At 44.9% G+C, this 71,876-nt stretch overlaps 12 non-coding genes across 12 annotated transcripts; 11 read left to right on the top strand and 1 right to left on the bottom strand.

Annotated features, from left to right (window-relative positions):
• Positions 1-16,760: 16,760 nt before the first annotated feature.
• Positions 16,761-16,833, top strand: trnav-aac (transfer RNA valine (anticodon AAC)). The gene has a single exon. It is a non-coding gene; the product is annotated as a tRNA-Val (tRNA).
• A 1,484-nt stretch (positions 16,834-18,317) lies between these two features.
• On the top strand, positions 18,318-18,390 carry trnav-aac (transfer RNA valine (anticodon AAC)). Its single transcript has one exon. It is a non-coding gene; the product is annotated as a tRNA-Val (tRNA).
• Positions 18,391-19,684: 1,294 nt separating this feature from the next.
• trnav-cac (transfer RNA valine (anticodon CAC)) lies at positions 19,685-19,757 on the top strand. Its single transcript has one exon. It is a non-coding gene; the product is annotated as a tRNA-Val (tRNA).
• Positions 19,758-20,736: 979 nt separating this feature from the next.
• On the top strand, positions 20,737-20,809 carry trnav-cac (transfer RNA valine (anticodon CAC)). The gene has a single exon. It is a non-coding gene; the product is annotated as a tRNA-Val (tRNA).
• Positions 20,810-22,632: 1,823 nt separating this feature from the next.
• Positions 22,633-22,705, top strand: trnav-cac (transfer RNA valine (anticodon CAC)). The gene has a single exon. It is a non-coding gene; the product is annotated as a tRNA-Val (tRNA).
• A 2,346-nt stretch (positions 22,706-25,051) lies between these two features.
• On the top strand, positions 25,052-25,124 carry trnav-cac (transfer RNA valine (anticodon CAC)). The gene has a single exon. It is a non-coding gene; the product is annotated as a tRNA-Val (tRNA).
• A 979-nt stretch (positions 25,125-26,103) lies between these two features.
• Positions 26,104-26,176, top strand: trnav-cac (transfer RNA valine (anticodon CAC)). Its single transcript has one exon. It is a non-coding gene; the product is annotated as a tRNA-Val (tRNA).
• Positions 26,177-34,934: 8,758 nt separating this feature from the next.
• On the top strand, positions 34,935-35,005 carry trnag-ccc (transfer RNA glycine (anticodon CCC)). Its single transcript has one exon. It is a non-coding gene; the product is annotated as a tRNA-Gly (tRNA).
• A 5,320-nt stretch (positions 35,006-40,325) lies between these two features.
• On the top strand, positions 40,326-40,399 carry trnat-ugu (transfer RNA threonine (anticodon UGU)). Its single transcript has one exon. It is a non-coding gene; the product is annotated as a tRNA-Thr (tRNA).
• A 5,045-nt stretch (positions 40,400-45,444) lies between these two features.
• On the top strand, positions 45,445-45,526 carry trnas-gcu (transfer RNA serine (anticodon GCU)). The gene has a single exon. It is a non-coding gene; the product is annotated as a tRNA-Ser (tRNA).
• Positions 45,527-48,958: 3,432 nt separating this feature from the next.
• On the top strand, positions 48,959-49,029 carry trnag-gcc (transfer RNA glycine (anticodon GCC)). Its single transcript has one exon. It is a non-coding gene; the product is annotated as a tRNA-Gly (tRNA).
• Positions 49,030-64,680: 15,651 nt separating this feature from the next.
• Positions 64,681-64,765, bottom strand: trnak-uuu (transfer RNA lysine (anticodon UUU)). Its single transcript is given in 2 exon segments — positions 64,681-64,716; positions 64,729-64,765. It is a non-coding gene; the product is annotated as a tRNA-Lys (tRNA).
• Between the last annotated feature and the right edge of the window lie 7,111 nt (positions 64,766-71,876).

Raw genomic sequence — 71,876 nt, forward strand, 5'->3', positions numbered from 1 at the left:
ATTCACAGGGAAACGGGCAAGCGAAATTGACAAAGATGGAACAGTCTGAACCCCCAACAGAATGTGACGTGTGGCTGATAGATATTAATGAGATGAGGTGAAAACTGATACCAGGTATTGGCATTCGTGGGTTAGTTGGTTAAAGCGCCTGTCCAGTAAACAGGAGATTCTGGGTTCAACTCCCAGCGGTGCCTTTATGTAATTTATAATGTTTAGTGAATCTGACATGCGAAAACATGCAGTGCGGTGCGTGTCCTTGTTCAGAGAACCAACACAGAACTGATCAGAATGTCTCTTCAAAAATGCCCTTTCATTTTACAGATAGACCTCTCATCGAATGTGACCGTAACACGTCAATGTAAGGACACGTTCTTGTCTCTGGGCTGGTTGAGGTCGGGGTATAATTCTCGATTCGAGAGTCATAGCCCGGAGAAGCCCGAATTTAACCCTAAACTTTTGATCTTGACCTGCGGTTCAAACTTTTGCAAAGTGGGGAAAGAAGTCCCCAAATCACTCCACCTGAATCTCAAGCAGCTTCGGAAGAAGTTCAGTTCAAACAATCAGGACTTTAAAGGCACCTCAATGACCTGTACTTTCATTGAACGAGCTTTGCTTACAATTGCATTCCACCTTGAAACCGCTCTGGGCTTTCAACTCACTGAAGCAGAGTGTGGCCGCTTTGTATCTGTGAGCATGTCGGTGACGAGGCTTGGATGGAGAGAAATTTGGATGGAGAGAAATTTGTTGAGTGTATTCAGGAGGAATTTCTCATTCAGTATGTGGATGGCCCGACGAGAGAGGGGGCAAAACTTGACCTCCTCTTGGGAAATAACGAAGGGCAGGTGACAGAAGTGTTAGTGAGGGATCACTTTGGGACCAGTGATCACAATTCCATTAGTTTTAAGATAGCTTTGGAGAATGATAGGTCTGGCCCAAAAGTTAAAATTCTAAATTGGGGAAAGTCCAATTTTGATGGTATTAGACAGGAACTTTCAGAAGTTGATTGGGAGAGTCTGTTGGCAGGCAAAGGGACGTCTGGTAAGTGGGAGGCTTTCAAAAGTGTGTTAACCAGGGTTCAGGGTAAGCACATTCCTTATAAAGTGAAGGGCAAGGTTGGTAGAAGTAGGGAAGCTTGGATGACTCGGGAGATTGAGGCCCTAGTCAAAAAGAAGAAGGAGGCATATGACATGCATAGACAGCTGGGATCAAGTGGATCCCTTGAAGAGTACAGAGATTGCCGGAGTAGAGTTAAGAGAGAAATCAGGAGGGCAAAAAGGGGACATGAGATTGCTTTGACAGATAAGGCAAAGGAGAATCCAAAGAGCTTCTACAAATACATAAAGGGCAAAAGAGGAACTAGGGAGAGAGTAGGGCCTCTTAAGGATCAACAAGGTCATCTATGTGCGGAACCACAAGAGATGGGTGAGATCCTGAATGAATATTTCACATCGGTATTCACGGTTGAGAAAGGCATGGATGTTCGGGAACTTGGGGAAATAAATAGTGATGTCTTGAGGAGAGTACATATTACAGAGAGGGAGGTGCTGGAAGTCTTAACGCGCATCAAGGTAGATAAATCTCCGGGACCTGATGAAATGTATCCCAGGACGTTATGGGAGGTTAGGGAGGAAATTGTGGGTCCCCTAGCAGAGATATTTGAATCATCGACAGCGACAGGTGAGGTGCCTGAAGACTGGAGGGTAGCAAATGTTTTGCCTTTGTTTAAGAAGGGAGGCAGGCAAAAGCCTGGGAACTACAGACCGGTGAGCCTGACATCTGTAGTGGGTAAGTTGTGAGAGGGTCATAGAGTCATAGAGTTATACAGCACGGATAAAGGCCCTTCGGCCCATCGTGTCCGCGCCGGCCATCAAGCCCAGTCTGATCTAATCCCATATTCCAGCATTTGGTCCGTAGCCTTGTATGCTATGGCATTTCAAGTGCTCATCCAAATGCTTCTTGAATGTTGTGAGGGTTCCTGCCTCCACAACCCTTTCAGGCAGTGAGTTCCAGACTCCAACCACCCTCTGGGTGAAAAAGTTCTTTCTCAAATCCCCTCTAAACCTCCCGCCTTTTACCTTGAATCTATGTCCCCTTGTTATAGAACCCTCAACGACGGGAAAAAGCTCCTTAGTATCCATCCTATCTATGCCCCTCATAATTTTGTACACCTCAATCATGTCCCCCCTCAGCCTCCTCTGCTCCAAGGAAAACAAACCCAATCTTCCCAGTCTCTCTTCATAGCTGAAGCGCTCCAGCCCTGGTAACATCCTGGTGAATCTCCTCTGCACCCTCTCCAAAGCGATCACATCCTTCCTGTAGTGCGGCGACCAGAACTGCACACAGTACTCCAGCTGTGGCCTAACCAGTGTTTTATACAGCTCCATCATAACCTCCTTGCTCTTATATTCTATGCCTCGGCTGATAAAGGCAAGTATCCCATATGCCTTCTTTACCACCTTATCCACCCGTTCCGCCGCCTTCAGGGATCTGTGAACTTGCACACCAAGATCCCTCTGACCCTCTGTCTTGCCTAGGGTCTTCCCATTCATTGTATATTCCCTTGCTGTGTTAGTCCCTCCAAAGTGCATCACCTCGCACTTTTCCGGGTTAAATTCCATTTGCCACTGTTCCGCCCATCTGACCAACCCATCCATATCGTCCTGCAGACTGAGGCTATCCTCCTCGCTATTTACCACCCTACCAATTTTTGTATCATCAGCGAACTTACTGATCATACCTTTTACATTCATATCCAAGTTGTTAATGTAGACCACAAACAGCAAGGGACCCAGCACCGATCCCTGTGGTACCCCACTGGCCACAGGCTTCCAGTCACAAAAACAACCTTCGACCATCACCCTCTGCCTTCTGCCACTAAGCCAGTTTTGTATCCAAAGTGCCAAGGCACCCTGGACTCCATGGGCACGTACCTTCTTGACCAGTCTCCTGTGGGGGACTTTATCGAAGGCCTTACTGAAATCCATGTATACCACATCCACTGCGTTACCCTCATCCACACGCCTACTCACCCCCTCAAAAAATTCAATCAAATTAGTCAGACATGATCTTCCCTTGACAAAGCCATGTTGACTATCCCTGATTAATCCTTGCTTCTCCAAGTGGAGACTAATATTGTCCTTCAGAATTTTTTCCAATAATTTTCCTACCACTGATGTTAGGCTCACTGGCCTGTAGTTCCCCGGTTTTTCCCTACTCCCCTTCTTGAATAATGGTACTACATTAGCGGTTCTCCAGTCCTCTGGCACATCCCCTGTGGCCAGAGAGGTTCTGAATATATGTGTTAGAGCCCCCGCAATCTTCTCCTTTGCCTCACACAGCAGCCTGGGATACATTTCGTCCGGGCCTGGGGATTTATCCATTTTTAGGCCTGCTAAAACCGCCAATACCTCCTCCCGCTCGATGTTAATATGTTCGAGTATATCACAGTCCCCCTGTCGTATTTCTATGTCGACGTCGTCCTTCTCCATAGTGAAAACAGATGCTAAAAATACATTTAGAACCCCTCCTACATCTTCCGGCTCCACACACTGATTGCCATTTTTGTCCCTAACGGGCCCTATTTTTTCCCGCGTTATCCTCTTACCCTTAATATACTTATAAAACATCTTAAGATTTTCCTTTATTTTGCTCGCCAGTGTTTTTTCATGGCCCCTCCTTGATCTCCTAATTTCTTTTTTAAGTATCCCCCTGCACTTTTTGTACTCCTCTCGGGCTTCCTCCGTCTTTCGCCTTTTGTATCTGCCAAAAGCCCTCCTTTTTTTCCTAATCCATTCTCGTATATCCCCTGACATCCAAGGTTCCCTGGAGTTCTTGGAACCACCCTTGACCTTTACGGGAACATGTTGCCATTGTATGGTCTCAATCTCCCTTCTGAAAGACTCCCATTGCTCCGATGCGGATTTTCCCACAAGCAGCTGATCCCAGTCCATTTTGGCCAGATCCTGCCTTATCCTATTAAAATCGGCCTTCCCCCAATTTAGAACCTTTATTTCCGGCCCCTTCCTGTCCTTTTCCATGACCACCTTAAATCTCACCGAATTATGGTCACTGTCACCAAAGTGCTCACCGACCAGAACTTCTTCCACTTGGCCGGCCACATTCCCTAGAATTAGGTCCAGTACCGCCCCCTCTCTTGTAGGACTTTCCACATGCTGGCTCAAAAAGCTCTCCTGGATGCACGTTAAGAATTTTGTACCCTCTAAGCCTTTTACACTCTGAGTATCCCAGTTAATATTGGGGAAGTTGAAATCCCCCACGATGATTACCCTATTATTTGCACAATTTTCTGAGATTTGCCTACATATCTGTTCCTCTATCTCCCCCTGACTGTTTGGGGGTCTATAGTACACTCCCATCAAAGTGCTTGCCCCCTTTTTGTTTTTAAGCTCCACCCATATGGCCTCATTAGAGGAACCTGTTAATACATCATCCCTCCTTATGGCAGTAATTGATTCTTTAATTAATATTGCGACCCCCCCCTCCTCTTATACCTCCCCCTCTGTCTCGCCTGAAGATTCTGTACCCCGGAATATTGAGCTGCCAGTCTTGCCCCTCCCTCAACCATGTCTCTGTGACAGCAACAATATCATACTCCCATGTGTTTATCAACACCTTCAGTTCATCCACCTTATTCGCAAGACTCCTTGCATTAAAATAGATGCCATCCAGCCTTGCCCTCACATATTTGCCCTGTCTTCCAAGCTGACTTGTTTTTTTCTCTATATTTGGCTGCACATCACCCTCTATTGTAGCTCCACTCTGTATCCCATCCCCCTGCCAAGTTAGTTTAAACCCCCCCCAACAGTGCTAGCAAACCTCCCCGCAAGGATATTTGTCCCGCTCTGGTTCAGATGCAACCCGTCCGACTTGTACAAGTCCCACCTTCCCCAGAAGCAGGCCCAGTGATCCAGGAAACTGAAACCTTCCCTCCTGCACCAACTCTTTAGCCACGCATTCATCTGTTCTATCCTCCTATTTCTATAATCACTAGCCCGTGGCACTGGGAGTAATCCAGAGATTACAACCTTTGAGGTCCTGCTCTTTAATCTGCTACCTAGCTCCCTAAATTCTTGATGCAGGACCTCATCTCCCTTCCTACCTATGTCGTTGGTCCCAATGTGGACCACGACCTCTGCCTGCTCACCCTCCCCCTTGAGAATGCCCTGAAGCCGCTCAGTGACATCCATGTCCCTGGCACCAGGGAGGCAACAAACCATCCTGGAGTCACGTTTACGGCCACAGAAACGCCTGTCTGTTCCCCTTACGATAGAATCCCTTACCACTATAGCTCTTCCACTCTTTTTCCTCCCAGCCTGTGCAGCAGAGCTACCCCTGGTGCCAGGAAGTTGGCTGCTGCTGCCTTCCCCTGATAAGTCATCCCCCTCAACAATATCCAAAGCGGTATATTTGTTTGAGAGGGGGACGGCCACAGGGGACCCCTGCACTGCCTGCCTGCTCTTCTTACTCTGCCTGGTGGTCACCCAATTACTTCCTGCCTGTACAACCTTTACCTGCGGTGTGACCATCTCACTAAACGTGCTATCCACGACGTTCTCAGCATCGCGAATGCTCCATAATGAATCCATCCGCAGCTCCAGTGCCGCAATGTGGTTTGTCAGTAGCTGCAGCTGGATGCATTTCCCGCACACATGGTCGTCAGGGACACCGGAAGGGTCCCTGATTTCCCACATAGAGCAGGAAGAGCATAACACGGGGCTGGGCTGTCCTGACATGACTTACCCTTTCACTAATTAATTCAAATTAAATGAATCCCACCAATTTCACTTCAATTAAAAAGGTATACTCAAGGGCCCTTGCTGAACAGCAGTCCCCCACTACACAACAGAGACCAGAGAATCCACAAACTCTAACCTTAGACAAATTCAGCAGTTCTCTGTTCCCCTCTGTCTTTTTTCTCTTGGCTTTTTCTCCCCCGGTGCCAGGTGACCATTTGATTTGATGCATTTGTCGTAAACTGATGCCTTTTCCAGATCTCGAGGCGGTCAGACCCGCTCTGTCTGTCTGTTACTACTTCTGACCATTAATGGGAACAGGCCGCGAGTTAAACGTTTATCTGCAAACCAGAGGAAGACAAGTAAAAATAAAGATCTGTTTCTCCGCCACAGGGCAAAGATTCAATCGATGTTCACCAGAAAAAATCCCCTTCACTCTGAGTGTGGATTTGTTTGTAAATGTTGGATTTTAAAGTTGCAAAAAACCGAAAAAAATACATTGAGCTTCTGATGGCCCGTACGGGGATCAAACCCGCGATAATGACTAACCAAGTGAGCTAACGAGCCTTTCTAATACTCCGTTATTGATTTGAATTATGTTTTGTACCTGTACGCCCGTTGGCAGTGGTTTATGTACATGGACCCCTAAATCTGTCTACTCCACAATTCCTAGCTTCTCGCCATTTAAAATATACTCTGACCTATCTTTCTTAGGACCAAAGTGGATGACCTCGCACTTTCCCACATTGAACTCTATTTGCCGCAGTTTTGCCCTCTCAGTTAATCGAAGAACGTCACTTTTCAACTTCCTGCTTCCATCTACATTAATTATTGCGTCACAGGAAGGCTGCGTGTTCAAATCACGCCGGGTAATAGTTGTTTATGGAACTGATCGGATTCTGGATGTTCCAGAATGAATGTTTTATTTACCCCATTCTAAATATACAGAACCTTGCTCTAAAGTCTGTCTCCCGAGTTCCCCAGTTTCAGGGAGGTGTCTCATTCTGCGCTCGACTTTTACATCGAGTCTGCAGCACCGAAACAGGCCATTCGGCCCAACTTGTCAATGCTGGCGTTTATGCACCACACGAGCCTCCTCTCACCCTTCCACATCCATCCCGATCAGCATATCCTTCTATTCCTTTCTCCTTCGTGTGCTTAACTAGATTCCCTTTAAATGTATCTATGCTATTTGCCTCAACAACTCTTTGTGCTGGCATGCTCCACTTTCCACCACACCCTGGGTAAAGAAATTTATCCTGAATTCCCCATTGGATTTATTAATGACTATATTATACTTATGACCACTAGTTTTGGACACCCCCACAAGGCAAGTGGAAAGAATTTCTCTTTGTCTACCCTATCAAACCCTTTCATTATCTTCATTACTTCTATCAGGTCACACCTCGGACTTCTCTTTTCTAGAGAAAAGAGCCTTAGCCTGTTCAGCCTTTCCTGATAAGTATATCCTCCCAGTTCTGGTATCATCCTTGTGAATCTTATTGCACCTTCCCCAATGTCCCTATATCCTTCTTATCATATGGAAACCAGAACTGTGCCCAGTACTCCAAATGTTATCTAACCTAGGTTCTCTACAAGTTTAATATAACGTCTCTGCTTTTCAATTCCATCCCTCTAGAAATGAACCCCAGTGCTTAGTTTGCTTTCTCATAGCCTTATTAACCTGTGTCGTGACTTTTAATGATTTGTGTCCTTGTGCCCCTCGATCCCTTTGCTCCTCTCCTCCATTTAGACTCTTATTATCCACGCAGTATGTGGCCTACTTATTCTTCCTACCAAAATGCACCCCCTCACGCTTACATATATAGAAATTAATCTGCCATTTATACGCCCATACTGCAAGTTTCCTATGTCTTCCTGTATTGTTCGCATTTCCTTTGTATTAACTACAGCTCCCAATTAGGTGTCGTCCGCAACTTTTGAAATTGTCCTTCCGATGTCGAACAACAGTGGCACCAGCACCGATAAACTGTGAACAACAATGATCGCATCACCGATAAATTGTGAACAACAGTGGTTCCAGCACCGATAAATTGTGAACAACAGTGCTCCCAGGGCTTTTGTCCTTGAACTGCAGTTGAAACTTTTGAATAAAATGAAAAGAATTCCCCAAATCGCCCCACGTGAATCTCAAACGCTTTGGGAAGAAGTTCAGTGCAAACAATCAGAACTTTAAAGGCACCTCAGTGACCTGCACTTGCTTTGAATGAGTTTTGTTCGCCATTACATTCGATCGTGAAATTGCTCTCGGCTTTCATCTCACTGAAGCAGAGAATGGCCGCTTTGTATCTGTCAGCGTGTAAGTGACGAGGTTGGGCTAAGCACGGGTCTTATCCAATTTTTGAAATATCATCTCATCAAGCGCCGGGGAAAAGAAACTTAGAGTCGAACTGTCCCTGTTAGTGATGAGTTGAAGGGAATATCGATCCAAGCAGATCTGGACAGCGCGCAGTGCAGTCTCACAAGAGTTCCAAATCCACCGTCCAGCCACTCGGCAATCAAAAATTTTGACTGAACTTTACTCTGGGCCGGAGTCACTCGCTGAAATCCAGTCCTTCTCGGGCACATTTTTTTCTTAACATCATAACCACTGGTTTAAAAGAGAAAACTGCCGTCCGTTTCACTGTAAGTGCAAGAGACAACTTTGTAGACACCGTGTCGTGTCACAGACCGGCGCGTTGGACCTGCTCATTTCAACTCATCTCATTTTCAGCAAACCAGAACGTTACTGAAATAGAGGATGGTGAATCACAGCTCGAAAAATCAATGCTGTCTATCACTGGGTGACTGAGTCTTCCAAGATACAAGCATTTAGGGGCAAGGGGAGTTTGAAGTTCAGAAATAATACAGTACAGATTTTCACTCGTGCAAACTGCACACCCTTTATTTTGGAAAAGTGAACTGATGGTAAGACAGCTGATACATTGATGGCTGCAAGCTGAAGCTTTCGCTCGGTGAATTAATGGTTCAGTGCGCAAGGCATCGTGTCTCTGTAGCGCAATTGGCTACTGTTAATTTATAATGGTCGGTGGTTCAATTCCACTCACAGAGAGAAGGGGGCAACTGTTACCTTAACATTCATTGTCTCACATTGCCGGGTTTCTAAAGTGCTGCCACCAGCTGGGCACGGCTGATATTCCAACATTTAGCCTGCGGTCGGAGAGCAGGCACACGAACAATAAATTAAAAAACCGAGATTGGCTTAAAGGTAATCAGAATTCTTCTTGACACACCAGGTCCGAAGTGAAGACTCATTGTTTGCCGGAGGGCTGTCTCGCTGTGACGTGGATATTTCTGCAGTGAGCAAGACGCAGACTGTTTCCCATTTTTCCGCAATGAATGTCACTCCCCTTACTTTGGAAAAGTAAAATGGTATTCACATTCCGACAGGTTTCAGTTGATTTGTGAGGGATCATTAAAGGATCCTGCAGCGCTGCCTCCGTTAACAACAGCAGTTCTAAGCCGCATTTCAGACGCAGCAACAATCCCATCAGTTTTTCGCTGTTCCCCAGCTCCCGGAGTGCGTGAGACCGTGACAGCAGCGCCATTCAGGCCGCCTGTCCGGCCCTGCTCTCTCCAATCACCGGCTGCCAACGGAAAGCAGCGAATACAGTCTCAGACCGAGCATTGCTGCCCTTCCCTGGGAAACTGGGTACCACGGCCCGACCAAGCCTTCACATACACCGAGCACAGGCAGAGGAAGCTCCGGGGAGTTTATATACTGATCACTTGGCCTTCCAGCAGGATTTACCGAGAACCAAAGTGAGTGAAACTGTCATTAGGCCTCATTGAGAAAATCAGGGTCAGTAAATTACAGCTGCTGGAGTCAGGATGAGCCAGCGGTCTGAGGCGCTGTATTCAGATCGTAATTTCCCCTCGTGGTGTGGTTTCGAATTCTCACATTCAGTCCTTTCCATGTCGGATTTTTTTTTGTTCCTTCTGCTGGAGGTGATTTTTCCGCACACTTGATTTGATGCTTCCAGAAAACCAACCCGACATCCGTCCACGGCAGGTTTGTTTTTATTGGTTGTCAGAATGTGTAGTGTTTGGGGTCAGCAGAACACGGCCCGTGGAATCAGTCCATTGTGGCATTGACCAGTTGTTCCAATACCTCAGCCACTCGCCTCATCTGGCGAAATGGGAATCCAGATGTGGATAATTGCAATTGCGATTATTAAATAAGAATGAGTAACGGATACAGTCTTTGGGCCTGTGTTCTCAATACTCATATTCGCATGACGTCTGCATGTGGACTTTCAATTTTTTGTGTGCTTTTGATAAAATGGTGAAAAGCAGAGTGTAGTGGTGTTTTGATCGTTGTGAGTGCTTTACTTCCTTGGTTACTGAATGGTGGGAGATGTTTGCTATGAAATATACACATGTGAAGTACTGTATATTGTTTGTGTGTAAGATGTGTTCTACTAAAATTCGTTCATGCGCCTAAAACGATGTCACCATAGCCACGCCTGCGGCTCGTCAGCAATTTCTCCTGGACAACACTGCATGGAGGCATAGAGCATGGCCGAGTGGATTGAGCCCGGACATTGATATTCCAAGATTGTCCGGGTGGGTTTCGATTTTCGTCGCTCACAAACGTTCCATTGACACGGAGTGATTGGCGGCTGCTGTTGCATAATATCACAGTCAAGCAAACGCACACACACTTTGTATGTACACATTTGTGGTTGTGCAATAGTGGGGGGCAATAGTTCATGTACTTTAATTGAGGCGGCACGAGTTGGGGTTGTACGATAAAGTGGAGCATTCGTCGCCCTTCTGTGTAATTGAGGTGAGGAATTTAACTGCACCAGATTCCTTGAATCATAAACATGGAACATTTTTAACCAAGTCCGAAAGTCACGACTGTAAAATGGGAACGGATGACAATTCAACTCAGGCAAAACACAAAAAAACTTATTAAAGTTTATACTGTCACTTGGTCACCAAGGTGGAAAACCGACAACGTTGATAATTGCTCAGGTATGTCCTCTACAGAAAAAGCAGGAAAAATCCAATCCAGTCAATTACCGCTCCATCAGTCTCCTCTCAATCATCAGCAAAGTGATGCAAGGAGTCGTCGGCAGTGCTATCAAGCAACACGTACTCACCAAGAACCTGCTCACCGAAGCTCAGTTTGGGTTCCGCCAGGACCACTGGGCTCCAGACCTCATTACAGCCTTGGTCCAAACATGGACAAAAGAGCTGAATTCCAGAGGTGAGGTGAGAGTGACTGCCCTGTACATCAAGACAGCATTGACCGAGTGTAGCATCATGGAGCCTTAGGAAAGTTGAAGTCAATGGGAATCAGGGGGAAACTCTCCAGTGACTGGAGTCATACCCAGCACAAAGGAAGATGGTATGGTTGTTGGAGGCCAATCATCTCAGTCCCAGGACATTGCTGCAAGAGATCCCCAGGACACTGTCCTAGTCTCAACCATCTTCAGCTGCTTCATCAATGACCTTCTCTCCATCCAAAGGTCAGGAGTGAGGACGTTTACTGATGATTACACAGTTTTCAGTTCCAATCGCAACCCCTCAGATAATGAAGCAGTCCGTGCCTGCATGCAGCAAGACCTGGGCAACATTCAGACTTGGGCTCATAAGTGGCAAGTAATATTCAACAGCCAGGCAATGATCATATCCAAAAACCACCTCCCCTTAATATTTAACGGCAACACAATCGCCGAATCCCCCATCATCAACATCCTGGGGGGCAGGATTGACCATAGACTTAACTAGCTTTGCACGGTAATATAGTGGTTATGTTACTAAATTAATAATACAAGCAGCCTGCACTAATTTATCCAAAAATATGCGTTCAAATCTCGCTACGGCAAGTGGGAAATTTAAATTCAATTCAATAAAATCGGAAATTTAAAAAACTGTAATCAGTAAAGACGACCATGAAACTTCTGGATTGTCGCAAAAACCCATCTGGTTCAGTAATGCCCTTTTGGGAAGGAAACCTGCCGTCCTTACCCGGTTTGGCCGATATGTGACTCCAGACCCACAGCAATGTGTTTGATTCTCAATTGCCCTCTGAAATGGCCCAGGAAGCCACTCAGTTGCACAATCTCACCAAAAAAAAAATCATAATAAGAATAAAACCGGAAGGAACACTCGGCACTGGAGACGACAAAGGCAAACCAAGCCCTTGTTCATCCTCCAAAGGCCTCCTCACTGACATCTGGGGACATGCGCAAAAATTGGGAGAGCTGTCCCACAGACGAGTCAAGCAACAGTCTGACATAGACATACTCACAGAATCGGACCTTTCAGCCAAGGTCCCAAACTCTTCCATCATACATCTCTGGGTATGCTCTGTCCCATCGGCAGGGCAGATCGACCGGAGGTGGCGGTACAGTGATCAACAGTTAGGAGGGCGCCCTCAACATTGACGCCGAACCGCATGAAATCTCATGACATCAGGTAAAACATGGGCAGGGAAACCTCCTGCTGATTACCACCTAACGTCCTCCCTTAGCTGATGAATCAGTCCTCTTCCATGTTGGGAAGCACTGAGGGTGGAAAGGGCACAGAATGTACTATGGTGGGGGACTTCAATGTCTATCACCAAGAGAGGCTCGGTAGCACCACGACTGAACGAGCTGGCTGAGTCCTGAAGGCCATAGCTGTCAGACTCGGCATGCGGCAGGTGGTGAGTGAACCAAGAGGTGGGAAAAACCTGCTTGACCTCGTCTCTCACCAATCTTCTTGTCGCAGATGTATCTGTCGATGACAGCATTGGTAGGAGTGACCACCGCACAGCCCTCGTGGACACGAATTCCCGTCTTCACAATGACGACACCATCCAACGTGTTTTGTTTCACTACCACCGTGCTAAATGGGAAAGGTTCAGAACAGATCTGGCAGCTCAAAACTAGGCATCCATGAGGTGCGGTGGGCCATCAGCAGCTGCAGAATTGTATTCCAGCACAATCTGTAACCTCATGGCCCGGCATATTCCCCACTCTAACATTACCAACAAGCCAGGGGATCAACCCTGGTTCAATGAGGAGTGTAGAAGAGCATGACAGGAACAGCACCAGGCGTACATAAAAATGAGGTGCCATCCTGGTGAAGCAACAGGACTACATGCATGCTAAACAGCAGAAGCAACATGCTATCGACAGAGCTAAGCGATTCCACAACCAACGGATCAGATCAAAGCTCTGCAGTCCTGCCACATCCAGTCGTGAATGGTGGTGGACAATTAAACAACTAACGGGAGGAGGAGGCTCTGCAAACATCCCCATCCTCAATGATGGCGGAGTCCAGCACGTGAGTGCAAAAGACAAGCCTGAAGCTTTTGCAACCATCTTCAGCCAGAAGTGCTGAGTGGATGATTCATCTCGGCCTCCTCCCAATATCCCCACCATCACGGAAGCAGGTCTTCAGCCAATTCGATTCACTCCACGTGATCTGAAGAAACGGCTGAATGCACTGGATACAGCAAAGGCTATTCGCGCCGTCAACATCTCGGCTGTCGTGCTGAAGATTTGTGCTCCAGAACTAGCCGCGCCTCTAGCCAAGCTGTTCCAGTGCAGCTACAATACTGGCATGTATCCAACAATGTGGAAAATTGCCCAGGTATGTCCTGTCCACAATAAGCAGGACAAATCCAATCAGGCCAAATACGCTCCATCAGTCGACTCTCAATCACCAGCAAAGCGATGGAAGGTGTCGACGACAGTGCTATCAAGAGGCACTTACTTATCAATAACCTGCTCACCAATGCTCAGTTTGGGTTCCGCCAGGACAACTCGGCTCCAGACCTCATTTCAGCCTTGGTTCAAACATGGACAAAAGAGCTGAATTCCAGAGGTGAGGTGAGAGTGACTGCCTTTAATATCAAGGCAGCATTTCACCGAGTGTGGCACCAAGGAGCCCGACTAAATTGAAGTCAATGGGAATCAGGGGAAATCTATCCACTGGCTAGAGTCATACCTAGCAAAAAGGAAGATGGTAGTGGTTGTTGGAGGCCAATCATCTCAGCCGCAGGGCATTGCTGCAGGAGTTCCTCAAGGCACTGTCCTCGGTTCAACCAACTTCAGCTGCTTCATCAATGACCTTCTTCCATCATAAGGTCAGAAATGGGGATGTTCGCTGATGATTGCACAGTGTTCAGTTCCATTCGCAACCCTCAAATAATGAGGCAGCCCGAGCCCGCATGCAGCCAGACCTGGACAATAACCAGGCTTGGGCTGATAAGTAGCAAGCAGCATTCCCACCAGGCAAGTTCGAGACAATGACCATCTCCAACAAGAGAGAGTCTAATCACCTCCCCTTGACATTCAACGGCATTACCATGGCTGAATCCCCCACCATCAAAGTCCTGAGGGTCACCATTGAACAGAAACTTAACTGCACCAGCCGCATAAATATTGTGGCAACAAGAGCAGGTCAGAGGCTGTGAATTCTGCGGCGAGTGACTCACCAAAGAATTTCCACCATCTCCAAGGCGCAAGTCAGGAGTGTGATGGAATACTGTCCACTTGCCTGGATGAGTATAGCTCCAACAACACTCAAGAAGCTCGACACCATCCAGGACAAAGCAGCCCGCTTGAATGGCACTCCATTCACTACCTTAAACATTCACTCCCTCCACGACCAGCGCACCGTGGCTGCAGTGTGTACCATCTATAAGATGCAATGTAGCAGTGCTATTCGATAAGGCTTCTTCGACAGCACCACCCAAACCCGCGACCTCGACCACGTAGAAGGACAAGAGCAGCAGGCACATGGGAACAACACAACCTGAACATTCCCCTCCAACTCACACATCATCCTCACTTGGAAATATATCGCCGTTCCTTCATCATCACTTGGTCGCAATCCTGGAACTCCCTATCAAACAGCACTGTTGAAGAAGCTTCAGCACACGGACTTCAGCGGTTCAGGAAGGTGGCTCACCACCACCTTCTCAAGGGCAATTAAGGATGGGCAATAAATGCTGGCATTGTCAGCGACACCTCCATCCGATGAAATCATAGATTTCGGAGAAAGGTTGCAGCAAGGAAGGAGACCCTTCGGCTCAATGCAACAGCAATCCAGCTGGTCCCACTTTCCCATCCGATCGCCGTCGCCCGGAAATTCTTTTCCTTTGAAGTAATTATCCAGTTCCCTTTTGAAGCCCGAGATTGAACCTGCCCCCACCACCCCCTCGGGCAGTGCCTTCCAGGTTCTAACCATTCGCTGTTTGAAAAAGTTTTTTCCTCATGTCACCTTTGGCTCTTTTGCCAATCACCTGAAATCGAGATCCTCTGGTTCTTGACACTTCAGCCAATGGGAAAAGTTTCTCCCCATCTATTCTGTCTAGACCCATCATGATCTTGAATACCTCTATAAATTCTCCTCGCAACCGTCTCTGTTCCAAGGAGAACAATCCCAGCTTCTCCAGTCTATCTACGTAACTAAAGTAGGTCATCCCTTTAATAATTTTTGTAAATCTCTTCTGCACCCTCTCAAAGGCCTTCACATCTTTACTAAAGTGCGGTGCCCAGAACTGGACACAATACTCCCGTTGTGGCCGAACCAGTGTTTTATTAAGTTTCATAATGTCTTCCATACTTTTGTACTCTATGCCTCTATTTATAAAGCCCAGGATCCCGGATGCTTTTTAATGGCTTTCTCAACCTGCTCTGCCACCTTCAACCAGCTGTGCACATAAACCCCCATATCTATCTGTTCCTGTACCTCTTTTCGAGTTATGCCCTCTAGTTTATATTGCCTCTACTCGTTCTTCCGACACGAAATGGATCAGTACGCATTTTTATGCGTTAAATTTAATCTGCCACTTGTCCGCTATGCCACCAGCCTGTCCATAACCTCTTGCAGAGTATTACTCTCCTCCACACTGTTTACTACCCTTCCAAATTTTGTGTCATCTGCAAATTTTGAAGTTGTGCCCTGTACACCCAAGTCCAAATCATTGATATATATCAAGAAAAGTAGTGGTCCCAGCATTGACCCCTGGGGAACACCACTGTACAACTCCCTCCATTCCACAAAACATCCGCTCTCCACTACTGTCTGTTTCCTGTCCCTGAGCTAATTCTATATCCATGTTTCTACTGCCCCCTTTAATCCATGGGCCACAAGCTTACTGATAAGTCTAAAGTGCGGCACTTTATCAAACGCCTTTTGAAAGTCCATATACACTGCATCAACTGCATTGCTTTCATCTACCCTCGATGTTAACTCATCAAAATATTCCATCAGGTCAGTTAAACACGATTGGCCTTTTACAAAGACGTGCTGGCTTTTCCTAATCAATCCACACTCGTCCAAGTGACTGTTCATTCTGTCCCAGATTATCGTTTCGAAACGTTTCCCCACCACTGAGTTTACCTCACTTGCCTCTTGTTGCTGGGTTCACCCTTGCACTCTTTTTTGAAGAAGGGTGTAACATTTGCAATTCTCCAGTCCTCTGCACCACCCCCGTATCTTTGGATGTTTGGAAGATTATGGCCAGTACCTCCACAATTTCCCCTCTTACTTCCCTCAGCAACCGAGGATGCATCCCATCCGGATCGGGTGACTTATCGACTTCAACTGCAGCTGGCCTTTCAAGTACCCGTTCTTTATCAAAGTTTAACCCATTCAGTATCTCAACTATATCTTCCTATGCTGAGACTCTGGCAGCATCTTCACCCTTGGTAAAGACATATGCAAAGTATTCTCTTTGCCCCACTTATTTCCCCTTTCAGTTCCCCTCTGAACTTTTTATATTCTGCCTGGTGAATGAATCAAAAAACAAGTCAGGATTCCCGTCAGCCTGAAACAGAAAGTTATTCGTTCATTCATGGCGATTTGAACAACTATTCGTCTTTTTTCATAATTTAATGAGCATTGCGAAATTAATACAGTGAACTATTTTGGAGAAGTTAATTCCCTGTTCGGGAAAAGGACGCGTCTCCCACACTGAGAGCATTTGCAGACGGCAGCGATCTTCTGAGGGTTTCCGACAACAACGTGCGCGGCAGAGTTTCTGTAGTGTAGTGGTTATCACGGTCGCCTAACACGCGAAAGGTCCTCGGTTCGAAACCGGGCAGAAACATTTTTGGGCCACCCCTTCTGCCTCCATGAGTCGATCTCCTTTCTGGTCCCGAATTCGAGTCGGGTTCTCACGAACCGTTTAATGTTTACATGCCTGTGGAAGACTTTTGGATTGCCTTTTATGTTGGCCGCCAGTCTCTTCTCATACCCACTCGATGCCCCTCTTATTTCCCCTTTCAGTTCCCCTCTCAACTTTCTATATTCTGCCTGGTGAATGAATTAAAAACAAGTTAAGATTTCCGTCAGCCTGCAACAGAAAGTTATTAGTTGAACTATGGCGCTTTGAACAATTATTCGTCTTTTTTCAGAGTTTAATCAGTATTGCGAAATTAATACAGCAAACTATTTTGGAGAAGTTAATTCCCTGAACGGGAAAGGGACCCATCTCCCACACTGAGAGCATTTGCAGACGGCAGCTATCTTCTGAGAGTTTCCTACATCAATCCGTGTTACAGAGTTTTGTAGTGTAGTGGTTATCACGTTTGTTTAACATGCGTCAAGCCTTCGGTTCGAAACCGGGTTAAAACATTTTTGGGCTGCCTCCATGAGTCGATCTCCTTTTTGGTCCCGAATCAGAGTCGGGTTCTCACGACCCGTTTAATTTTTACATGTCTGTGGAAGTATTTTGGATTCCCTTTTATGTTGGCCGCCAGTCTATTCTCATAACCTCTCTTTGCCCCTCATATTTCCCCTTCAAGTTCCCCTCTCAACTTTCAATATTCTGCCTGGTGAATGAATAAATAAAAAAGTTAGGATTTCGGTCAGCCTGAAACAGAAAGTTAGCAGTTGATCAATGGCGATTTGAACAACTATTCGTCTTTTTTCAGAGTTCAATGAGTATTGCGAAATTAATACAGTAAACTATTTTGTGGAAGTTAATCCCCTGAACGGGAAAGGGACCCGTCTCCCACACTGAGAGCATTTGCAGACGGCAGCGATCTTCTGAGGGTTTCCTGGTGCACCGTGTGCCGCAGAGTTTCTGTAGTATACTGGTTATCACGTTCGCAAAATACGCGAGCTGTCCCTGGTTCGAAACCGAGCAGGAGCATTTTTGGGCTGGCTCCATGAGTCGATCGCCTTTTTGGCCCCGAATCAGAGTCGGGTTCTTCCAACCCGTTTAATGTTCACATGCATGTAGAAGACTTTGGGATTGCCTTTTATGAGGGTATCTCATACCCTCGATTTGCCCCTCTGATTTCCCCTTTCAATTCCCCTCTCAGCTTTCCATATTCTGCCTGGTGAATCAATCAAAAAACAAGTTAGGATTCCCGTCAGCCTGAAACAGAAAGTTATTCGTTCATGAATGGCGATTTGAAAAACTATTCGTCTTTTTTCATAGTTTAATGAGCATTGCGAAATTAATACAGTGAACTATTTTGTAGAAGTTAATCCCCTGAACAGGAAAGGGACCCGTCTCCCACACTGGGAGCGTTTGCAGACGGCAGCGATCTTCTGAGGGTTTCCTGGAACGATAAATGCAAAAGGATTTCTATAGTGTAGCGGTTATCACGTTTGCTTAACATGCAAAAGGTCCCCGGTTTGAAACCGGGCAGAAACATTTTTGGGCCACCCCCTTTGCCTCCCTGAGTCGATCTCCTTTCTGGTCCCGAATTCGAGTCGGGTTCTCACGACCCGTTTAATGTTTACATGCCTGTGGAAGTCTTTGGGATTGCCTTTTATGTTGGCCGCCAGTCTATTCTCATACCCTCTCTTTGGCCCTCTGATTTCCCCTTTCAATTCATAGAAGTTTAGAATCATAGAAGTTTATGACATGGAAACAAGCCCTTCGGCCCAACATGTCCATGTCGCCCAGTTTATACTACTGAGCTATTCCCAGTTACCTGCACTTGACCCATATCCCTCTATACCCATCTTACCCATGTCACTGTCCAAATGCTTTTTAAAAGACAAAATTGTACCCGCCTCTACTACTGCCTCTGGCAGCTCGTTCCAGACACTCACCACACTTTGAGTGAAAAAATTGCCCCTCTGGACATTTGTATCTCTCCCCTCTCACCTTAAATCTATGCCCCCTCGTTACAGACTCCCCTAAATTCCCCTCTGAACTTTCCATATTCGGCATGGTGAATGAATGAATAAAAAAAATGTTAGCATTTCTGTCAGCCTGCAACTGAAAATTATGAATGATTAATGGCGATTTGAACAACTATTCGTCTTTTTTCAGAGTTTAATGAGTATTGCGAAATTAATACAGGAAACGATTTTGTTGAAGTTGGTTCCCCAAACGGGAAAGTGACCCGTCTCCCATACTGAGAGCATTTGCAGACGGCAGCGATCTTCTGAGGCTTTCCTCGAAGCCCATGTGCGGTAGATTTTCTGTAGTGCAGTGGTTATCACGTTTGCTTACCACGCGAGAGGTCCTCGGTTCAAAACCGGGCAGGAGCATTTTTGGGCTGGCTCCATGAGTCGATCTCCTTTTTGGTCCCGAATCAGAGTCAGGTTCTTCCGACCCGTTTAATGTTTACATGCCTGTGGAAGACGTTGGGATTGCCTTTTATGTTGGCCGCCAGTCGATTCTCATCCTCTCTCTTTGGCCCTCTCATTTCCGCTTTCAGTTCTCCTCTGTCCTTTCTATATTCTGCCTGGTGAATGAATAAACAAAAGTTAGGATTTCCGTCCGCCTGCAACAGAAAGTTATGAGTTGATTAATGGCGATTTGAACAACTATTCGTCTTTTTTACAGAGTTTAATGAGTATTGCGAAATTAATACAGCAAACTTTTTGGTCGAAGTTAATTCCCTGAACGGGAAAGGAACCGATCTCCCACACTGAGAGCATTTGCAGACGGCAGCGATCTTCTGAGGGTTTCCTAGAAGTACTTGTACAGCAGAGTTTCTGTAGTGTAGTGGTTATCACGTTCGCCTCACACGCGAAAGGTCCCCGGTTCGAAACCGGGCAGAAACATTTTTGGGCCAACCCCTCCGCCTCCATGAGTCGATCTCCTTTCTGGTCCCGAATCAGAGTCGGGTTCTTACCACCCGTTAAATGTTTGCATGCCTGTGGAAGGCTTTGGGATTGCCTTTTATGTTGGCCGCCAGTCTATTCTCATACCCTCGCTTTGCCCCTCTGATTTCCCCTTTCAATTCTCCTCTGAACTTTCTATATTCTGCCTGGTGAATGAATGATTGAACAAAAAGTTAGGATTTCCGTCCGCCTGCAACAGAAAGTTATTAGTTGATTAATGGCGATTTGAGCAACTATTCGTCTTTTTTCAGAGTTTAATGAGTATTGCGAAATTAATAAAGTAAACTATTTTGTAGAAGTTAATCCCCTGACCGGGAAAGGGACCCGTCTCCCACACTGAGAGCATTTGCAGACGGCAGCGATCTTCTGAGGGTTTCCGATAGCAACGTGGGCTTCAGAATTTATGTCGTGTAGTTTTTATCACGTGCATCTAACACGCGAAAGTTCTCTGGTTCGAAAACGGGCAGAAACATTTTTGGGCTGCCTCCATGAGTCGATCTCGTTTATGGTCCCGAATCAGAGTCGGGTTCTTACTACCCGTTTAATGTTTACATGCCTGTGGAAGAGATTTGGATTCCCTTTTATGTTGGCCGCCAGTCGATTCTCATCCTCTCTCTTTGGCCCTCTCATTTCCGCTTTCAGTTCTCCTCTGTCCTTTCTATATTCTGCCTGGTGAATGAATAAACAAAAGTTAGGATTTCCGTCAGCCTGAAACAGAAAGTTATGAGTTGATTAATGGCGATTTGAACAACTATTCGTCTTTTTTTACAGAGTTTAATGAGTATTGCGAAATTAATACAGCAAACTTTTTGGTCGAAGTTAATTCCCTGAACGGGAAAGGAACCGGTCTCCCACACTGAGAGCATTTGCAGACGGCAGCGATCTTCTGAGGGTTTCCTAGACGTACCTGTACAGCAGAGTTTCTGTAGTGTAGTGGTTATCACGTTCGCCTCACACGCGAAAGGTCCCCGGTTCGAAACCGGGCAGAAACATTTTTGGGCCAACCCCTCCGCCTCCATGAGTCGATCTCCTTTCTGGTCCCGAATCAGAGTCGGGTTCTTCCGACCCGGTTAATGTTTGCACGCCTGTGGAAGACTTTTGGTTTCCCTTTTATGTTGGCCGTTCGTCTAATCTCATACTCTCTATTTGCCCCTCTTATTTCCCCTTTCAGTTCCCCTCTAAACTTTCTATATTCTGCCTGGTGAATGAATTTAAAAAAAGTTAGGATTTCCGTCAGCCTGAAACAGAAAGTTATTAGTTGATTAATGGCGATTTGAACAACTATTCGTCTTTTTCAGAGTTTAATGCGTTTTGCGAAATTAATACAGTAAACGATTTTGTCGAAGTTAAATCCCGAATAGGGAAAGGGACCCATCTCGCAAACTGAGAGCATTTTGCAGACAGCAGCTATCTTCTGAGGGTTTCCTGTAACAACGTGTGCAGCAGAGTTACTGCAGTGTCGTGGTTATCACATTCGCTTCAAGTTATAACGTTCGCGAAAGGTCCCTCGTTTAAAACCGGGCAGAAACAGTTTTGGGCTGCCTCCATGAGTCGGTTTCTTTTCTGGTCCAAATTAGAGTCGGGTTCTCACGACCCGTTTAATGTTTACATGCCTGTGGAAGACTTTGGGATTGCCTTTTATGTTGGCCGCCAGTCTATTCTAATACCCTCTCTTTGGCCCTCTGATTTCCCCTTTCAATTCATAGAAGTTTAGAATCATAGAAGTTTCCAACATGGAAACAAGCCCTTCGGCCCAACATGTCCATGTCGCCCTGTTTTTACGACTAAACTAGTCCCAGTTGCGTGCACTTGGCCCATATCCCACTGTACCCATCTTACCCATGTAACTGTCCAAATGCTTTTTAAAAGAAAAAATTGTACCCGCCTCCATTACTGCCTCTGGCAGCTAGTTCCAGACACTCACCACACTTTGAGTGAAAAAATTGCCCCTCTGGACATTTGTATCTCTCCCCTCTCACCTTAAATCTATGCCCCCTCGTTGCAGACTCCCCGAAATTCCCCTCTGAACTTTCCATATTCTGCCTGGTGAATGAATGAATAAAAAAAATGTTAGGATTTCTGTCAGCCTGCAACTGAAAATTATTAGTTGATTAATGGCGATTTGAACAACTATTCGTCTTTTTTCAGAGTTTAATGAGTATTGCGAAATTAATACAGGAAACGATTTTGTTGAAGTTGGTTCCCCAAACGGGAAAGTGACCCGTCTCCCATACTGAGAGCATTTGCAGACGGCAGCGATCTTCTGAGCCTTTCCTCGAAGCACATGTGCGGTAGAGTTTCCGTAGTGCAGTGGTTATCACGTTTGCTTATCACGCGAGAGGTCCTCGGTTCAAAACCGGGCAGGAGCATTTTTGGGCTGGCTCCATGAGTCGATCTCCTTTTTGGTCCCGAATCAGAGTCAGGTTCTTCCGACCCGTTTAATGTTTACATGCCTGTGGAAGACGTTGGGATTGCCTTTTATGTTGGCCGCCAGTCGATTCTCATCCTCTCTCTTTGGCCCTCTCATTTCCGCTTTCAGTTCTCCTCTGTCCTTTCTATATTCTGCCTGGTGAATGAATAAACAAAAGTTAGGATTTCCGTCCGCCTGCAACAGAAAGTTATGAGTTGATTAATGGCGATTTGAACAACTATTCGTCTTTTTTACAGAGTTTAATGAGTATTGCGAAATTAATACAGCAAACTTTTTGGTCGAAGTTAATTCCCTGAACGGGAAAGGAACCGATCTCCCACACTGAGAGCATTTGCAGACGGCAGCGATCTTCTGAGGGTTTCCTAGAAGTACTTGTACAGCAGAGTTTCTGTAGTGTAGTGGTTATCACGTTCGCCTCACACGCGAAAGGTCCCCGGTTCGAAACCGGGCAGAAACATTTTTGGGCCAACCCCTCCGCCTCCATGAGTCGATCTCCTTTCTGGTCCCGAATCAGAGTCGGGTTCTTACCACCCGTTAAATGTTTGCATGCCTGTGGAAGGCTTTGGGATTGCCTTTTATGTTGGCCGCCAGTCTATTCTCATACCCTCGCTTTGCCCCTCTGATTTCCCCTTTCAATTCTCCTCTGAACTTTCTATATTCTGCCTGGTGAATGAATGATTGAACAAAAAGTTAGGATTTCCGTCCGCCTGCAACAGAAAGTTATTAGTTGATTAATGGCGATTTGAGCAACTATTCGTCTTTTTTCAGAGTTTAATGAGTATTGCGAAATTAATAAAGTAAACTATTTTGTAGAAGTTAATCCCCTGACCGGGAAAGGGACCCGTCTCCCACACTGAGAGCATTTGCAGACGGCAGCGATCTTCTGAGGGTTTCCGATAGCAACGTGGGCTTCAGAGTTTATGTCGTGTAGTTTTTATCACGTGCATCTAACACGCGAAAGTTCTCTGGTTCGAAAACGGGCAGAAACATTTTTGGGCTGCCTCCATGAGTCGATCTCCTTTCTGGTCCCGAATCAGAGTCGGGTTCTTCCGACCCGGTTAATGTTTGCACGCCTGTGGAAGACTTTTGGTTTCCCTTTTATGTTGGCCGTTCGTCTAATCTCATACTCTCTATTTGCCCCTCTTATTTCCCCTTTCAGTTCCCCTCTAAACTTTCTATATTCTGCCTGGTGAATGAATTTAAAAAAAGTTAGGATTTCCGTCAGCCTGAAACAGAAAGTTATTAGTTGATTAATGGCGATTTGAACAACTATTCGTCTTTTTCAGAGTTTAATGCGTTTTGCGAAATTAATACAGTAAACGATTTTATCGAAGTTAAATCCCGAATAGGGAAAGGGACCCATCTCGCAAACTGAGAGCATTTTGCAGACAGCAGCTATCTTCTGAGGGTTTCCTGTAACAACGTGTGCAGCAGAGTTACTGCAGTGTCGTGGTTATCACATTCGCTTCAAGTTATAACGTTCGCGAAAGGTCCCTCGTTTAAAACCGGGCAGAAACAGTTTTGGGCTGCCTCCATGAGTCGGTTTCTTTTCTGGTCCAAATTAGAGTCGGGTTCTCACGACCCGTTTAATGTTTACATGCCTGTGGAAGACTTTGGGATTGCCTTTTATGTTGGCCGCCAGTCTATTCTAATACCCTCTCTTTGGCCCTCTGATTTCCCCTTTCAATTCATAGAAGTTTAGAATCATAGAAGTTTCCAACATGGAAACAAGCCCTTCGGCCCAACATGTCCATGTCGCCCTGTTTTTACGACTAAACTAGTCCCAGTTGCGTGCACTTGGCCCATATCCCACTGTACCCATCTTACCCATGTAACTGTCCAAATGCTTTTTAAAAGAAAAAATTGTACCCGCCTCCATTACTGCCTCTGGCAGCTAGTTCCAGACACTCACCACACTTTGAGTGAAAAAATTGCCCCTCTGGACATTTGTATCTCTCCCCTCTCACCTTAAATCTATGCCCCCTCGTTGCAGACTCCCCGAAATTCCCCTCTGAACTTTCCATATTCTGCCTGGTGAATGAATGAATAAAAAAAATGTTAGGATTTCTGTCAGCCTGCAACTGAAAATTATTAGTTGATTAATGGCGATTTGAACAACTATTCGTCTTTTTTCAGAGTTTAATGAGTATTGCGAAATTAATACAGGAAACGATTTTGTTGAAGTTGGTTCCCCAAACGGGAAAGTGACCCGTCTCCCATACTGAGAGCATTTGCAGACGGCAGCGATCTTCTGAGCCTTTCCTCGAAGCACATGTGCGGTAGAGTTTCCGTAGTGCAGTGGTTATCACGTTTGCTTATCACGCGAGAGGTCCTCGGTTCAAAACCGGGCAGGAGCATTTTTGGGCTGGCTCCATGAGTCGATCTCCTTTTTGGTCCCGAATCAGAGTCAGGTTCTTCCGACCCGTTTAATGTTTACATGCCTGTGGAAGACGTTGGGATTGCCTTTTATGTTGGCCGCCAGTCGATTCTCATCCTCTCTCTTTGGCCCTCTCATTTCCGCTTTCAGTTCTCCTCTGTCCTTTCTATATTCTGCCTGGTGAATGAATAAACAAAAGTTAGGATTTCCGTCCGCCTGCAACAGAAAGTTATGAGTTGATTAATGGCGATTTGAACAACTATTCGTCTTTTTTACAGAGTTTAATGAGTATTGCGAAATTAATACAGCAAACTTTTTGGTCGAAGTTAATTCCCTGAACGGGAAAGGAACCGATCTCCCACACTGAGAGCATTTGCAGACGGCAGCGATCTTCTGAGGGTTTCCTAGAAGTACTTGTACAGCAGAGTTTCTGTAGTGTAGTGGTTATCACGTTCGCCTCACACGCGAAAGGTCCCCGGTTCGAAACCGGGCAGAAACATTTTTGGGCCAACCCCTCCGCCTCCATGAGTCGATCTCCTTTCTGGTCCCGAATCAGAGTCGGGTTCTTACCACCCGTTAAATGTTTGCATGCCTGTGGAAGGCTTTGGGATTGCCTTTTATGTTGGCCGCCAGTCTATTCTCATACCCTCGCTTTGCCCCTCTGATTTCCCCTTTCAATTCTCCTCTGAACTTTCTATATTCTGCCTGGTGAATGAATGATTGAACAAAAAGTTAGGATTTCCGTCCGCCTGCAACAGAAAGTTATTAGTTGATTAATGGCGATTTGAGCAACTATTCGTCTTTTTTCAGAGTTTAATGAGTATTGCGAAATTAATAAAGTAAACTATTTTGTAGAAGTTAATCCCCTGACCGGGAAAGGGACCCGTCTCCCACACTGAGAGCATTTGCAGACGGCAGCGATCTTCTGAGGGTTTCCGATAGCAACGTGGGCTTCAGAGTTTATGTCGTGTAGTTTTTATCACGTGCATCTAACACGCGAAAGTTCTCTGGTTCGAAAACGGGCAGAAACATTTTTGGGCTGCCTCCATGAGTCGATCTCGTTTATGGTCCCGAATCAGAGTCGGGTTCTTACTACCCGTTTAATGTTTACATGCCTGTGGAAGAGATTTGGATTCCCTTTTATGTTGGCCGCCAGTCGATTCTCATCCTCTCTCTTTGGCCCTCTCATTTCCGCTTTCAGTTCTCCTCTGTCCTTTCTATATTCTGCCTGGTGAATGAATAAACAAAAGTTAGGATTTCCGTCAGCCTGAAACAGAAAGTTATTAGTTGATTAATGGCGATTTGAACAACTATTCGTCTTTTTTTACAGAGTTTAATGAGTATTGCGAAATTAATACAGCAAACTTTTTGGTCGAAGTTAATTCCCTGAACGGGAAAGGAACCGGTCTCCCACACTGAGAGCATTTGCAGACGGCACCGATCTTCTGAGGGTTTCCTAGAAGTACCTGTACAGCAGAGTTTCTGTAGTGTAGTGGTTATCACGTTCGCCTCACACGCGAAAGGTCCCCGGTTCCAAACCGGGCAGAAACATTTTTGGGCCAACCCCTCCGCCTCCATGAGTCGATCTCCTTTCTGGTCCCGAATCAGAGTCGGGTTCTTCCGACCCGGTTAATGTTTGCATGCCTGTGGAAGTCTTTTGGTTTCCCTTTTATGTTGGCCGTTCGTCTAATCTCATACTCTCTATTTGCCCCTCTTATTTCCCCTTTCAGTTCCCCTCTAAACTTTCTATATTCTGCCTGGTGAATGAATTAAAAAAAAGTTAGGATTTCCGTCAGCCTGAAACAGAAAGTTGTTAGTTGATTAATGGCGATTTGAACAACTATTCGTCTTTTTCAGAGTTTAATGCGTTTTGCGAAATTAATACAGTAAACGATTTTGTCGAAGTTAAGTCCCGAATAGGGAAAGGGTCCCATCTCGCAAACTGAGAGCATTTTGCAGACAGCAGCTATCTTCTGAGGGTTTCCTGCAACAACGTGTGCAGCAGAGTTTCTGCAGTGTAGTGGTTATCACATTCGCTTCAAGTTATAACGTTCGCGAAAGGTCCCTCGTTTAAAACCGGGCAGAAACAGTTTTGGGCTGCCTCCATGAGTCGGTTTCTTTTCTGGTCCAAATTAGAGTCGGGTTCTCACGACCCGTTTAATGTTTACATGCCTGTGGAAGTCTTTGGGATTGCCTTTTATGTTGGCCGCCAGTCTATTCTAATACCCTCTCTTTGGCCCTCTGATTTCCCCTTTCAATTCATAGAAGTTTAGAATCATAGAAGTTTCCAACATGGAAACAAGCCCTTCGGCCCAACATGTCCATGTCGCCCAGTTTTTACGAATAAACTAGTCCCAGTTGCCTGCACTTGGCCCATATCCCACTGTACCCATCTTACCCATGTAACTGTCCAAATGCTTTTTAAAAGAAAAAATTGTACCCGCCTCTACTACTGCCTCTGGCAGCTAGTTCCAGACACTCACCACACTTTGAGTGAAAAAATTGCCCCTCTGGACCATTTGTATCTCTCCCCTCTCACCTTAAATCTATGCCCCCTCGTCAGAGACTCCCCTAAATTCCCCTCTGAACTTTCTATATTATGCCTGGTGAATGAATGAATGAATAAAAAAAAAGTTAGCATTTCCGTCAGCCGACAACAGAAAGTTATTACTTGATTAATGGCGATTTGAACAACTATTCGTCTTTTTCAGAGTTTAATGAGTATTGCGAAATTAATACAGCAAAAGGATTTTGCAGAAGTTAATTCCCTGAACGGGAAAGGGACCCGTCTCCCACACTGAGAGCATTTGCAGACGGCAGCGATCTTCTGAGGCTTTCCTCGAAGCACATTTGCACCAGAGTTTCTATAGTTTAGTGGCTATCACGTTTGCCTAACACGCGAAAAGTCCCCGGTTCGAAACCGCGCAGGAGCATTTTTGGGCTGGCTCCATGAGTCGATCTCCTTTTTGGCCCCGAATCAGAGTCGGGTTCTTCCTCCCCGTTCAATGTTTACATGCCTGTGGAAGACTTTTGGTTTGCCTTTTATGTTGGCCGCCAGTCTATTCTCATACCCTCTCTTTGCCCCTCTGATTTCCCCTTTCAATTCCCCTCTGAACTTTCCATATTCTGCCTGGTGAATGAATGATTGAACAAAAAGTTAGGATTTCCGTCCGCCTGCAACAGAAAGTTGTTAGTTGATTCATGGCGATTTGAACAACTATTCGTCTTTTTTCAGAGTTTAATGAGTATTGCGAAATTAATACAGTAAACTATTTTGTAGAAGTTAATCCCCTGACCGGGAAAGGGACCCGTCTCCCACACTGAGAACATTTGCAGACGGCAGCGATCTTCTGAGGGTTTCCTGTAACAGTGTGAGCAGTAGAGTTTCTGTAGTGTAGTGGTTATCACATTTTTTTAATACGCAAAAGGTCCGCGCTTCGAAATCAGGCAATTACGTTTTGGAAACGTTACCCTCTGAAAATCAATAAGTCTGAAAAAAAGCAAGAATTCAGTCTGTGGTTGAATGTGAATGAAATAACACACTTCACAGAACCGATATATTTTCCATTCTCTGTTTAGTTCAACACAAACTCAAACACTACACATATACAGACAGTGTTTCACACTCACTCACGTTTCCTGCACTGACGGTGCAGAAAGTCCCTCTCAAAGCTGCGCATTGCGAATAATTTCAGTTGATTTGTGAGAGATCATTGAAGGCTCCTGCAGTGCAGCTTCGGTTAATAACCACAATTATAGACAGCATTGCGGCCGCGGCAACAAACATCAGTTTTTCGATGTTCGATATTCCCCAGCTCCCGGATTGATTGAGGCCACGACAGAAACAACATTTAGCCCCTCTTTCGGCCCCGCTCTCTCCAATCACACGTTGCTGGCGGGAAGCTGCAATTCCCGCTACAGACAGCGCATTGCTGCCCATCCCTGGGAAACAAGGCACCATCGAAGCTTTGACGACACATCACAGGCATCGTCTGTCCCGGAGCTGTTGCTCCGCAACAAAGGCAGAACTTACCAGCTGTTTCAAAATTTATAGCTTGAACACTGGACTCTGATATCACTACCCGCTTTAAAAGTTTGATGCTTTAACGACTGAGCTACCCAGGCTCGCTCGTCGTTAAGTTCCAGTCTTACATATTCATAAGAGGACTCTGAATTATCCCTCGAAGACGTCGAACAGGGGGGAGGGTCACTGTTCTAAAATTTTCAGTCACGTGCTGAGGGGTATCCTTGATTTTATTGAACATGATCGAAGAAACATGGACAGCGAACTCGTGAGTTTAAAATTCTTCTTGTTTGTGCCAAATGACTTGTCATTCGTTCGCACCAATTAAAATAACACTTTACCCAGTGGCCCAAAAGCTGAACTTGTCCCACACGGGAGTTGGAAAAGGCCTCTCGACCTTTCAGTCTGTTAACATTTGTAAGCTGAATAATTTCACCCGTTACACAGTGAGTCCAGGCAGCAGATTTCCCTTCCAAATTTTCCCCACACGGAACTTCCAACCGATGAATATCCGCTTAACGAAAAGAATAATCGTATATTTGGTTCCTTCCATTTAAAGATCTCATCCCGGCCCCTTTGCCATATCAGCTGACGCTAAGATCCCCCTCTCCCTCGAAAACAACGAAACTCGCATCTGCTCAAGCAAGACGGAAGGCCAGAGGAACGCAAGTGCCCACATGGGAACACTAAGAAGTAGATGCATCATGGAACATACCAGTTGCACTTTGAACTCCGGTCAAAATGCCCGGAGTGAAATGTTGGATTGTTGAAGGTGAGACTGAAACTCACAACCTGAGCACTTCCAGAGCCCATACTGCTTTCATCAGTACCGAAATAACAGTGTTTCTGACAAACAGCTTGATTTTCGGCCTCTCAATGATCGCTTCGGAATCTTAATCAAAGAGAAGCCGCCAATCAAGAGGCGCTTCGTCAAATATCCGCAATGATCTTTAAAAGCCGTGGAATCTGAACATAACCCCAAAAGATAAGAATTTTTATTTATAATATTATTAACTGAAGGACATTTTTGCATGGTACTTCATGGAGGATTGAGGCAAAGTGGGACCTGAGACTCAGAAACTCTCTCTGGGCTGTCCGTGACTGAAGAGATGGAAGTTATTTCATTTGAAAACTGAGGCACGGAACTTTCTCGTGGAGACGTGTGACACAAGATTGCGGTTGGTTAGTGGTAGTTGACGGGGAGATATAGAGGAGAGGGAGAAAAGTCAAAGTCACAGCTGTGACTGCTCAAGTGCTCAGCTTATCTGTAATATTTAAAAAGTAGTGTACAGTACAGGGCAGTGTCCGAGGCCCAACCATCTTCAGTTGCTTCATCAATGGCCTTCCCTCCATCATAAGGCTATAAATGGGGATCTTCGCTGATGATTGCACGGTTCTCAGTTCCATTCGCAACCCCTCAGATAAAGAAGCAGTCCGTGCCCGCATGCAGCAAGACCTGGACAACATCCAGGCTTGGGCTGATAAGTGGCAAATAACATTCGCGCCAGACAAGTGCCAAGCAATGACTGTCTCCAACAAAAGAGAGTCTAACCATGTCCCCTTGACATTCAACGGCATTACCATCGCCGAATCCCCAACCATCAACATCCTTGGGGTCACATTGACCAGAAACTTAACTGGACCAGCCACATAAATACTGTGGCTACAAGACCAGGTTAGACGCTTGATATTCTGCGGCGAGTGACTCACCTCCTGACTCCCCAGAGTCTCTCCACCATCTACAAGGCACGAGTAACGAGTGCGATGGAATACTCTCCACTTGCCTGGATGAGTGCAGCTCCAACAACACTCAAGAAGCTCGACACCATCCAGAAAAAGCAGCCCGCTTGATTGGCACCCCATCCACCACCCGAAACATTCACTCCCTCCACCACCGGCGCACTGTGGCTGCAGTGTGTACCATCCATAGGATGCACTGCAGCAACTCGCCAAGGCTTCTTCGACAGCACCTCCCAAACCCACGAACTCTACCAGCTAGCAGGACAAGAGCAGCAGGCACATGGGAACAATACCACCTGCACATTCCCCTCCAAGTCACACACCATCCCGACTTGGAAATATATCGCCGTTCCTTCATTGTCGCTGGGTCAAAATCCGAGAACTCACTACCGAACAGCACTCTGGGAGAACCTTCACCACATGGACTGCAGCGGTTCAAGAAGGCGGCTCACCACCACCTTCTCAAGGGCAATTAGGGATAGGCAATAAATGTTGGCCTCGCCAGCGACGGTCACATCCCACGAACGAATTAAAGAAAAACCTCAAACAAACAAACAGACCTTTTGGATGGGTTCACTAATTGGGAATCGGATTTAACTACTGTGTTTGGGCACACAGTCCCACACTGCTAAACTCCCAGCCCCTTCCATGAGCACTCGCTTTCTTTCACACACCGACTGGATTTCAGCCTGTTGCTGTTCCATCTGAAATCCATCAACGGACTCTCTGCCAAAACATCGAGTGAATCCGAATGCTTGGTATCCTGGCAATTCCCCACGCTCACCATTAGTCTTTGGTCCTTCCAGCATGCTGCATGCAGTGACAAAATCTGTTCTTCCACCGAGGTTTTCTGCTGACTGGATATTTTCAACATTCTCGATTTGGGTGCATGGGCAGGTCATATCGTCCGGTCAGACTTTCTTGTCCTCAGAGTCCAGGGCTTTACATTCAAAAAAAGAAAAAAGAAGCGCTTTTGCTCTGACTCAGCTCAGACGAAAGGTCATCGACCTGAAACATTAACTCTCTTTCTGTATCTAAAAATTCTGTCTGACCTGCTGACGATTTCCAGCATCGACTGTTATTATTTCAGATTGGCAACATAGCCAGTATTTTCATTTTGAATAAAAGGGCTTTCCATTTTCTGCCCATGTGACGCGGTGGCCCAAAGGTTAAGGCAATGGATTGTTTATCTATTGTGCTCTGCACGCGTAGGTTTGAATCCGATTTTTGTGTTAAAGTCTTGTTTCTCTCATTCACTCCATCCAGAAGGTGTGGCTGTCAGTCCAATGCTTCTCGAAACGGCAGACGGAGGTTTTTGCGTTGTTTGCTGCAATCAGCAACATTTCCTTCCACGAAGGTGTTGAGATTGTGAAATCGCGACGTATCAAACGGACAGCGGTGTCCTGGTAAAAAGAGTCGATCTTATGGTCAACGTAAGAGAAACTAATCGACCATAATTGTGATTTATATCCCGGATCATTCCGGGTCTGTGTCTGTTTAAATGGGATGTGCTGTAAGTCCCGGATCATTCCGTGTCTGTCTCTGTTTAAATGGGATGTGCTGTAAGTCCCGGATCATTCCGTGTCTGTGTCTGTTTAAAAGGGATGTGCCGTAAGACCCAGTTTATTCTGTGTCCGTATCTGTTTGAAAGGGATGTGCTGTCAGTCCCGGATCATTCCGTGTGCATTTCACCCGATTTTCTTGATACCTTTTTCCTTCTGAACTGAAATGACGATCCTCTCTCGAGAAGAAGGTTCACCGCCTGCTTCGGGCAACTGGTAGGAAAATTAACAAAACTGATGAGACCAAGTTCATTCTGCTGGGCTTCCATTCCAATCTCCGCACTCTATCCCCCATTCAGTCCCACCCCCGCCTGGACATTATAATCTGCGATATTGGTAAGGGAATGGAGAAGACGAATATCATGGTTATAATTTTCTTGGTTCCTCAACACTGAATAACATCAATTGTAATCATTCAGAAGGTAATCATAGAATCATAGAAGCTTACAGCACAGAAGGAGGCCATTCGGCCGTGATACCTGTGCTTGATCTTTCGAAGACCTGTCCAATTAGACCCACACCCAGATTTTTCCCTGCAAATTAGTTCTCTTCAAGCACATGTCCAATTGCCTTTTGAATGATTCTCTGGAATCTGCTTCCACCGCCCTTTCAGGAAGTGCGTTCCTGATCTGAACATCCCTCTGTGTTAAAAAAATTCTCCTCAATTCCCCTCTCGTTCTTTTCCCAATTATTTTAAATCTATGACCTCTAGTTACCGACCCACTTGCCAGAGGAAACAGTTTCTCCCTCCTTGCTCTTTCAAAACCCCTCATTATTTTGAATATCTCTATTAGGTCTCCCGTTAACCATCACTGCTGTAAGGAGAACAATCCCAGCTTCTCCAATCTCTCCAAATAACTGAAGTCCCTCATCACTGGTATCATCCATGTCAACCTGCTCTGAATCCTCTTCAATGCCTTTTCATCCTAAAGTGTGGTGCCCAGAACCCGACATATAGTCCAGCTGAGGCCTAACCACTGATTTGTAAGGATTAGTATGACTTCCTTTTTTTGTACTCAATGCCCCTATTTACAAAGCAAAGTATCCCTTATGCTTTCTAAACCGCCTTATCAACTTGCCGTGTTTTGTGAATATGCACCCCAGGTTCCTCCACTCTTGCACCCCCCCCCCCCATAAATTGTTCCATTTAGATTATACTGCCTCTCCATGTTCTTCTTCCAAAAGTGCATCACTTCACACTGATCGGCGTTAAATCTGTCACGTGACTGCCCATTTCACCATTCTGTCCATGTCCTCCTGAAGTCTGCTACTATCTTCCTCACTATTTACTACTTTGTCAAGTTTTGTAACATCCGCAAACTTCGAAATTGTACTCCCTATTCCCACATCCAAGTCATTGATACGTAACAAGAAAAGCAATAGTCCTAATACCGACCCCTGGGGGATCCCACTGCATGTTTCCCTCCAGTCAGAAAAACATCCGTTCACCACTACTCTCTGCCTCCTATCCCTCAGCCAATTACGTGCCCGCATTACCACTGGTCCTTTAACCCCACGTGCTTCTAGTTTTCGAATAAATCTGTCATGTGTTAATTTCTAAAATGTGACCTGAAAATAACTGTAACCCCGTTATCTTATTCTTAAGCAATGAGAATACAGATATTAAGACCGAGTGATAGATCAGGCTCATTCCCATTACCCGCAGGTGACGGGACCTGAGGAGGGGGAATCCCATCTGGGTTTATATTTTCCGAAAACAGAGACGGAAAATCGCAAAGATCATCCCGTCGAAATACAACATTTGACTGAAGATCCGACAGCCACATCCCTTCCAGACCTGGCCGTTCAAGGAAGCCTGATAAGTCCATTAGGGGAAAACACAGAGAGAGAAGAAATGCAGACAGAGATAGAGAGAAGCACGCAAAGAAAATAATAGTATAAATCTCCAAATTCGGTGATCAAACTGAATTTAAGGTGCAACTTAAATTAAATCCCATATCGTGAAATCTTATAGGTAAACATTTGGCTGGATTATCTCTTTATCTCTGAGAGAAGCACTGCCTGGTAATTACAGCTCTTATTTATTTGAGCATTTTGCACCATGATTGTCAGTTGGTTTCGAAAGCACAGTGAATTTCAAAGTCTATGACTTATCTTATTCGCTCGTTATCCCACAGGTACCGCGCGGCTGTAAAAGCAGGCTGCACAGGAGCTTTGCAGACTGCATATTCAAGACATATATCACACGCTACACGTGCAACCTGCAGCTGTGTGTGCATTAGCGGTTCAGTGGTGGAACCCTCGTCTGCCTGTGGGAAACCAGAGCGTTGTTTCCAGGCCAATGCAGCATCCTTTACCTTTTCATTCTGCACACATGAGATCGCCTGAATTGGGATAAATTCACGTGTCGGCTTCAATCTGTAAAACTTCTTGAAAGATTACCTTAATTTCGTCGACGTGTGTTACGTGGACAAACCCTCTGCATTCTGTCCTCTGGTGCTCAAACATGCTCTGCTGGAGATAAGTCAAACCTGCCTTCTGTACCGCTGAAAAGATGTGAGAAACCGATTGGTGATGTTTTATTAAACATGGGGACACAACGGGGCTCATCCGGTTTGAACCAGTGAAACTCCCTGAGCGAGAATCAGACCCAAAGGTAACGGAGACGTTCAGCCAGGGTAAAATTCCGCTCCCATATACCCGATCCGCCATCCTTTCAGAGCGCTCTGTCCATCCAATCTCGCTTCTTGTACCATGTACGATGTAGAGCAATATCAGGTTCTGCACCAATTATTTCAAATCAAGAATATTAGTCTCTCTTTAACAAATTCGTGTGGAATGTACGACTTGTATTATCAAGTAACACTTTACAGAATGAAATACTCTGAAACGACATTGTCGTCTGTCTCGGTGTCGTCACAACACACACTCGGCCAGAAGTGAACTTTACTCAAATTGCTACTTTCATTCACTATGAGAGCGAAGAGACGTAAGTGGACATTTGCAGATAGTAGATGTACCAGCATTGGTGGTTCAGTGGTAGAATTCTCGCCTCCCACGCGAGGGACTCGGGTTCGATTCCCGGCCAATGCAGGATCGTTTTGCATTCTGCACCAATGAGCAACTTGGGAACTGGATTCCGCCTTTTCACCCCTCGAGAGTGTTCTGCAATTGAATGAGATTATGGCTGATCTGTGACCAACATCCAGAAAACCGCCTGAGCATCAGAAACCTTAATTCCTCTGGTTCACAAAAACCTATCAATCTCAGGTTTAAAATTAACAATTAAGCTCGCATCAACTGCTGTTTGCGAAAGAGAGTTCCAAACTTCTACCTCCCTTTGCTTGTGGAAGTGTTTCCCAACTTCACTCCTGAAATTGCTGACTCTAATGTTTATGCGATGTCTCCTCGTCCCAGGCACCCAACGAGCAGAAATAGTTTCTCTCTATCTACCCCAACAATTCCCCTTAATATCTTGAAAACTTCGATGAAATCAGCCCTTAACCTACCAAATTCCAGGGGAGACAACCCTCGTTTGTGTAATCTCTCGTCGGAATTTAACCCTTGGAGTCCAGTTATCATTGTAGTAAATCGACACTGCACTCCCTCCACAGCCAATTTATCCTTCCGCAGGTGCGGTGCCCAGAACTGAACACAGTACTACAAGTGTGGTCTCACCAGATATTTGAATAGCTGTAGCATAATGTCTATTCTCTAGTATTCTATTCCTCTAAATATAAAGGCCAGCATTACATTAAACTTTTTGATTATTTTCTGCACCTGCACCTGACATTCTAATGACTATGTAGCTGGACCGCTAAGTCCCTTTGGACCTCCACAGCGTCGAGCATTTCATCATTTAGAAAGTATTCCGAAATATCCTGTTTAGGTCCAAAGTGGATGAACTCACACTGGACTAAATTGAAATCCATTTGTCACAGTTTTGCCCATTCATTTATTATGTTAATGTCTCTCTGTAATATTGTTCATCCATCTGCAATGCTCACAATGTTGCCCATCTTGGTGTTATCGGCTAATTTGTATATGTGGCTTTCTATCCTGTCATCTAATATCAATGAGGCCGCCTGAAGGTAAATTCACATCGAGCTTCAATCTCCTCATCAGCTTGAGACATTTATTTACTTCACATGTGTTTCGCCTTGGAAAGTTCCGCACTCTCACCTCTTGATCTTAAAAATGCTTTATATATAATTCAATTCGACCAACAGCAACACTGAAAAGGTATCAGAAGCCAATTGGTGACTTTTCACAAAAAGCCTTGTGGTTGTCAGGGTCGTCGTGGATTCGAACCCGGGACCATTCGTATCATTAATCAATAAAATCCCCCAAGTGAGAATCATACCCCGAGAAAAACAAACCACTGGCTGGAGGACAGCCAGTATAAATGTCCGCTGCTTCCCATAGCCGATCAGCCATCTTTCAGACCGTTTCTGTCCATCCCATCTCGTTTTCTATTCTGGTGTACAGCAATATCAACTTGTGCACTTACTATTTTCAGTCACTAATATTAGTCTCCCTTTACCAAATGGTTTTGACTGTACGACCTGTATTATCAAGTAAGACGTTTCAGAATTAGTTGCTCTGAAACTACCTTGCTTGGGAGGATACTGAGAGGTGTAGATGAACACACGGACCTTGAAGTGCATGTCCACAGATCGTTGAAGGTAGATGGACAGGTAGATAAGGTGGTTAAAAGGCATACCGGATACTTTCCTTAATTAGCCGAGGCATAGACTGCAATAGCAGTGAGATTATGCTTGAACTGTATATAACATTAGTTAGGCCACAACTTGAGTACTGCGTGCAGTTCTGGTCATCAAATTACATGAAAGCTGTGATTGCACTGGAGACTCGTGACTCCCCGAAACCTTTCTAACATCTACAAGGCATAAGTCAGGAGTGTGATGGAATACTCTCCACTTGCCTGGATGAGTGCAGCTCCAACAACACTCAGGAGGCTCGACACAACCCAGGAAAAAGCAGCCCACTTGATTGGCACATCATCCACCACCTTAAACATTCAGTCCCTCCACCACCAGCGCACCGTGGCTGCAGTGTGTGCCATCCACAAGATGCACCTCCCAAACCCGCGACCTCGACCACCTGGAAGGACAAGGGCAGAAGGCACATATGAACACCGCAACCTGCACGGCCCCTCCAAGTCACACACCATCGTTACTTGGAAATATATCGCCGTTCCTTCATCGTCACTGGGTCAAAATCCTGGAACTCCCTACATTGCAGCACCGTGGGAGAACGTTCACCACACGGACTGCAGCGGTTCAAGAAGACGGATCACCTCCATCTTCTCAAGGGCAATTAGGATTGGGCAATAAGTGCTGGCCTTTCCACCGACGCTGACATCCCATGAATGATTAAAAAAATGTTCGGATTTCCTTCAGTCTGAAACAGAATGTTGCTGGTTGATTAATGGCGATTAGAACGAGTATTCGTCTTTTTTACAGAGTTTAATGAGTTTTGCGAAATTAATACAATAAACTATTTTGTAAAACTTAATTCCCTGAACGGGAATCTGACCCGGCTCTCGCACTGAGAGCATTTGTAGACGGCAGCTATCATCTGAGTTATGCCAATATGCATTTACACAGTGAACTTTTCGTCGTGCAGTAATTATCACGCACTAAATAACTCCGGTTCGAAACCGAGCGGAAACATTTTGAAAACGTTATCCACCAACAATTAGTGAATATAAATGAAGCAAGAATTCACTCTGTAGTTAAATATGAAAAAAACACAACACCTCATAGAACCTCTGCACAGTTCTACACAAACTCAAGCATTACAGAGATAGCGACAGTGTCTCTCCCTCACTCCCGTTTCCTGCCCTAATGGTGCAGAAAGCCCCTCTCAAAGCTGCACATTGCGACTGTTTTCAGTTGATTTGTGAGAGATCATGAAAGAATCCTGCAGCGCTGCGTCGGTTCATAACTGCAGTTCTAAACAGCACTGCATCCATCAGTTTTCCGATTTCGATGTTCCCCAGCTCCCGGATTGAGTGAGGCCACGACAGCAACAACATTCAGGCCGCCTGTCCGGCCCCGCTCTCTCCAATCACACGTTGCTGGCGGAAAGAAGCGAATGCCGCCGAAGAAAGCGCATTTCTGTCCATTCCTGGGAAACAGGATACCACCGAAGCTTTGACAGCACATCGCAGGCACCGTCTGTCCCGCAGTTGTTGCTCCGCTGCAAAGACAGAACTTGCCAGCTGTTTCAAAATTTACAGCCTGGAACAGACTTTGAACCTTCAGATCATTATCGGGTTTAAAAGTCCGATGTTCTTCCGATTGAGCTACCCGGACTCGCGATTAGAAAAGTTTCCATTATGCAGATTCCTGCACTATGAATTATCCCTCGTTGACGTCGAACCATGATGAGGATCCCTTTTTGAAAATTTTCAGTAACGTGTTGAGGGGATTCCTTGTTTCTGTTGAACATGATGTAAGAAACGTGGAGTGCGAACTTGTGAGTTTACAATTCTGTTTGTTTGTGCCAAATGTCTTGTCAATCGTTAGCACCAATTAAAATAACACTTTACCCAGTGGCTCAAAAGCTAAACTTGTCCCACACGGGAGTTGGAAAAGGCCTCTCGACCTTTCAGCGTATTAACATCTGTAAACTGAATAGTTTCACCCGTTACACAGTGACACCAGGCAGCAGATTTCCCTTCCAAATTTTCCTCACACGAAACTTCCAATCGACGAATATCCACTCAACGAAAAGAAGATTTGTGTGTTTGGTTCTTTAGATTTACGGACCTCGTGGAGGCCGCTTTGCCATATCAGCTGTCGTTAATCGCCCCCTCTTCCCTTATAAACAAGTAAACTCGCACCTGCTATTGCAAGACGGTCGGTCAGAGGAAATCAAGTCCCCACAAGTGCCTGCATAGGAACACTAAGAAGTAGATGCCTTATGGAACATGCCAGTTGCACCTTGAACTCCGGTCAAAATGCTCGGATTGGAATGTTTGTCTATCCAAGGTGCGACTCGAATTCATAACCTGGGTATTATCTAGAGTCCTCTAATTACCGCAGACTGACCGATTGCACCACAACCTTATACACCCAGAAACGCTGCTCACTGTGATATCTAATTTGATGCTAGCGACAAACGTGGCGATACGGCTTCCTATACCTTCACCTACGTTATTTATACATATAGTCAAAAGCTAATGCCCCAGCACTGATCACATCCTGCCAATTTGAGTACATACCTTATTATTCTGGCTCTCTGTCTCCCACCTTCTAACCAACTCCGAACCCATTTCATTAGGTTGCCTTAAATTCTACGCACTCTCATTGTTGTTCACAGCTTCTTATGTGGTACCTTATCGAATGCATCTGGAAGTGAATATTATATAACACCCAAGGAAACTCCATTATCTACCACGTTAGTTACACCTTCAAAAAGTTCAACTAGTTTTGTTAGACTTGACTTACCCTTTACAAATCCATGCTGGCTCTCGCTGATAACTTCATATTTATCCAAGTGTTCAGTCATTATTTCCCTAATAACAGATACTGGTAACTCCCCCACAACATACTTCAGACTAATGGGTCTTTAATTTCTAACTTTATCTCTCCTACCCATCCTAAATAATGGAGTGAGAGTGACAATGTTTCAATCAAAGGAACAATTCCTGAATCAAGAGTCTTTTGAACGATCATGACTAAAACATGTACAATTTCCTCGCCTATTCCTCTTAGTCCCCTGGGATGGTAACCATCAGGTCCTGGAGATTTGTCTATCTTTCGTCTCATTATTTTCTCCATTACCATTATTTTACGTATTCGAATCACCTTGATTTATTTTCAGTTTTCCCCGTGTCTCTGGTATGTTAGCTCCATCCATTTCTGTGAAGACCGATGAAAAGTAAATATTTAGCAACTCTGGCATTTCCTGATTTTCAATTACAATATCACCTCCATCTGTCTTTAAGGGGCCCAAGTTACTCTTAGTCACCCTTCTTTCTCTTAATATACGTGTAAAAACCTTGATTGTTGTCAATATTTTCCCTCACAAGTTTATCTCCTTTTCCCTTTTTGGACCTCTTACGATTTTTTAGTTTCGGCACCATAATAAACAACACTTCGCTGTAAAGTTTGGGTCAATAGTTGTCCAATGTCAGAGCGAGAATTGTCTGAACCCCTAATTTATTTAATGTAACAAACACAAGCACACATAATCATCCGTGTATCAACGCACTGAGGGATACACAAAGTTGAACACAGAGAGAAATGCAGGTGAAATTGGGATGCACAGGCAAACGGACAAGCGAAATCGACAAAGATAAAACGGTCTGAACCCCAAACAGACAGTAACGTGTCACTGATAGATATTAGTGAGAGGAGGTGGGCGAGCAATGGTATCAAGTGGCGCTGTGGCTTAGTTGGTTAAAGCATCTGTCTTGTAAATAGGAGATCCTGGGTTCAACTCCCAGCAGTGCCTTCCGTAATTTATTATTTTCACCAAATTTGTGGAATTAAACGACAAAATAACAGTGTGGAATTTGTATTTGTTCAAGCTTCAGGAGGAAACGGATATCAGAATGACTGATCAAAAACGCCCTTTCATTGTACAGACAGACCTCTCATAGAATGTGTCTGTAACACGTTAATTTATTTGTTTTTGGGCTCGTTGGAGTTGTGGTATAATTCACGATTTGAGGTTTAAACCCAGAAGTGGTCCTAATTTTGACCGAGACTTGTGATCTTGACCTGCGGTGCAAACTTTTGCAAACAGAAAATAGAAAGTACCCAAATCATTCCACCTGAATCCCCAGGCCCGGATGAAATATATCTCAGGTTGTTAATAGAAGCAAGAAAGGAAATAACGGATGCTCTGACCATCATTTTCTAATCCTCCCTGGTTACAGGTGTGATGCCGGAGGATTGGAGGACTGCTAAAGATGTACCGTTGTTTAAAAAGGGAGAAAGGGATAGATCGAGTAATTACTGGCCAGTCAGAATAACCTCGGTCAGGCTGAAGGTATTCCATTAAATCGACACTGTACTTCCTCCACAGCCAATACTGGGAGGAGGGGACTCTTGACTGACAAGCCTTAGCTACATCAGGAGAGGGAAACTGACCCTCGGTCTCTAATATTCCTGGGATGTGCTACTTTTGAACAAAAAGGTGAGTGTCTCTATACTTTTAAACTCGCTGTCTCACTGCACATGTATTGAAAGTGTATCGTAGGACGGTGTGTGAGTGTCTCGATACCTTTAAACTCGCTGTCTCACTGCACATGTATTGAAAGTGTATCGTAGGACGGTGTGTGAGTGTCTCTATACCTTGAAACTCGCTGTCTCACTGCACAGGTATTGAAAGTGTATTGTAGGACGGTGTGTGAGTGTCTTTATACCTTTAAATTCTCTGTTTCACTGCACAGCATTGACAGTGTATTGTAGGATGTTGTGAATGGGACGAGGGTCAGTGGGGCGAAGTGCACCCGATTGGGAGCAGCGCCCGTTTGCCGGGTGAGTATTGCACGGTTGTCTTTCTCTCTCCCCTCTTTCTTTCTTTCTTTCTTTCTTTCTTTCATCGCCTTCTATCCCATCCTTTCTTTCACTCTCTTTTCATTCCTCTTAATTCGTTCTTTTTCTTTCTGCCTCCAACACCTTTGTCTGTACCCTGTCTTTGTTCTCTCATGTGTCTCTGCTGAAAGATCCAAAATTCAGACCCGCCGCTTCTTCCAGATTTTTTTCCTTCCACAATCATGGTCCATTTCATTGAGACTTTACTGCGGCCTTACCGACTCTAACACTCACTTTCACATTCTTATGTCTTTAAGTTTGCTCCACATCATAGAATCATAGAATCATAGAAGTTACAACATGGAAACAGGCCCTTCGGCCCAACATGTCCATGTCGCCCAGTTTATACCACTAAGCTAGTCCCAATTGCCTGCACTTGGCCCATATCCCTCGATACCCATCTTCCCCATGTAACTGTCCAAATGCTTTTTAAAAGACAAAATTGTACCCGCCTCTACTACTGCCTCTGGCAGCTCGTTCCAGACACTCACCACCCTTTGAGTGAAAAAATTGCCCCTCTGGATCCTTTTTTATCTCTCCCCTCTCACCTTAAATCTGTGCCCCCTCGTTATAGACTCCCCTACCTTTGGGAAAAGATTTTGACTATCGACCTTATCTATGCCCCTCATTATTTTATAGACTTCTATAAGATCACCCCTTAACCTCCTACTCTCCAGGGAATAAAGTCCCAGTCTGTCTAACCTCTCCCTGTAAGTCAAACCATCAAGTCCCGGTAGCATCCTAGTAAATCTTTTCTGCACTCTTTCTAGTTTAATAATATCCTTTCTATAATAGGGTGACCAGAACTGTACACAGTACTCCAAGTGTGGCCTCACCAATGCCCTGTACAACTTCAACAAGACATCCCAACTCCTGCATTCAATGTTCTGACCAATGAAACCAAGCATGCTGAATGCCTTCTTCACCACCCTATCCACCTGTGACTCCACTTTCAAGGAGCTATGAATCTGTACTCCTAGATCTCTTTGTTCTATAACTCTCCCCAACGCCCTACCATTAACGGAGTAGGTCCTGGCCCGATTCGATCTACCAAAATGCATCACCTCACATTTATCTAAATTAAACTCCATCTGCCATTCATCGGCCCACTGGCCCAATTGATCAAGATCCCGTTGCAATCCTAGATAACCTTCTTCACTGTCCACAATGCCACCAATCTTGGTGTCATCTGCAAACTTACTAACCATGCCTCCTAAATTCTCATCCAAATCATTAATATAAATAACAAATAACAGCGGACCCAGCACCGATCCCTGAGGCACACCGCTGGACACAGGCATCCAGTTTGAAAAACAACCCTCGACAACCACCCTCTGTCTTCTGTCGTCAAGCCAATTTTGTATCCAATTGGCTACCTCACCTTGGATCCCATGAGATTTAACCTTATGAAACAACCGACCATGCGGTACCTTGTCAAATGCTTTGCTGAAGTCCATGTAGACCACGTCTACTGCACAGCCCTCATCTATCTTCTTGGTTACCCCTTCAAAAAACTCAATCAAATTCGTGAGACATGATTTTCCTCTCACAAAACCATGCTGACTGTTCCTAATTAGTCCCTGCCTCTCCAAATGCCTGTAGATCCTGTCCCTCAGAATACCCTCTAACAACTTACCCACTACAGATGTCAGGCTCACTGGTCTGTAGTTCCCAGGCTTTTCCCTGCCGCCCTTCTTAAACAAAGGCACAACATTTGCTACCCTCCAATCTTCAGGCACCTCACCTGTAGCGGTGGATGATTCAAATATCTCTGCTAGGGGACCCGCAATTTCCTCCCTAACCTCCCATAACGTCCTGGGATACATTTCATCAGGTCCCGGAGATTTATCTACCTTGATGCGCGTTAAGACTTCCAGCACCTCCCTCTCTGTAATATGTACACTCCTCAAGACATCACTATTTATTTCCCCAAGTTCCCTAACATCCATGCCTTTCTCAACGACCGCTGTTACTCGGGGGCACATGTCCCGTTCACACCAATGTTCATTTGTGCCTTGAAACATTCCCACCTGCGAGACTGCTCCAGAGACAAGAACGAAGAAAGCAGGGCTGGCAATCGGAAGGACAGCGGCATACTTCTCCGTGAAATTTCCATGGGGTATCTTGTGACACGGGGGATGTTAACTGAAGAACTGGGTTTTGTTTCCATGGTCGTTGGCGCTTTTCCCCGAGCAGTTGATGTGCGGGAGAGACGGGCGGCGCTACATCGCTGCGAATGACGTCTGAAATGTGCACTTTTGGCAATCTGGGCGGTGCAGGAAGATCGGAAATGTTCCACTTGATTTTAACAGGTCTGTGGAAATGTACGATTGAATAGGAATGAGGAGAAATGCAAAGAGCGGCAGTGGCGAAAAAGTGTCGATTGCAGGAGGTTGGCCGTGAGCGAAAGGTCCTTTGAATGTCCGGCGCGGAGGGGATTTTGTTCAGAAACGACAGACTTTAAAGCGCGTGGGGAAAGTAAAGTGCGAGGTGCGTCCTTTGGTCAAATTGGGTGTTTTCAGGAAAACAGCCATTCTGAAATCATAAAAATGAAACCAGAAAATGCTGAAAACACTCAGCAGGTCAGGCAGCGCCTGTGGAGAAAGAGCCAGAGGTAACGTTTCAGCTCTATGACATCTTTCAGCCGCAACGAATCGATTGCCATGTGGGACAGTGGCTTAGTTTTCGAAAATGTTAGATTTGATCTCTGAATTACAAGGTTTAGAATTCCACCGCTGTCAGAATTTGCTGGCGCTGTTCAGTTTGGTCTCTTCACCAAAAATCCTTCTTTTCTAAGAAGTGCCTTTCCGCATTGCTGGCGAACATCTGTTTGCTCAAATCAGCAAAGTCAAATTAGCACCCGAACTGTTTCTTGCACGGAGGTGTTTGGAGTGTAAAGTGTGATCTCGGTGAAGTATCAATCAAAGTGCACAATGGCCCCCTGGGAAACCGAGTATCTCTAGTGGTCAGCATAAGATTAAAAATATGTACAATAATTACGTATTCCTTCTTTCCCTCACACTAGGATTTATTATCAGGGAATGTACATGACCAGGTCGATTGACGTCACGCTCCGGTCGTTTAGCATCGTCTCCTACAAATAGAATAGAATCATAGAAATGTTACAGCACGGAAAGAGGCCATTCGGCACATTGAGTCCGTGCCGGCTCTCTGCAAGAGCAATCCAGCAAGACCCACTCCCCCGCCCTTTCCCTGTAGCCCTGTATTTTTTCCTTTCAAATACTTATCCAGTTCCCTTTTGAAGGCCATGAATGAATCTGCCTCCAAGACCCCCTCGGGCGGTGTATTCCACATCATAACCACTCGCTGTGTAAAAAATGTTTTTCCTTCAACTTTGGTTCTTTTGCCAAAGACCTGAGATCTATGTGCTCTGGTCCTTGACCCTTCCGCCAACGGGATCAGTTTCTCTCTATCTACTCTCTTCATGATTTTGAATACTTCTATCAAATCTCCTCGCAACCGTCTCTGTTCGAAGGAGAACAACCTCAGCTTCTCCAGTCTATCCATGTAACTAAAGACCCTCATCCCTGGAATCTTTCCAGTAAATCTCTTCTGTGGGAGATTACCATTACCATGGCATTACCATCGCCGAATCCCCCCGAGTAACATCCTGAGGATCACCATTGACCAGAAACTTAACTGGGCCAGCCACATAAATACTGTGGCTGCAAGAGCAGGTCAGAGGCTGGATGTTCTGCGGTGAGTGACTCACCTCGTGACTCTCCAAAGCTGTTCCACGATCTGCAAGGCGCAAATCAGGAGTGTGATGTAATACTCATGTGATGGTCATCGACCTGAAACGTTAACTATGTTGCTATATCTAAAGATTCTGCCTGACCTGCTGAGGATATCCACATTTACTGTTTTTATTTCAGATTGGCAACATAGCCAGTATTTTCATTTTGAATAAAAGGGATTTCGCAGGTTTCCTCATGTGACGAGGTGGCCGAGAGGTTAAGGCGATGGACTGCTAATCCATTGTGCTCTGCACGCGTGGGTTCGAATCCCACCCTCGTCGTTATTGTGTTTAAGTCTTCTTTCCCTCATTCACCAGGTCTGGTTAAAGTCCCATCCTTCTCGAAACGGCGGGCAGAGGTTTTTGCGTTGTTTGCTGAATATCAGCAAAAGTTCCTTCCACGAACGTGTTGAAATGAGAATGGTCGCGAAGCATCAATGAGAAAAGCGGAGTCATTGTAAAAGGAGCAAATCTTATGCTTAACGTAAGAAAAACTTATGTACCATAATGATGATTTATGTCCGGATCATTCCGTGCCTGTGTCTGTTTAAAAGGGATGTGCTGCAAGTCCCGGATCATTCCGTGTCTGTGTCAGTTTAAATGGGAATTGCTGTCAGTCTCTGATCATTCCGTGTCTGTATCACCCGATTTTCTTGATACCTTTTTCCTTCTGAACTGAAATGACGATCCTCTCTCGAGAAGAAGGTTCACCGCCTGCTTCGGGCAACTGGTAGGAAAAATAACAAAAACTGATGAGACCAAGTTCATTCTGATGAGCTTCCATTCCAATCTCCGCACTCTGTTCCCCATTCAGTCCCACCCCGCCTGGACATTATAATCTGCGATATTCATAAGGGAATAGAAAAGCCGAATTTCACGGTTAAAATTCTCCTCAACTCCCCTCTAGTTCTTTTGCCAATTATTTTAAATCTATGACCTCTGGTTACTGACCCACTTGCCAGAGGAAGCAATTCCTACCTACTTGATCTTTCAAAACCCCTCATTACTTTGAATACATCCATTAGATTCACTCCTTAACCTTCTCTGCTGTTAGTGGAATAATTCCAGCTTCTCCAATCTCTCCACATAACTGAAGTTCCTCAACCCTGGTTTTATCCAGGTCAAACTGCTCTGAATCCTCTTCAATGCCTTTTCATTCTAAAGTGTGGTGCCCAGAACCGTACAATATATTCCAGCTGAGCCTAACCAATGATTTGTAATGGTTTAGAATGACTTCCTTGTTTCTATATTCAATGTCCTATTTACAAAGCGAAGTACCCCTTTCGCTTGCTTAACCGCCTTATCAACTTGCCCTGTTTTGTGAATATGCACCCCAGGTCCCTCTGCTCTTGCAACCAGCCATAAATTGTTCTTCTTCCAAAAGTGCATCACTTCAAACTGATCTGCGTTAAATCTGTCACGTGACTTCCCGTTTCACTAGTCTGTCTATGTCCTCCTGAAATCTGCTACTATCTTCCTCACTATTTGCTACGTTGCCAAGTTTTGTATCATCCGCAAACTTCGAAATCGTACTCCCTATTCCCACATCCAAGTCATTTATAAAAACAAGAAAAGCAATAGTCCTAATACCGACCCCTGGGGGATCACACTGCATATTTCTCTCCAGTCAGAAAAACATCCGTTCACCACTACTCTCTGCCTCCTTCCCTTTCGCCAATTATGTGCCCAGGTTATCACCTGCCCTTTAATCCCACGTTTCCGAATAAGTCTGTTATGTGTTAATTTCTAAAATGTGTCCTGAGACTAGCTGTAGCCCCGTAATTTTAATCTTAAGCAATGAGAATACAGATATTAAGACCGAGTGATAGATCGGGTTCATTTCCTTTACCGGGAGGTGACGGGACCCGAGGAGGGGAATTTCCATCTGGGTTTATATTTTCCGAAAGCGGAGACGAAAAACAGCAAAGCTCATCCCGTCGAAATAAAGCAACTGGACTGAAGATCCGACAGCCTTGTCCCATCCCGGGTTTCCAGACCTGGCCGTTCAAGGAAGCCTGATAAGTCCATCAGGGGAAATAGAGAGAAAGAAGGAACACAGACAGAGATAGAGAGATGCATGCAAAGAAAAATAGTATAAATCTCCAAATTCTGTGATTGAGCAGAATTTAAAGTACAGGTTAAAATAAATTCAGTCTCATGTCGTGAAATCTTTTAGGTGAACAATGGGCTGGATTACCCTTTATGCTCTGAGGGAGTAAACACTGCCTGGTAACTACAGCTCTTATTTATTTGAGCATTTCACAGTGGCGATGTGAGGTGGTTTCAAGCCCCCCATTGAATTACACGGCTATGTTTGACCCACTCCTTACGTAACCCACAGGAACTGCACGGCAGTGGAGCAGACTGCGTAGGGTTATCACGGGAACTCTGCCAGACTGCATGTTCTGGACATGTACCCAACGCTACACGTGCAGCCTGCAGTTGTGTGTGCATTAGTCTTTCAGTGTTAGTATCTTCGCCTGCCGGTGGGAAATCAGGGATTTGGTTCCAGTCCAATTCAGCATCCTTTACCTTTTGTATTCTGTACCCGTGAGATCGCCTGAGTTGGGATAAATTAATTTGCCGGCTTCAGTCAGTACAACTTCTAGAAAACTTGTCTTCATTTCGTCTCAGTGTGTTGCGTGGACAAACCCTCTGCATTCTGTCCTCTGGCGCTCAAACATTCTCTGCTGGAGATAAGTCAAAACCGCTGAAAAGCTGTGAGAAGCCAATTGGTGATTTTTGACCAAAAATGGGGACACAACGGGGCTGATCCGGCACTTGAACCAGTGAAACTCCCTGAGCGAGAATCAGACCCAAAGACCAACTGGCAACAGAGCCGTGCAGCCACTGTAAAATTTCGCTGCCTTGAAGCCGATCCACCATCCTTTCAGAACGCTCTGTCCCTCCAATCTCGCTTTCTTGTACGATGTACGATGGAGAGCAACATTAGGTTCTACACGAATTATTTCACATCGACAATATTAGCCTCTCTTTATCAAATTCGTTTTGAATGTACGACTTGTATTTTGAAGTAACAATTTACAGAACGAATTGCTCCGAAACGACATTGTCATCTGTCTCGGCATCGTCATAGTTTACACTCCACCATAAGTATATTTCACTCAAATTGCTGCTTCCATTCACTATGAGGGCGAAGAGACATAAATGTGGGTACATTAGCTCCGAATTTATCAGCTGGGTTCCACCTTTACTTGTCCAACCGCCTCAATCTTTTTATTCTTTACCCTTCTCTGCTGGTTTTGCAGTTTAGATCAGAATTACATCGGGGACAACACAGAGAGACAAGAGTCAGAGACAGGGGGAGATAGAGAGATGCACGAAAAGAAAATAAAGAGTATAAATGTCAGGTCTTGTAAACTAGCAGAATTTAAGTTACAGATTGGGAGAGATTCCTTCTCGGGTCTTGAATTCTTTCAAGAGAAGTTTGGGCACCCAATCAAAAGCACCGGCCACGCTGAAATATCTGTCATGCTGAGCGAGAAATAAATGCGGTCAACTAACTCCATTTTTTCTATTTCAGCATTGAAGAGATCTTTAAACAGTGACGCTGCGAGCAGAATTCAAATCGAGGGAGAAAAACACCATTGGAATTTTGAGACCAACGCTTCAATCACTCGGCCATCCCAACAGCAAACGGCATGTTCGTTCAGAGATCATTTCAAATGGAAACAAGCAAGGCAGCCTTTATGAGCATTGGTGGTTCAGGGGTAGAATTCTCGCCTGCCACGCGGGAGACCCGGGTTCGATTTCCGGCCAATGCAGCAAGATTTTACATTCTGCAACATGCGGAACTTCGGAACAGGAGTGGGCCATTTGGGCACCTCGGGCCTGTTCCACAATTCAATGAGATCATGGCTGATCTGTGACGGAACTCCATATATGGGCCTCAGCCGCATATCTCTTCATCCCTTTGGTGAACAAAATAATTTCAATCTCAGCTTTAAAATCAACAATTGAGCTCGCATCAACTGCCGTTTGCGAAAAAGATTTTCAAACTTCCACCTCCTTTTGCTGATAGAAGTATTTCCTAACTTCAATCCTGAAAGTCCTGAATCTAATGTTTCGGCCGTGTCCCCCCATCCTGGACTCCCCAACCAGCGGAAATGGTTTCTCTCCATCAACCCCATCAGTTCTCATTAATATCTTGAAAACTTCGATCAAATCAGCCCTTAATCTACTAAATTTCGGGGAATATAGCCCTAGTTTGTGTAATCTCTCCTCGTAATTTAACCCTTGGAGTCCAGGTATCATTCTAGTAAATCTACGCTGCACTCCATTCACGGCCAATATATCCTTCCAAAGATGCGGTGCTAGAACTGAACACAGTACTCCAGGTGTGGTCCAGAGGTTTGTATAGCTGTAGCATAATGTCTAGTCCTCTAGATATAAAGGCCAGCATTCCATTAGCCTTTTCGATTATTTTCTGTACCTGTCCATGATATTTAATGATCTATGTACATGGACCCTATGTCCTTTTGGAACTCCACAGTTTCGAGTTTTTCTCCATTTGGAACGTATTCTGATCTATCCTTTTTAGGTCCAAAGTGGATGACCTCACACTTGCGTCAATTCAAATCCATTTGCCACAGTTTTTCCCACTCATTTATTATATTACTGTCTCTCTGTAATTTTATGCCTCTATCTACTCTGCTTACAATGCTGCCCATCTTGGTGTCATCAGCAAACTTGGATATGTGGCTCTCGATCCCATCATCCAATATCAATGAGACCGTCTGAATTGAGATAAATTCACAGTCAGCTTCAATCTCCTAATCATCTTGAGACATTTTATTTACTTCACGTGTGTTGTGACATGGAAACTTCCGAACTCTGTCCGATGGAGCTCAAACATGCTCTGGGTGTAATTCAATTCTACCAACAGCAACACTGGAAAAATGTCAGAAGCCAATTGGAGACTTTTCACTAAAAGCAGCGAGACAGCAGGGCTCGTCCGCGATTTGAACCCAGGACCTCTCGCACATCAATCAATAAAACCCCCGAAGCGAGAATCATATCCCGAGACCAACGAACCGCTCTCATTGTGCAGCCAGTGTAAACGTTCACTACCTCCGACAACCGCTCGGCCATCCTTTCAGACCTCTTCTGTCCATCCAATCTCGTTTTCTATTCCGGTGTGCAGCAATATCAAGTTGTACACTAACTATTTCCAGTCACCAATATTAGTCTCCCTTTACCAAATTGGTTTCGACTTATGACTTGTATTATCAAGTGAGACGTTCCAGAATTAGCTGCTCTGAAACCACATTGCTTGGGAGGATACGGAGAGGTGGAGCCGAAGAGCGGGAACTTGGAGTGCATGTCCACAGATCACTGAAGGTAGCAGGACAGGTAGATAAGGTGGTTAAGAAGACATTCGGGATACTTTCCTTTATTAGCCTAGGCATAGGATATAATAGCAGGGAGGTTATCTGACAACTACATAAAACACTAGTAAGGCCACAGCTCGAGTACTGCGTACAGTTCTGGTCACCACATTAGGGGAAAGATGTGATTGCTCTGGAGAGGGCCATGATGTGGAGATGCCGGTGATGGACGGGGGTGGACAAATGTAAGGAATCTTACAACACCAGGTTATAGTCCAACAATTTTATTTTAAAATCACAAGCTTTCGGAGATTATCCCCTTCGTCAGGTGAATGAGTGAAAGGTTCTCAAATCGCATATCTTATATTAGGCTGGGACAGCATCACACCAATCAAAAGGTGTCGTTGTTGTACAAACAGGCCAGTCACGGAGAACAGTACATCCCAGTACACTGAATAAACATTGTGTCAATTTCACAGACAGAGAGAAAGAGACCCAAATGGCAGAGAGAGAGAGAGAGAATATTAAAGGGTACAGAGGAGATTTACGACAACGTTGCCAGGAGTTGAGAATTTTATCTATGATGAAAGATTGGATAGGCTGGGGTTGTTTTCTTTGGAACCAAGGACATTTAGACTCTTATTGTCCAAGTAGCATGCGACCTCCTTGTTCTTGCTACCAAAATGCTCCACTTCACCCACATCTGCATCTGGATTCATTTGCTAATTATACACCCATTTTGCAAGTTTATTAATGTTTTCTTGTATTTGGTCGCAAGCTTCATCAATATTATCTATACCCCACCCCACCCACCCACAGCCCCCCGCCCCGTTAATCTGGTGTCACCCGTAAATTTTGAAATTGTACTTCCGATTCCCGAGTCCAAATCGTTTACGTAAATTGTGAACAGTATCCCAGAACCGATCCTTGTGGAACAACTCATTCCACCTTATACAGTCTGAGTAGCGACCCTTAACCCCTGCTATCTGTTGCAGAGCAGTGATCAAGATCTTTACGTAGGGAGTTGTGAGACTGTGAAATTCACTTCCACGGTTCGGGTTTGGGGCACAAAGTACTGTAATGACAAGTGGTCCTCATGTTTTTATCCAAGACAGGCCTCAGCCCAGTCATTTACTCCAAATGTTGATGCAATGGTTCAAGCTAAGAGGTGCCAGGTATCAGGAGCAGCAGTAGCAGTAAATGAAACCCAAATGCAAGTAAGCACCAATATAGTCCATCTTCATCTATTTCTAGTTTACAACTTTTGTTGAATGTGGCCCAGGCCAAGTGCCAGGATATCGGATCAGGCACACCATAGAAAATGAGTTTCGCACCCCTGAGATAGACAATGTGAACCGGATTACCCTCATCCACTAATCCGGTAACTTCTTCAAAAAACTCAACCAAGTTTGTGAGACATGACCTTCTTTCCCAGAAGCCGTGTTGAGTATCTCAAATGGCTCCTTCTCTTTCCCCGTGATCATAAACAGCATCTCTTAGGATCCCTTCAAGCATCTTCCCTCTGATCGAGGTCACACTGATGGGCCTGTCATACCCCGGCTCTGATTTGTCCCCGTTAATGAAAATGGGAACTACGTGAGCTACCTTCCAATCTCAGGGAACAATCCCTGACTCTATTGAGCTGTTGAAGATACAGGCAAGGGGCTCACAGAGCACCCGTCCCATCTCTTTAAACACCCGGGGGTGAATATCATCTGGACCTGGAGCACAATCCATTTTGAGATTTCATATTTTATCCAAAATCACATCCCTTTCTATTTTAAAATTTATGATGCGATTGTCGACAGCACATCCCACAGCTGGAATCTGAGCATCATCCACAGGAGTTTTGGCTGATGAGAAATAGTCATTTAACAGCTCTGCCATAGCCCGGGAATCGGCCCTGAACTGCCTTTCAGTGGCCGGAAACCATCTTTCATGGTCTTCTGACTCCTGACGCAGCTGGAAGAGCTTTTACTATTATTACAATTGTGCACCATATTCTTTTCCAAAGATCTCTTAGCTTCTCTAATGGCTGCTTTTGTCTCCCTCGATTGTGGGTGATATTTGTCCCAATTCTCCTGTGAACTGAATTCATCCTGGCCTGACCTGAGTTAAATGGAAGACAGTTCGGGGAGTCAGGAATCATTCACCACAAGACCTCCACAGACAGGTAAAACCCCAGACGGTCCCTTAGTAAGGATTCCTCTGGTTCCTCGGCATATATTTGTCAAGATACCAAAATCGAGCTTTCTCACAGTCCACTCATGGAGGCCCCACTCCTTGAGCCTACAACCTTCAGCAGGGTCAGTGGTGGAGTTCCGCAGCGGGAGTGATCCCAGAGTAACTGTCGGGATCGCCCCCACCCTGTGGATGGTCCGGGTCGAGTATCTTTCGTTATCCTGGTGTCTAACACAAAGACATCAATAAAACAGCGAATTCTGGAAACACACTGTAGATCCTTCTTTACCTACAGATCAAATGACTGTTGTATAATTGTACCAGCAGTTAACAGGCTCTTGTGAATTACCTCTTCTGCTATTTTATTGCACGCTTTAACCCACTGATTTTAAATGGGTTTATTTTAAATGAGTTAACGCCTGCCTTAATTGGTAGACACCGACTCTCACACAAACAATTAAATCTTCACAGAATAATTACCAGTTATTTTTAGACTGGAGAATTAAACCTGCCGTTTCACTTCCAGTCAGGAATCGATCACAGTTTTACACCAATCTCAGATTTGACAGATGACACATTTCCAGCATTCACCATTGTCCTTCTTGACTCCATTGGAAAGGACCCTTCTGTTCCGTGCCTAGGAGATCTGAACCATGAAAGAGAGCGGCTGGGACACATTTCTTACACGCACGATGAACCCGCACAGCGACTTTACTGTCAGTGAAGAGAGACGAGAAAGACCAATGTGCCGTTTGCCCCTCTCAGTGTGGCCATGAAGGACTGTGTCCAGGCTGAAGTTCTGTTCCCACCGGACGATCCTCCCCCCAGATTGTCATTTCTGAGATCCAGCCAGGTGATGCGAAACACTCAGGTGAGAAAGACCAACATCAACAATAAAATGTTTAAAGTAAAGCTAATTTATTTAACAGATATCCAGAATATTAAACTCCAGCCCAGTTATAGTGGTTATTAACATCAGCAGAAACAAACCCCAACTGTCAGAATGAACATGGTTCAGTCCTGGATGGGATTAACAGCAGAATCCAACCCCTGCAGTCAGATGTGAACTCGCTGCTGTCTCAGCACGTGTGATGACTGAGTGAATCCCTTCCCACACACGGAGCAGGTGAACAGTCTCTCCCCAATGAGCATGTTTTGATGTGTCAGCAGTTCATTTCTGCTTTTAAAGCTCTTCTCACAGTCAGTGAATTAAAAGGTCACTCAATAGCGTGAACAAGTTGACGTCTCAGAAGGTGGGATGACTGAGTGAATCACTTCCCACACACGGAGCAGGTGAACAGTCTCTCCCCAGTGTGAGTGCGTTGGTGTTTCAGCAGATCATTTGTGCTTTTAAAGCCCTTCTCACATCAGAACATTTAAAAAGTCTCTCCCCAGTGTGAGTACGTTGGTGTGTCAGCAGATTCCTTTTGATTTTATATATCTTCCCACAGTCAGAACATTTAAAAGGTTTCTTATCAGTGTGAACTCGCTGGTATCTCAGCAGGTTGGATGACTCAGTGAATCTCTTCCCACACACAGAGCAGGAGAACGGCCTCTCCCCAGTGTGAACTCGCTGGTGTCTCAGCAGGGTGGATGACTGAGTGAATCTCTTCTTACACACGGAACAGGAGAATGGCCTCTCCCCAGTGTGAACTCGTTGGTGTGTCAGCAGGTTGGATGACTCAGTGAATCTCTTTTTACACACGGAGCAGGTGAACGGTCTCTCCCCAGTGTGACTGCGTCGATGAATTTCCAGCTGTGACGGGTAATTGAATCCCTTCCCACAGTCCCCACATTTCCACGGTTTCTCCATGGTGCGGGTGTCCTTGTGTCTCTCCAGGTTGGACGATCAGTCGAAGCCTCGTCCACACACAGAACACGTGTACGGTGTCTCCCTGCTTTGAATGGTGCAATGTTTTTTCAGGCTTTGGAACTGGTTAAAGCTCTTTCCACAGTCAGTGCACTGGAACACTCTCACTCGGGTGTGTGTGTCTCGTTGCTTTTCCACTCACACTGATGTTTCAAATCTTTTCCCAAAGACAGAACAGACAAACATTTCTCCTTCCACATTCAAAGGCCGATGATATTCACGTCCTGATGAATCGAGTGACTCTGTCAGATCTTTACGTGGTCTTTGGTTTGAGTTTCCTGTCTGCAAATCCACCCCTTCAAATACCCTGTAAAAGGAGTTTATAAAAGTTATCACTGTAAGTACAGGAAACAAATTTAGAACAGACAATTCTAGTTTCTATGGAACATTCTTTCCTCTCTTATTCCTCAAGCTATAAATCCCCATCCCACAAACTCTCCCTCCTCCCTGAGCTGCAATCCAAACCCATCGCATCATCTTTCAGTGGTGCTAAACCATGAATGAAAGGGTGAGAGCGTGAATATGAGAGAGCGAATGTGAGAGAGTGAATGTGAGAGAGTGAATGTGAGAGAGTGTGAAAGAGTGAATGTGAGAGTGAGGGTGAGAGAGTCAATGTGAGAGAGTGAATGTGAGAACAGCAGTGGGCTCGGTGTGGAGAATGAAGTGGTGCAGGTGGAGCATGTTTCAGTGGGGCAGCAGTGATCATAATCTCATTAGGTTTAGAACAGTTATGGTAAAGGACAAGGGACAGTCAAATGTGAAAATTCCTAACTGGAGGAGGGCTCATTTTAGTGAGTTAAAAAGGGATCTTGTCCAGGTGGATTGGAATCACAAATTGGCAACAAAACAGTAATTGACAATGGGAGGCCTTCAAGGAGGAGTTGGTTTGAGTACAGAGCAGACAGATTCCCACGAGGAGGAAAGGAACGGCCTCCAAAGCTCGAGATCCCTGGATGACTTAAGGTGTAGAGATCGTTATTTCTCCTTCATTTACAGACGCTCCCTGACCGATCAACATTTCTCCTTCATTTACAGACACTCCCTGACCGATCACTATTTCTCCTTCATTTTTCGACACTCCCTGACCGATCACTATTTCTCCTTCATTTTTAGACGCTCCTTGACCGATCACTATTTCCCTTTCATTTACAGATCCTCCATGACCGATCACTATTTCTCCTTCATTTACAGACGCTCCTTGACCGATCACCATTTTTCCTTCATTTACAGGTTTTCCCTGACCCACCATCATTTCTCCTTCATTTATGGACACTCCCTGACGGATCAGCATTTCTCCTTCATTTACAGACGCTCCCTGAGAATTCCCAGTTTACACCGCGCATGCGCGGGGCCGCGGCATTTGATTGAGAGTTGGTCCGGAGCGAAACGGGAGAAACCGGAAACCGGCGGGTAGTGAGGGGGGATAATGTTCACTGTTTTATATTCGGGTCTGGGGCCGCACTCGGGGTTTGTGAAGCCTGAGCCTGGGCCTGAGCCCGGACCCAGGCCCCGGGGTTTATTGAGCCTCTTGCTCCGATCCTCTGACCTGCACCGAACGCGATCCTCCCGCAGCCTCGACTGACCGCGCATGCTCAGGAAACACTGCCTGATCATGAGTCACTAATGCGCCTGCGCGCTGGGCTCCACAGATTTAGATAGGGCACAATCTGTACCGCGATGCATGCTGGGTGGCATATCCGACATTGCTTATCTTTAATATCTGTACCAAAAGCAAAAACATTTGAAGCAGGGGGAGCGCGTTTGGATCAAGGATAATGAAATAAACTGAAAGCCCAGCCCTTCGTGCCATTTAAAACGGCACAAACACACGGCATAGACGCCCCCCCCCCCCACACTTTGGTGAAATCCAGAAAATATTTTTTTCGGTAACTTGTATTAATTTCGTTTCATTAATTGTTGCAACTGACCGGTTCAATTAATGTTTATCTTCCAACTGCACCTCAGAACCGTCAGTTTCTCCATTAATCCCGCCATGGTGATTAACGAGATATCCGGACCAAAAGGAGCAGCAGGAATTTATCGGAATTTCCTGCAACGAGCGGGGTGCCACAGCGATCAGTGCTGGGGCCTCAACTTTTTACAGTATAATAATGGCTTGGATGAAGGAACAGAGTGTCTTGTGGCCAAATTTGTTGATGATACAAAGATAGGTGGAAAAGCAAGTTGCGATAAGGACACAAAGTGACTGTAAAGGTGAAGCGGATGGGCAAAAATTTGGTAGATGGAATATAACGTGGGAATATATGAAGTCATGCACTTTGGGAGGAAAAATAAAAAAGCAAAATATTATTTGAATGGAGAAATACTACAAAATGCTGTGGTACAGAGGAATCTGGGTGTCCTCGTACATGAAACATAAAAAGTCAACATACAAATGCAGCAGGTAATCCGGAAGGCAGACGGAATATTGGCCATTATTTCGAGGGGGTTGGAGTGTTAAAGCAGGGAAGTCATGCTACAACTGTACAGGGTGCTGGTGAGACCACATCTGGAGTACTGCGTACAGTTCTGGTGACCTTATTTAAGGAAGGGCATACTTGCATTGGAGGCAGTTCAGAGAAGGTTCACTCGGTTGATTCCTGGTCTGGAAGGGCCGTCTTATGAGGAAAGATTGAACAGGTTGGGTCTATACTCATTGGAGTTTAGAAGAATGAGAGGAGATCTTATTGAAACATACAAGATTCTGAGGGGATTCGACAGGGTAGATACTGAGAGGATGTTACCCCTCATGGGGGAATCTAAAACTAGGAGGCATAGTCTCAGAATAAGAAGTCGCCCGTTTAAGACGGAAATGAGGAGGAATTTCTTCTCCCAGAGGGTTGTGACTCTTTGGAATTCATTGCCCCAAAAAGCTGTGGAGGCTGAGTCATTGAATACATTCAAGGCTGAGTTCGACAAATTTTTGATTCGCAAGGGAGTCAAAGGATATGGGGAAAGGGCGGGTAAGTGGAGTTGAGGTAAAAATCAGATCAGCCATGATCTCATTAAATGGCGGAGCAGGCTCGAGGGGCCTAATGGCCTACTCCTGCTCCTATCTCTTATGATCTTTTGGTCTTATGGTAAATTGACTGGCGGGATGAGAGAACAGTTGGTCCTCCAACCAATCGGAGTGTGTGAGGGGCGTGAGTTGCGGCACCGAATGGGCGGGTCTCAGCCCAGATGACCCCATTGTCTGAAGCATCATCGTAAAAAAATAATTTATCTTAAGCTCCAGGAGCAAACTCGAACTTTCTGTTGTGGCTTGAAACAGATGAAACCAGATGAGGTGGAGCAAACATTTCAACATTTTTTGGATAAACACATTAATTAAGAACAACGAACATGGATAATTTGAGATAACTCGAGTCTTCTGATAAAACGAATGTAGCGGAGGTTGTGTAGATGGATTGTGAAAAGGTGTTTGATAAGATGCAGGACAGGAGGCTTGTTGATAAAATTAATACCCACGGTATTAAAATGAATGCGGCAGTGTGGATAGGAAGTTGTGTAAAGGGCAGAAAACAGAGAGTAGTTGTTAATGGATGTTCTTCAGACAGGACAGAGGTAAACAGTATATCCCCCAGGGTCAGTGTTGGGACCATTGCTCTTCTCAATACAGAGAATGATCTCAGCTTGGGGATGTGCGACACAAGGTGAAAATCTCTAGATGACGCCAAAATTGGCAGCGTGGGGAACTGTGAAGAGGAGTCAGTGACTTCATTGTGACGTTCACAGGTTCGGAAACAGGCAGGTGAAGTTTAATGCAGAGAAATGTGACGTGATACATTTTGAGAGGAAGTAAAATGAGATGAAATGTACACTAAATGGTCAAAGTTTTAAAGTAGAGGAGCAGGGAGCCTTAGGAGTGGAAGGTTCTAACCAATGCATTGTCTTATTAATTAACAAGTCTGAGAGTCAGCAACTTTAATGCCTTAGTAACAAAAATTTGAGAAAATTCTCTTTCCTCTACGGTACCAGAGTAAAGATGCAAGTCCCCCGTGTACATTCGATGATCCCGCTGGATGGAACCTCAGGCGCCCTGAGTTTGATTTCCGGTGTTTCCAGTCCCGACTGCCCATTACATCATGTTCCCCTCACTTTTATACAATGTAGTGATCTAACTCTGTCACTGGAGCTGGAACTTCCCTCGCCTGTGGTTTACTAAGACACATTGCTTGGTTCCCAGCAGTTATTTTTCTTCAGTAGCGTTCTCATGACCTCTAAACTATATGTGACTCCAGACACACAGCAATGTGGTTGATTCTTAATTGCCCTCTGAAATGGCCTTGCAATCCACTCAGTTGTACAATCTCGCTAAAAAAAAAGTCATAATTAGAATAAAACCGGACGGACGCCCCTGCATCGGACCACTAGGCACTGGACACAACAAAGGCAAACCAAGCCCAGTCTACCCTGCAAAGTCCTCCTCACTAACATCTGGGGACTTGTGCCAAAATTGGGAGAGCTGTTCCACAGACTAGTCAAGCAACAGCCTGACATAACCATATGAACAGAATCATGCCTTTCAGCCAAAGTCCCAGTCTCTTCCATCACCATCCGTGGGTATGTCCAATCCCACCGGCAGGACAGACCCACCAGAGGTGGCGGTACAGTGATATACAGCCAGGAGGGAGTGGCCCAGGGAGTCCTCAACATGGACTCCGGACCCCATGAAATCTCATGGCATCAGGTCAAACATGGGCAAGGAAACCTCCTGCTGATTACCACAGAGAGACTGGGACTTGCACATTCCCCTCAAAGTCACACACCATCCCGACTTGGAAATATAACGCTGTTCCTTCATCGTCGCTGGGTCAAATCCTGGAACTCCCTACCTAACAGCACTGTGGGAGAACCTTCACCACACGCACTGCAGCGGTTCATGAAGGCGGCTCACCCAACACCTCCTCAAGGGCGATTTGGGATGGGCAATAAATGCTGGCCTCGTCAGCGACGCCCACATCCCATGAATGAATATAAAAAAACTACGCTGCTTATTGTCAGTTAGAATCCTGGAATCAAATAAATTTACGGCATAGAAAGAGGTCATTCGGCCCATTGTATCAGTGCCGGCCGACAAACAACGATCCTGCTTAATCCCACTTTCCAGCTCTTGGTCTGTTGCCTTGTAGGTTACGGCACTTCAAGTACATACCCACGTACTCTTTAAATGCGATGAAGGTGTCCGCCTCTACCACCCTTTCAGGCAGTGAGTTCCAGACCCCACAACCCTTGGGTGATGGAATTTCTCCTCAGCTGCCCACTAATCCTTCTACCAATCACTTTAAATCAAAGCCCCCGGTTATTAACCTCTCTGCTAAGGGAAATGGGTCCTTCCAATCCACACTAGGCCCCTCATAATTTTGTTCACCTCCATTAAATCTGCCCTCAGCCTCCCCTGTTCCAAAGAAAATAACCCCAGCATTTCCAATCTTTTCCCTTAGCTAAAATTTTACAGTCCAGGCGACATCCTTGTAAATCTTTCTTGCCTTGTATAAAATGTCTGCTATTTGAAAGTCGTGATATTGATCAAAGTCTGCGTTAAGTTTTGTTGCCATTTGTGATCTATTACCTGACACTTTAAATGTTGCCGACCGTTAACTGTAACTCACAGTGTCTGAACAGTCACTGTTATCATTAGCCTTTTATATATCTTCTTGTGATCCATCTCCTTGACAACACGAGCTGATCACAGCAATGTTTCCTTCAAATGGAATCTCATTGTGAAAAATGCACAATTTCAAAGCGAAGCATCATATGCAAGATTGGTAGGAGATGCGACTGGAGATAATGGGCCTGGGGCAGTGAGAACATCTCTTGAGCATTAAGATATTCAGTATCCGAAGAAGCTGGGAGATGAGGTCGTTGTGTCTATTTATCCTGGTATCTGCAAAATCCATCGTCTCTCAATGCCCAGCATCATTCTCCCGCTCTCCTGCTTTCCAGTTAAGGTTTTTTCTCGTTAAGTCGCAGTATTTGCTTTGAACATCTATTTCACCGGCATCTGGAGGAGCAGAGGAGGCTGGAGATAAAGTAGTGACAGAAACAGAAGGAGATGGCTCGTGATGGCAGAATCTTGTGTGTGCCAGTTGCTTCAAGTGAGACATGACAGCCCTGCGTTGCCCTGCATCATTCCAAGGAGCTGCACTGATTCGGTGCGTGCGTTTTGGAAATGGAAATGCAAACAGTTACACCAGCAGCTTGTGGTAATATTTCCCCTCACTGTCCATTTCATTTATCCACCAACCCGCAATTGGTGCTGTCATTGTCTGAACAAGTCTTTCATGTTCCAACAGCAAATTCATTTTTATGCGAGCAACTTGTCTGGGGCTAAAGTGACGTGAGTTTCAAAGGGACAAGTCGGAAAGGCAGCGTTGGTCTGCTTGCTTGAATGAAAATTGCAGCAGATTCGCTGGTGGTCTCGTGCTGAGGATTCGGCGCTCTCGCCGCCGTGGCACCATGTTTGATTCCCGATCAGGAAACTTGACTTTCCTTGTGTTGTTCAAAATAGCACCAACCAAATTCCCCCGACTAAGCAGAAAGCTCGCTCCTGATCAACATGAGCAATTTCACCGCTCCCCATAAGAGCGATACACAATGCACTTTCTTGCCTTCTGTAAAATGCCTCCTGTTCCAAAGTCGTGCCGCTCATCAAAGTCTGCATGAAGATATCATGCCATTTCTGTCATGATTTGGAAAAGCTCTGTTGCCTGACACTTTAAATGTTGGCGACCTTTAACTGTAGCTCACAGTGTCTGAACAGTCACTGTTATCATTAGCCTTTTATGTATCTTCTTGCACTCCATTTGCTGAACAACTCTAGCTGATCACAGCATCGTTTTCTTCAAATTGAATCCCAGTGAGAAAAAATGTACAATTTCAAAGCTAAGCAAATTGTGCAAGATTGGAAAAAGACTATGAGAGGACATAATTGGCTTGGATCGGTAATCTGTTGAGCATTAAGACATTCATTATCTGAAGGAAGCACTGAGATGAGATTTTTGTCCAGATTTATCAGTATAGAAAAGAAGCAAGGAGTTGAGATCCTTTTGTCCATTTACCCTGCAACATACAAAATCCTTCGCCTCTCAATGCCCAGCATCTTTCTTTCCAACTCCTTGCTCTGCAGGGAAGTCTTGGTTTCATTAATTCTCCGTGTGTGCAGCAAACATCTAATTCACCTGGCAGATCTGGCCGTGTCTTCGAGTCAAACGTCATCCCATCCTGCTAACATCATGTTCGCAAATCAAGTTAAGCTGTTTTATGTTGATGGAATGCATTCGAGCCAGTTTTCTAGATCAATATGTCGAGGAACCAACAAGGGAACAGGCTATTTTAGATCTAGTATTGTGTAATGAGACTGGATTAATTAGTAATCTTACAGTAAATGATTCTCTGGGGAAGAATGATCATAATATGATAGAATTGCATGTTGAGTTTGAGAGTGATGTCGTTAAGTCCGAAACTAGGGTTTTAAATTTAAACAAAAACAATGACGAAGTTATGAGGGGTGAGTTGGCGAAGGTAGTTTGGGAAATTAGATTAAAATATGATGGCAGATAAGCAATGGCGAACATTTAAAGAAATAATTCATTATTCCTCAACAAAATTACATTCGTTTGAGGATTAAAAACTCCAACGGAAAAGTGGTGCAACCTTGGTTAACTGGAGAAATTAATGATAGTATTAGGTTAAAAGAGCCTTACAATTTTGCCAAAAAGAGTACGATTAGGAGGGTTTTGGAAATCAGCAAAGGATGACCAAGAAATTGCTAAAATGGGAGAAAATAGAATGAGGGTAAACCAGCAAGAAATATAAAAATGGATTGTTAGAGCTTCTACAAGTATGTATAAAGGAAGTGATTAGCGAAAGTAAACACGGGTCCCTTGGAGGCAGAGACAGGAGAATTTACAATGGAGAATAAGAAAATGGCAGAGACGTTAAACAAGTATTTTGTATCTGTCGTCATCGTAGAAGACACAAAAATCATACCAGAACTATTGGGGAACCAAGGTTCTAATGAGAGTGAGGAACGTAAAGCAATTAAGATTAGCAATGAAAAAGTACCGGATAAATTAATGGGACGAAAAGCTGACAAATTCATTGGCCCTGATGGCCTACATCCTAGGGTTTTAAAAGAGTTGGCTGCAGAGATAGTGGATGCATTGATTTTATCTTCCAGAGTTCCCATGATTCTTGAAAGGTCCCCATGGATTGGAAGATACCAAATGTAACCCCGCTATTCAAGAAAAGAGGAAGAGAGAAAACAGGGAACGACAGGCTATTTAGCCTCAAAATAGTAGTCGGGAAATTGCGAGAATTTATTGCTAGGGACTTGGTAAGAGGGCACTTAGAAAATCATAATATGGTTAGGCACATGGAACACCCTATTATGAAAGGGAAATCGTGTATGACAACTCTATTAGAGGTTTTGAGGGTGCAGATAGAAGGTACGTTGGTTCTGTCTTCACAAAGGAGGACACAAATAACCTCCCGGAAATGTTCGGGTACCAAAGGTCAAGTGAGAGGGAGAAACTGAAGGAAATCAGTATTAGGAAAAAAATAGTGCTAGGGAAATTAATGGGGCTAAAAGCTGACAAATCCCCAGGGCCTGATAATCTACATCCCAGAGTACTAAAGGAAGTGGCCTTGGAAATAATGGATGCATTGGTGGTCATCTTCCAAAATTCGATAGACTCTGGAACAGTTCTTCCAGATTGGAGGGTGGTAAATGTAACCCCACTATTTAAAAAAGGAGGGAGAGAAAAAAACAGGGAACTACCGACCAGTTAGCCTAACATCAGTAGTGGGGAAAATGCTGGAGTCCATTATAAAGGATGTGATAACAGAACACTTGGAAGGCATTAACGGGATTGGACAGAGTCAGCATGGGTTTATGAAAGGGTTTGGGGATTTGTTGACGTACAGAAAACAGAAAGTCGGAATAAAGAGGTCATTTTCGGGTTGGCAGGTTGTAACTAGTGGGGTGCCGTGAAGATCAATGCTTGGGCCTCAGATATTTACAATCTATATGAATGACTTAGATGAGGGGACCGAGTGTAATGTATCCAAGTTTGCTGACGATACAAAACGAAGTGGGAAAGTAAGCTGTGAGGAGGACGCAAAGAGGATGCAAAGTGATACAGACAGGTTAAGCGAGTGGGCTAGAAGTTGGCAAATGAAGTATAAAGTGGGGAAATGTGAGGTTATTGACTTTGGTAGGAAGAATAGAAAAGCAGAATACATTTTAAAAGGTGAGAGATTAAGAAATGTTGATTCAGAGGGATTTTTGTGTGCTTGGACATGGATCACAGAAAGTTAACATGCAGATGCAGCAAGCAATTAGGAAAGCAAATGGTATGTTGGCTTTTATTGTGAGGTGGTTGGATTACAAAGATAAGGAAGCCTTGCTGTAATTATATAGGCTTTGGTGGGACCGCATCTGGAGTACTGTGTACAGTTTTGATCTCCTTACCTGCGGAACGATACACTTGCCTGAGCGTGGGTGTAACAAAGGTTCACTAGATTGATTCCTGGGATGACAAGGTCGTCCTGTGAGGAGAGATTGAGTAGAATGGGTCGATATTCTCTGCAGTTTGCAATAATGAGATGATCCAATTGAAACATGTTAAATTCTTAGAGGGCCTGACAGATTAAATCCTTGGAAGCTGTTTCCCCAAGCTGGAGAGTCTAGAACTAATGGTTATAATCTCAAGATAAGGGGCCGGCCATTTCGGACAGAGATGAGGAACAATTTCTTCACTGAGAGGGTTGTGAACCATTGGAACTTTCTGCCCAAGAGGGCTGTGGATGCTGAGCCATTGGATAGATTCAAAACAGTGACAGATAGATTTTTGGACACGAAGGAACTCAAGGGATATGGGGATAGGCCGGGGAAGGAGAGTTGAGGTCGAAGATCAGCGATGACGTTATCAAATGGCGGAGCAGGCTCGAGGGATTGAATGGCCAACTCTTGCTCCTTTCGCTGATGTTGGTCCGCTGGAAAAGCAGAACTTGCCAGCTGTTTTAAATTTTTTAGCCTGAACAGGGATTTGAACCCTGGACTCTCAGATCACTACCTGTGTTAAAAGTCTGATGCTCTACCGACTGAGCTATCCAGGCGCCCCGCTAAACTAGTTTCCATCATAGAGATTCATGGTGGGACTCTGAATTATCCCTGGCGAAGCCGAATTCGGGGGAATATCCCTTCTGTCGAATTTTCAGCAACGTGTTGAGGAGAATCCTTGTTTCTGTTGAACATGATGTAAGAAACATGGACAGTGAACTCGTGATTTTGCAATTCTTCTTGTTTGCACAAAATGTCTTGTCATTCGTTAGCACCAATTAAAAAAAAACACTTCACAAAATGGCTCAAAAGCTAAACTTGTTCCACACGGGAGCTGGAAAACGCCTCTCGACCTTTCAGCCGATCAACAATTGAAAGCTGAATAATTTCACCCGATACACCGTGACACCAGGCAGCAGATTTGCCTCCCGAATATTCCCTACACGACACTTCAAACCGATCAATACCTGCTTCACGGAAAGAAGAATTGTGTTTTTGGTTCTTTGGATTTAAAGATCTCGTGCCAGCCGCTTTACCATTTCAACTATCACCAATCGCCCTCTCTCCCTCCAATAAACTAATAAACTCTCACCTGCTATTGCAGGATGGGAGGCCAGAGGAGCCTCAGTGCCCACATGGGGACATGAAGAAGTCGATGTGTTATGGAACCGGTTTTACCTTGAACTCCAGTCAAAATGTTGAGAAGGTTCAACTACTTTTGATGGCGCTGGAGTTCACAACCCCAGCATTTCTCGAGCGTATAATTATTGTAGAAATAACGCGCGCTGACCGATTGCACCACTGGAGCCGCGCACGGTCTGTGTCACCAGTGCTCCCATCAAACAGCTTCATCCTCGGTCTCTCAATTATCGCTTCGTGATCTTTCCCACACAGAAGCCTCCAACCAAGAGGCGATTCGTTAAACATCCGCAGCGACATTTAAAAGCCGTGGCATCTGAAACAAAACCCCAGACGATAAGAACTTTTAATTATATTATTATTATTAACTTAAGGACAATTATTTTGATGCTACTTTGTGGATTTGGGGAAATTGGGAGCTGAAACTAAGAAACTCTCTCTGGGCTGTCGGTGATTGAAGAGATGGGCGTTATTTCATTTCAAAACCGAGGCTCGGAACTTTCTGATGCAGAAGTTTGACAGAAGATTGTGGTTAGTGGCAGTTGACGGGGAGATCCGGAGGAGAGGGAGAAAAGTCAAAGTCACAGCTGTGACAGCTCAAGTGCTCTGCTTATCTGTAATATTTAGAAAGTAATGTAAAATACAGGACAAACCAGTTCGGTGTGGTTATTACTAAAAGTCCCGGGTTCAAAGACGGATTTGTGAAGAGGGAACGGATTTAAACGCCAGACCGAAATCATTCCCCATGAATCTGAAGCGTCTTGCGGAAAACGGCAGTGCGAACTGTTATGTTCGTGTCATGACTTGAAAGACCCTCCAATTACCGACAGTGTCTTTGAACGAGTTGTGCAGCCAAACCGCGATTGAAGCCGCTTTGCATTCTTCACACGTGTAGGTGACGATATTGAGGTTGATAAGGGTCGATTTCAATTATTTGAAATCTCACCACGTGACCCGAAGATTGACGGCAGAATCGAGTTTTTCCTGTAAGTCCTGAATTGAAGGGAAAGGCGCAACAAGCAGGTCGGAGAAATGAAGAGCAGAAAATGTGGATGAAACTTGCACGAGTGAAAATCCCTGTATGTTGGAAGACTCAATCCCCAGTGGTGGAGAGGATTGGTATTTCAAGCTGTTTCACAGCTCACACACACACCATTGGCTCATTTAATCACCTTCAACAACTCGATTACATCATCACTTAATCTTCTATACACAAGGAAATACAAACCTTGTCTGTGCAACCTGTCCCGCATAACTTAACTATTTTAGCCCCGGTATCATTCTGGTGAATCTGCGCTGCACCCCCTCCAAGGCCAATACATCCTCCCTGAGGTGTGGTGCTCAGAACTGAATGCAGTACCTTAAACGTGGTCTCAGCAGAGTTTATATAACTGGAACATAACTTACATCCCTTTGAATTCCAACTCCCTGAAGATAAAGGCCAACATTCCATTCGCTTTTGGGTTATTTTTTGTAAATGTCCCCTGACTTTTAGTGATTTCTGCACTTGGACCCGAAAACATCTTTCCTCCAACACAGTTCCTAGCTTCGAACCAGTTGGAAAATATTCTAACCTATCTGGCTTCGGTCCAAAGTTCATACTTCCCCATATTGAAAGATTGAACAGACTGGGGCTCTTTTCCATAGGAAAGAGAAGGCTGAGGGGTGACCTGATATGGGACTGCAAGATTATGCAAAGGTTTCATAGGTCAGATGCAGAACAGGTGTTTGAACTTTTGGTGGTGAGGATTCAAAAACTTGGGGCCATAAATAAAAGATAGTCACTAAATAATCCAATATGGCATTCAAGAGAACCATATATACCCAGAGACTCGTTAGAATGTGCAACTCGCTACATCAAGAAGTAGTTAAGACGAATAGCATGGATGCGTTTACGGGGAAGCTGGATAAACACATGGAGGAGAAAGGAATATAAGGGTTTGCTCATAAGGTTAGATGAAGAGGGGTTGGAGGAGGTTCGTCTGCAGCATAGACATCGGCAGAGTCTAGTTGGGCCGAATTGTCCGTTTCTGAGATGTACATTCTATGTAATTCTATGTAAGCTCCATCTGCCACAGTTTCACCAACTCACTTAATCTATCAATTTCCCTTATAACTTTATGCTCCGACCTGCACCACTCACTGTGCCTCCTAACTTGGTGCCGTCGACAAACTTGGATATACGGCACTCATTCATTCATCTACGTCATTTATGCATATAGTAAAAAGCTGATGCCCCGGTTCAGATCCCTGGGGGACACCACTAATCACATCCTGTCAATTTGAGCACAGATCCATTATCCCTGCTCTCTGTCTCCTACCTCCCAACCAACTCCCTACCCATGTCAATGGGTTGTTTTAATTTCCATGTGCTCCCATTTGTGTTAACAGTCTCTTATCTGGCACCTTATCGAATGCCTCTGGAAGTCAATACACATAAACACCCATAGACACTCCATTATCTACCACGTTATTATATTTTCAAAAAGTTCAACTAGTTTCGTTGGACTTGACTTCGTCTTTACAAATCCATGCTGGCTCTCTCTGATCAATTCCTGTGTATCCAAGTGCTCAGTCATTCTTTCCCTAGTAACAGATACTGGTAACTTCCCCACAACAGACGCCAGAATAATAGGTCTGTAATTTTCTATTTTATCTCTCCTCCCCTTCCTCAATAATGGAGTGACATTGCTAATTTTTCAATCCATGGAACAATTCCTGATTCAAGAGAGTTTTGAACGATCATGACTGAAGCATGTACAATTTCCTCACCGATTCCTTTTAATCCCCTGGGATGGTAACCATCAGGTCCTGGAGATTTGTTTATCTTTAGTCCAATTACTTTCTCCATTACCATTATTTTACTTGCACTGAATCCCCTTGATTTAATTTCAGTTTTCCTCGTGTCTCTGGGATATTATCCTCATCCTTTTCTGAGTATTTAGCAAGTCTGCCATTTCCTGAATTTCAATTACAATATCGCCCCCATCCGTCTTTCAAGCGCCCACATTACTCTAAGTCACCCTTCTTTCTCTTTTTACACTGTAAATGCCGTGAGAGTTGTCCGTATTTTCCTTCACAAGTTTTTCTCGTTTTCCCTTTTTGCACCTCTTAAGATTTTTTAAAAAATTTCAGCACCACGATAAACAACACTTCGCTGTGAAATTTGCTTCATTAGTTCTTCAGTGTCAGAGCGAGAATTGTCTGATCCTCTAAATTATTTAATGTAACAAACAAACACAAGCAAACATATCCATCCGTGTATCAACGCACTGATGGACACACACAGATAAACACAGACTGAAACGCAGGCATTATCGGGATTCACAGGGAAACGGGCAACCGAAACAGACAAAGATGGAACAGTCTGAACCCCCAACAGAATGTGACGTGTGGCTGATAGATATTAATGAGAGGAGGTGAAAACCACAGCCAGGAATTTGCTCCGTGGCTTAGTTGGTTAAAGCGCTTGTCGAATAAACAGGAGATTCTGGGTTCAACTCTCAGCGGCGCCTTTATGTAATTTATGATGTTCAATGAATCTGACATGCGAAAATAGACAGTGTGGTGTTTGTCCTTGTTCAGAGAGCCAACACAGAATTGATCAAAATGTTTCTTCAAAAATGCCCTTTCATTTTTCAGATCGACCTCTCATGGAATGTGACCGCCGCACGTCAATGAAAGGACACGTTCTTGTCTCTGGGCTGGTTGAGGTCGGGGTATAATTCTCGATTCGAGAGTCGAAGCCCGAATTTAACCCGGGACTTTTGATCTTTACCTGCGGTTCAAACTTTTGCAAAGAGGGGAAAGAAGTCCCCAGATCACTCCACTTGAATCTCAAGCACCTTCGGAAGAAGTTCAGTTCAAACAATCAGGACTTTAAAGGCACCTCAATGACCTGCACTTTCATTGAACGAGCTTTGCTTACAATTGCATTCGACCTTGAAACCGCTCTGGGCTTTCATCTCACTGAAGCAGAGTGTGGCCGCTTTGTATCTGTGATCATGTCAGTGACGAGGTTCGCTTTGATATTGGTCGCTTTCAAATTTTAAAATTTCACCAAGCATCGGGGAAAAGAAACCGAGAATCGAATTGTCCCTGCAAGTGATGAATTGAAGGGATTGGTGCTCCAAGCAGATCTGGAAAATGCGCAGTGCAGTCGCTCAGGAATTTCAAATCCACCCTCTCGCCACTCGGCGATCATATTAACTGAGCTTCACTCTGGCCCAGTGTCACCGCGCTGAAATCGAGTATTTCTCCGGCACGTTTCTCTTAACTTCATAGTTGCTGATTTAAGAGTGAAGACCGGCTCGTTGGATTTTCACTCCTGCAAGCTTCAATCATTCATTTTGGACTGACAGGAGACAAATGTTATATTGGTCACTGCAACCTCAAAGGTTAGCTGAGTGAATTATTGGTTCAGTCAGTAAATTCTTCACCTGTCTCGTGGTGCTATCGTTTGACGCGAAGGTTTGATGGTTTGAGCCCTAATTTTATTTTCCCTAAGGATTCATCACCTCAAAGCTCCAGGGTTTCAATGTGTGTTTTGTCTGCAAGAAAATGTACCGTGATGATTGCCGGCTGAGCAGGGCTGATATTCTACCATTTACCCTGCGGTCGGAGAGCAGGCACATCAATCATATAAAGGAATGGAACTTCGGCTTCACGGAAATCACAATTCATAACCCATTTATTTTAAGCGGGTTTATTTTAAATGAGTTAACGCCTGCCTTAAATGGTCGACTCAGGACTGTCAGACAAAGAGGTTAAATCTTCAGAGAATAATTACCACAGTCATTTTTAGACTGGATGCCGCACGGCCACTTTGCTATCAGTGAACAGAGACAAGAAAGACCAAAGTGCTGTTTGCCTCTCTCAGTGTGGCCCTGAAGGACTGTGTCCAGGCTGAAGTTCTGTTCCCACCGGACGATCCTGCCCCCAGATTGTCCTTTCTGAGCTCCAGTCAGGTGATGCTAAACACTCAGGTGGGAAAGACCAAAATCTACAACAAGATGTTTAAAACAAAGCTGATTTATTCAACAGATATCCAGAAAATTAAACTCCAGCCCAGTTAAGGGGGTTATTAACATCAGAAGAAACAAACCCGAAATGTCAGAATGAAAATGGTTCAGTTCTGGATGGGATTAACAGCAGAATCCAACTCCTGCAGTCACTTTTGAACTCCCTGGTGTCTCAGCACGTGTGATGACTGAGTGAATCCCTTCCCACACACGGAATCATGGAATCATAGAAAATTACAGAACAGAAGGAAACCATTCGGCCTATCGTGTCTGTGCCGGCCGAAAAAGAGCTATCCAACTTAATCCTACTTTCCAACACTTGGTCCATAGCCCTGTAGATTACGGCACATCAAATGCACATCCAAGTACTTTTTAAATGAGTTGAGGTTTTCTGCCTCGACCACCCTTTCAGACAGTGAGTTCCAAACCCCTAACAACCTGTCCGCTTTTGTGTATCCTGTTACTTTTTCACTGCTATCCGGAAGTCTATAAACAACTCCCACCAAAGTCTTGTATTCTATTCTGTTACTCATTTCTACGCAAAGCCTTTCCACTGCGTGCTCACCTTTACTGATATCTCTTCTTTCTTATGCAGTAATAGTATCCCTCATCAATATCGCTACTCCACCACCTTTTCCAATGTCCCTATCCTTTCCAAACGGCTTATAACTTGAAATATTTATCTCAGTCATGCCCAGTTTGTCGTCAGGTCTCAGTGATGAGCACTACGTAATGCACTATAAGCTTAATTTACGCTTCTAATTCACTTGTTTTATTTCTTATGCTACGTACATTAGTGTATAGAACATTTAATTGGGCATTGGAACTTGTCCGACCTTTATGCCCTGATGTTGTGTTTAACATCCTTGGTAAATAAGGTTGGTGAGCTGCAGACACAAGTGGTAACATGGGATTATGTTACAGTGTCAATAATGGAGACCTGGCTCAAACAAGCGGAGGAGTGGCCACTTCGATATTCCAGGCTACAACGTATTCAGGAAAGGCAGGGGAAAAAAGGAGGGGGGGCGGGGCTAGAGGGGAGCAGGCACTATTGATCAAAAATACTGTGACAGCGGTAGAAAGGGTTGACATGCTTAAGGGTTCAAAGGCAGAATCTATTTGTTTAGAATTAAGTAACAATTGAGGAGCTATTACGCTGCTGGATGCATTCTACAGGGGGACCAAATAGTGGGAAGGAGATAGAGGAGCAAATTGGCAGGTAAATTGGAGAAAGATGCAATAATTTTAGAGTAGTGATAAAAGGGAACTTCATTTATCCGAATATAGACTGCGAAATAGCAGTGTAAAAGTCAAAGAGGGCGAGCAATTCCTGAAATGTGTACAAGAGAAATTTCTTAATCCGTATGTTTTCAGCCCAACGAGGAAGGAAGCAGTGTTGGATTTATTTAGGGGAAAGAAGTGGGGCAAGTGGAGCATGATTCAGTGGGGGAGCATTTGCAGCAGGTTTAGTGTAGTTATGGACAATGCAAGGAAAAATCAAGTATGA

This window comes from Heptranchias perlo, chromosome 20 (assembly GCF_035084215.1).
Source record: "Heptranchias perlo isolate sHepPer1 chromosome 20, sHepPer1.hap1, whole genome shotgun sequence".
NCBI classification, from domain to species: Eukaryota; Metazoa; Chordata; class Chondrichthyes; order Hexanchiformes; family Hexanchidae; genus Heptranchias; species Heptranchias perlo.